General features: G+C 51.8%; 2 protein-coding genes across 4 annotated transcripts; both read right to left on the bottom strand.

Annotated features, from left to right (window-relative positions):
* Window positions 1-2,557: 2,557 nt before the first annotated feature.
* Window positions 2,558-29,553, bottom strand: CCDC124 (coiled-coil domain containing 124). Of its 3 annotated transcripts, XM_038383870.2 has the most exons (6): window positions 28,432-28,601; window positions 27,316-27,398; window positions 26,110-26,281; window positions 7,630-7,816; window positions 7,051-7,165; window positions 2,558-5,208 (listed from the first exon to the last, which is right to left on the bottom strand). In XM_038383870.2, the coding sequence occupies exons 3-6, from the start codon at window positions 26,266-26,268 to the stop codon at window positions 5,004-5,006; spliced, it is 666 nt and encodes a 221-aa protein (XP_038239798.1). In that variant the 5' UTR covers window positions 26,269-26,281; window positions 27,316-27,398; window positions 28,432-28,601; the 3' UTR covers window positions 2,558-5,003. The 3 variants fall into 3 exon arrangements, with proteins under 3 accessions (XP_038239798.1, XP_038239797.1, XP_038239799.1); XM_038383869.2 differs by lacking the exons at window positions 27,316-27,398; window positions 28,432-28,601 and adding an exon at window positions 29,296-29,553; XM_038383871.2 differs by lacking the exon at window positions 27,316-27,398 and having other exon boundaries at window positions 28,432-28,598.
* A 10,798-nt stretch (window positions 29,554-40,351) lies between these two features.
* Window positions 40,352-57,739, bottom strand: SLC5A5 (solute carrier family 5 member 5). Its single transcript, XM_038383951.2, has 16 exons — window positions 56,680-57,739; window positions 54,056-56,438; window positions 51,828-51,893; window positions 51,338-51,389; window positions 50,737-50,804; window positions 50,159-50,313; window positions 49,491-49,631; window positions 47,280-47,409; window positions 46,574-46,662; window positions 45,945-46,057; window positions 45,588-45,658; window positions 44,703-44,789; window positions 44,177-44,382; window positions 43,386-43,489; window positions 42,379-42,494; window positions 40,352-41,870 (listed from the first exon to the last, which is right to left on the bottom strand). The coding sequence occupies exons 2-16, from the start codon at window positions 54,425-54,427 to the stop codon at window positions 41,655-41,657; spliced, it is 1,986 nt and encodes a 661-aa protein (XP_038239879.1). The 5' UTR covers window positions 54,428-56,438; window positions 56,680-57,739; the 3' UTR covers window positions 40,352-41,654.
* Window positions 57,740-60,948: the final 3,209 nt, after the last annotated feature.

Below are 60,948 nucleotides of genomic sequence, written 5' to 3'. Positions count from 1 at the left end.
TTCTGGGGACAGACTGAGGAATAATGGTGGGGGGTGGCAATAAGTAACTGCCAGGCTGAGGAGACATCGGACCCCGGAGCGCAGGGGATAGAGCAGGGCCGGGGTACCGTGTATGTGCTTTACTGAATGTTATTTAAGGATCAAATAGCCAGTGGAGAAATACTTGAGTCATGACAGGGCCAGGCAGCCAAGTTTGAACAGCCAGGGGAAATGAATGGGGCTGTTACTGGCCTGCAGGGCTGCCCAGAGGTGGGGAAGGATTAGTAAAAGTGGCAGTTCCCCACATTTGAAAGGGCCCCCAGACCGAGTGGCATTGGGTCCTGCTGCACAGGGCTGGGCCCAGGTCCCCACTCCTGCTCTGGAGACACAGGGTAGGATGGGGCACGGCCGTGCAGTCAGACCACGGCTCCTTCAACCTGCCATGGCAGACGCTCTCACAGAGATGCAGTTCAGTTACAGTTATTCAGCAAACAGGGTGGAGCCGGGGCTGAGGGGCTCTGCCGTAGGGGGGCTGCAGTGACATCTCTCACTACTCATTGCCAGCTGGCCCAGAAGCACAGCTAAGAGACAGGGGCAGGACCCAGCAAAGCAAGCTGCTGCCACAGCGAAGAGTCCCATCTCCCATCCCCTCAGCAGAGCACCAGGCAGCGACCTGCCTCGAACAGGGAGGCATGAAGCACCAGGTGCAAGATCAAGTACGGGAGGCTAGGACTAGAGGCCAGAGCCCAGCTAGCCAAGCCAAAATGCAGCCCATGCAGGGCAAGGGGCAGCGGCTGCCTAGAGCAGGATGTGGCAATGGCTGTCAGGCCCATAGCGCAAGGCCCAAGACTGACCAACCTGAAGCTCACAGGAGTAGAGTTTCTGAGCCTGCTTCTAGAGCTCTCAGTTTGCGGTGCCAGTCGCAGGAGGTATTGCGGATCTCCCACCCCCAGCCCTGGAGAGAGGGGGCTGTAGCAGGCCAGCTCACCATGAATAGGGTGCCCTCATCTTACTGCAGGAAGAGCATGCTCTCCTGGTCGTGTCTAACCGCCTTGATAAATTGCGATTAATAAGCAGGGAGAAGTTTAAGCACTGCTCCAGTGAGCTTTCTGCTTTGCTGGATGCAGCCAGAGCCAGCAGAGATCAGCCCCAGGAGCACCACAGAGGAAAGCCCAGCACTGCTGCTTCCTCTCCACTTGCTCGGCTCTGCTGAGTTTGCAAAGCAACGCAGGTCAGTCAGCTCTAATGGGCCAGCTGAAGGGGGAATCCCACTCCTCTTACACTGCAGCCCAGGGGCAGTATTACCACTTCTGGCCTCAGTTCCCCCCCTCCCCCAATGCGTAGCAGTCCCTTCCCCACTTAACCGACATGATATTCCCCCATGGTAGGGAAGGGACCAAAGCTTACCTTTGTTTGCTTCCTGGTTTCTGCAGAAGGTGGAGAGGAGCCCTAGGGCAGCACTGGGACTAGTGTGAGCTTCAGTCCTCTCTGCTACCCTTCCACCTCTTCCAAGGCACTGTAATTCTACACCCCCCTACTGGTCCAGGCCAGGGTCACCCCCCTGCCTCCACTCCTCAATCCCAAGTGCGGGGCAGAGACTGCCATACCCACTCAGGTGAATTTTAGCACTGGCCAGGGCCAGACCTCAGCCAGTTCAGTCCTTTCTCCACATCCCTCAGTGCTGCAGAATGGGGCTGGAAATCTCTGGACGAGCCAGGAACACAACAAAAAAAAGCTGGTTTGGGTGCAGATTAGCACTTCTGTTACTTGGCAGATACAGACAAGCAGGGGGCCCTAGCAGGGAGAGGGGTGTGGGAGTGTTACCTAGACCTTTACAACAGGATGGATCAGCTCTGGCAGTTCTTAAGTTTATCCAAATGCACTTTTCCCTTCTGTTTTTTGACCCAGGACAAAGGTTCCCAGGACCCGACTTAGAAACAAAAAACTCATTTTCATTTGTAACCAAAGCTGCATTGGAAGCTAAACCTCGAGCAAAGGGTGTAAATGCATGAGCCTCTGTCCTCTTTCCCAATCCTACCTTGGAGGGGCTGCCCAGGACAGTCAAACAGGGCTATTTCTCTCTGGCCTTCGGAAAACAACTCATGCTTTGCTGGTAAAGCTCACAGCAGTAGCCCATGAACAGCTGCTGAAATAGGAACCAATAGCTTCATATTTGATCTGTGCCTTACAAGTGCTGGAGGGAACTTAGAATTCTTCTTCCCATCCCAGCTCAAGGTCACTGCTTGTGGGAAGGCTGTAAATTTCTCCTTGAATGTAGCCCTAAGAAAAGGCTCATTAGACAGAGAAACTTCTCTAGGCACACTTGAGAGATTTCAAACCACTTCAGCTCCCCCTCTATTTTTTCCCCAAGGATCAGTCTCAATTGATGGAATGCAGTGGTGAAGGGCCTGGATGCCACATGGTCTACAGAGGAATAAGAAGAGAATTTCAACTGTGCTTGGCCCAAAAAGAATCTAGTCAGGAAGCGGTCAGTGTTGACTCTGGTGATCTTTGAGTAGGAACAGTTTTTCTGCTTCCTTGAACAGATACATAGGAAGGAAGGGAAGGGGGAAAAATATGCCAGCATGATTCAAAGGCTTTATTTCTTCAATAGCTTACAGGATGGGATTTCCATTTTTAATATTAGATTAAAACAAAAATAGGGAGCTTTTCACACTAAAAGGAGAGGGAAAGATGTTAGTGCATTTCTCCCTGTCCTTGTGCCAGCTGGATTTCTTTGAACTCTTGGGGATAGTGGAAGGGGTAGGACTGTTTCTGTCATCCTGTTTCTGAAACAAGTTGGAGTAGGGTGTGAAGAGGACAAAGCTTAATGTGAAGAGTACCTGTCTGGATATGAAGCCAAAGCAATAGGTGAGCTGCAGTTAAAAGGGTTTTCAATGCAAACTTTATGGTCTCTCTAAGCTCAGATCAGAACCTCTTCACAGCTACCACAGTGAGTGAGCAGCCACTCCAAATGCAACAGCAAGTGGGCATGTGGTAGGCCACTCCTAATCAGTGCAGCAGGTGGAGAGATTACCCTCTGTGTTTAGTGCCATTAAAAGAAATCCCCACCCCTGCAGTCTGGCAACTAAGGACTCCACAAAAAGCTTCCCTACATCTTCCTACTGCAATAGAGGCCAGCCCTAAACTTGACCTTTGTAGTCAAATTTCCATCCAGGGCAGGCACAGATTTAGCCAGTGAAGAAATTAGGAGAGGCTGCCTACAGACTAGTGCTTTGTGGTAGGGGGCGATGGAAGTGAGGGTCATGAGCTAGCTCATGGAGCAACTTTACAAAGAAAGTCATCCCCAGCTGAGCACGGTCTCCTCGTTCACCCAGCTAGCAGGTTAGGATTAAATGCCAGATTACAGCAGCATAGGCTTGACATGCCAGAGACATGGCACGGGTTGGGGCTGGAGCTGATTGCAATCATGGAGCATAAGCACAAAGACAGGGTGATGGCCTTGGACCAACCTTGTGAGGTTTTAATTTCAAAAGAAGGTGGTTAGAACACAGTTTGGCACGAACGGGGGGAGGTAAGCATTGTACCTTTAATACGAGGGCTAAAATTCCACCTTAGCACGAAGCCCTTTTAGCTGCACACCTGGTGTTTCCAGGAACACGGCATCTCTTGCAAGGGAATTCTCAGCCTTTTGTTTCATGGTGGATATTTTATTACCTAGCTTCAATACTGTAGAAGGGAGAGGGTTAAGACTATTAACAAAACACAATGGCACTGCTGATTGGGCCAGTGAGCAGAGTTTAAAGGGCTCCTGGTGAAGAGGTGTGTCTAGGGCAACACAGAGCAGGGTGTCAAACTGGTGCTTTCACGCAGTAGGTGGGAGAAAGTCATTTTGACCCCTTGCATTAGTTGCCAAGGTGCAAGATCCACATTTCCCTTTCGAGGGGAACACACACACACACACTCCAGGCTACAAGAGGCCCCAGTCTTCCCTGCTTGAGACTGCTCTCCATGTGTAGTGTTCTCTGAAGTCCCGTTCTGATCTCCCGCTGCGAAGCTCTAGGCTTCCCCCCACACGGGCTGCGGGGAACTCTGCATAGAGAAGTGATAGCACCTTACATTCTGCAGTGTTAGGGAGGCAACTGCACTGTGCTAGTGCAGGGTCCTTTGCTTTTCCCTTGGAGATGGAAGGGAAGGCAGAGAACGACAAGTGGCTGCACTGGAAGAGTTTCCTCTAATACTGTTCATATCCTCTGATTCCACTCCCTGCCCCCGCTGTGTCACTGACTGACACCGAGGGAACAGCAGTGGGCAGCAGCAGGCAGGATGGTGGCTTAGCAATTAGGGTTATTACCTCCTCCCAGAACAACCTAGCACTGCTTGACCTGCGGCCCAGAGCAGATGCCTTCTTCGCGCCGTTCTCTTGCCACATGTCACCAGCTCAGTATTGCAAGAGGATTCTTGTAAAGAAGGTGTTAGGGCAGCTACAAGAGAGACGGGGATAAAAAGAGAACACTTCAGTTTGAATGGGAGAGGGGCTTAAACGTGGTGCTAGGCAGCTCAGGTGTCTAGACAGTCATGGATGGCGCTGGGAATGTCCATGTGGCAGTGCCAGATTTGGTACAATGCTCTGAGCTCTCCAGGGTGGGCAGAAGTGACACTTCTAAAAGGACTACCACGATTTTAAAAAAAGTTAAAGATTGAGTTAATCCATCCGGGTTGCTTTGGCCCAGCTGCCTAAGGATATAAAAAACTGGCTGCTCTGGAGAGGTCTGTACGCAACGGACAGTTTCAGAACATCTGCAGCAGGCAAGGCTCCAGGCAAAAATCAGGGAGCCAGGCTTCCTGGGGTGCCCCGAGAAGAGCTGCACGCATCTGTTTGGATCAGGAAGCCTCATGTTTAATTAGGAGTCCAACAACAGGGCACAAAAGAGATGGAGAGGGGGTGGGGGGAATAAACGAGGCAAGGTTCCTTGGGTGGCTTTGTTTTCTTACGTGTTTGAAGGAAGACCTAGGGCTGAGCCCTGTCCTCAGGGGGATGGCTGGCTGGCTTCTTTCCAGTTCTATTTTTGGCTGTTGTAGGTCATGTGCCTCTGGTTCATTGGGTTGTCTGGGGACCTCATCCACTCCTTCTTGAGGAGCTGCTTGAGCTGGGAGAGGCGCATGTTGGGGTTCTCCTGCTTCAGGCGTGGCAGGTTGATCTCTTCAAATGTGGCAAAGGCAGCTTTCATCCGGCGCTCTGGGTGACGGTCCAGGTCGTCAGCAACACTGTGGGGAGAATTAAAAAGGGGGAATACTACCGGAAAAAAGAATCTCGGTCGCTTCTAGCTGGCACCAGCTCAGCCCAGGGCCTGGGGACTAATCCTAAACTGGTCAGAGGCTGGGCTAGATCATTGGCCTGTTCCAGTTCTAACCACATCTATGGCTGAGTTTCCTTAGCAGTGACAATGTCTGGAGGATACTTCAGTCAGAAGAGTGATGGAAAGACACCCTCTGACACAGCAGTTCTGCTCCACAGGCATCTCCAGTCTGCCCATTCAGACACAACAGCTCTAACCCCTGTGCAGAACTGTAGAGAGCACCAGGAAAGCAAACTGGAGTCTTTTGTTCCATCCGCATCAAACAGGAGGATTGGCAGAATTAAGCTGGTGGGATCTTCACCACCCAGGAGGACATTGGAAGCAGAAAGAGGACAGCTGGCTTTTCTGATCCCAGGGGAGTTTCAAAAGGAGGCCTTAGCCCCATTTGTAAACGCAGCAAATGGAATACCTCCGAGGACAAACAAAAAGCAATGATGCTTCCCCCCCCCCATTATTCTGACTGACATTATCTGATTAAAATATGACCATGTAGAACATGGTTGCAACCACTGTTCTATATTTGCAGCAAATATAGTACAAAGGTTGTTTAGTGAGGTGGTGATGAAAAGGTTAGGATTGGCTGGTTATGATTATGCTATCCGTCTGCAGGAATCATTTTTGTATGGAAAATATTGGCTCTAGACCTGGATTTCAATTGTTGGCTTCTAGGGTACCATCCATAAGGTAGCACCCAGCACATCTTGGAGGGACTATTCAAATGGAGTGGCCCATCGAAAGAACATTTAATGGGCCATGGGAGACGTCCCTCTGAACTTAATGAAATGTCCTGCTGTGACTAGGTGACACGCGACTTGCCCATGTGACTCCAAACTCCATCTTGTTGCTGTAATTTTCCACAGTAAGAACAATGGGATTCCCTCCACATGGCAAAAGTTATAAAAGGCCCTGGAAACACCTCCATTGTCTTCAATCCTGCTTCTTACCTCTGGAGGAACTTTGCTACAAACTGAAGCTCTGAACAAAGGACTGAATGACCCATTCAAGCTGTGGACGTATTCCAGAGACTTGACTTAAGCCAGCAGTTTATTCCAAATCACTGCTACAAGCCTGAACCAAGAACTTTGCCATTACTGTACATAATGGATTCCTTTAACCAATTTTAACTCACCTTTCTCTCTCTTTTTTAAATAAACAAACCTTTAGATTTTAGATAGATAAAGTATTGGCATCAGTGTGATTTTTGGGTAAGATTTAAGTTATATAGTGACCTGGGTATGTGGCTGGTCCTTTGGGATCAGAAGAACCTATTATTTGATGAGACTAGTTGTAAAAATTCACTCATATCACCACTAAAAACACTGGATTCAGAGATAAGAACTGGAATGCCCAAGGAAACTGCCTTTATGTTTTCTTGTTAGCCAGTGTGGGGAAACAGGAGTTTACTTTTGTTGCTTGTTTGGTATATCTTATAAAAATAGCCACCAGTTTTGGGTTGCATTTGCCCCATTTCTCAGCAGTTGGTCCTGAATTTGGCATCCTCAGTTGTAACCCATTAAGGCCTGGTTACACCGTGCTTTTGGGAAGTTTTGCTTTTTGGGCAGGGATTAGAGGGCGTGCAGCAGAAGGCTGATGGACTTGCCTTGTTCTTGCTGCATCAGAGGGGGATGGCTACATTTTTAAGTGTTAAAGCACCCAAAGGTGCCTGGCTCCTTCAGGGCAGTGTTGCTTCTAGGGAATCTAAGGAAACTGGCCCCTCCAAAGGGAGCACCATGAAGCTATGGCCAAATACCTGAGGACTGCAATAGCATCTTCAATGGTTCTGGCTTCCACGGTGCCTTCCTCCAACACTCTTCTGTTGAAGTTTTCCTCCAAGGGAACATCAAGGTGGCTCTTCTGCTTCTCCACTGGAACAGGAAGGGGGGAAAAAAAAATTCAGCTCCCAGCTAGACGAAGCCTTTAAGACGTGCAGAAGTATTCGTTTGGCTGGCACTTTGGAGAAGGCCAATACCTTAAGGGTTAAACAAGTCTGGTGTACAGAGCAACACAACAGCAAGTTTACCCAGGATCCTGGAGAGTGAAATGCAAGTTTAATCTCCTAGGATCGGAGCCTCTCTCTCTCTGTGCTTGGAGATACTGGGACTAATTATACAGACTGCAGTCCCTAGCAGGGACACAACAAGGGTGCATCACTTGGACATGGTAACTAGGGGTTCTCTGGCCCCCAGGACATCTTGCACTTTGCCAAAGAGACAGAAGTGGCTTGCTCTCTGGGGTGCTCACGGGGCCTGAGCAGTCCACCTGTGAAGCATACCAAACCCTCGTGCTAGTAGGGGACATTCAATGGTATAATGATAGGGAAGCTGCAAACCTTCATCTCCGTTCTCCTTCTGTTGCTGGTCTTTCCGGATTGTCTCTTCAATCTGAGCCCTGGTGATCTTGCCTGGGGTGATTGGTTTCGGTAGCTTTCCTTTCAGCTTCGCGTCTTCCTCTTCCAGCAGGCGTTGCATCTCCTTCTTGCGCTCCAGCTGTTCCAGCCGGCGCTTCTCCCTCTCCTCCTGAAAGGAGGAGACAATGTGAGGTCACTTCTGCCCCAAGCCTCTTGTCCCACAATGCCCACTTCCAGCATCAAATCAGCCACTCTAAAGCAACTTAGGATCACAGGAGACGGAGATGGAAGAGACATTTTGATTCAATCAAGTCCACCCTTCTGCTAGGACCAGAGAGAAAATGACTTGTACGGAGATGGGCATCTAGCTTCTTAATAATATCAGCCCACTTGCTCTCCCTGCCCCTCACTCCAATATACACCATAGCCACCAAGCATGGACAATTGAGTCATCTGCCTAGCACCTTTTCCACTTGGAGCAAGATGCTCTAGAACGCTTTTAGAGCGAAGCCAGAACATGAGAGGCACTTGGTAGCTCTGCTACATGCAGGAACATGAGAGATCCCTTGTTTATATCCAGAGATCCACTAGTTGTTAGGTCGGCATGCCTCCAAGCACAGGCTGCATTTGGATTAGGAACACCATGCTGAAGGAGACTTGCGCCGGTCTACATTTAGGACAAGTAATAAAACATGGCAACACAAAGGTACCCAGCCTTTAGAGAGATTACAATAGTGCGTCTCCCGCAGTGTGGCGGGGGGGTGTTAAGGCATCTCTTTAGCACACTGCTGTTTTTATATTCACTCAGTAACATTTTAGTTTCAAACTCCAGTCTCCCATCAACTTCTGCTGACTCACCATCGTGAGCTGTGAGTCACTCAATGACCCCTGCTGGCTGCCCACCCAGTCATGAGAATAAGGGAATGTCCAATATGGGATGGCACATGGGGTCCCCACCAGTGTTTGCAGCAGAATTCATCGAAGCCCTGCCAAACTTTATATTCTAGGCCCCTTCCCCAGGCTACCTCACAAAAAGTGGGCCAGGAATTTTGCCTATCATCCTGGGATTTCAAGGCCCATCTCTGAATCATAATTAGATGAGGTAATTTCACACTTCCAGTGCTGTTGCCAATTCCTCCCCCCCAACCTTAATCTGTCATTGTGTACTGGTTCATTGTGATGTCAGCGTGGTGAAATATGACCTGTCAATGGAGAGAGATGCCGACCAAGACCATTAATCAGGATAAGTTTTCCACGGTTAATTTTAATAAGAGTGAAAGGGTCAGAGTTGGAAAGTTCAGAAGTCTTGACATTCAGATCAAAAGGCTGAGCAGTTTCTCAGATTTCTCCTTTTTTAAAGGGAGAGAATCAAAAGGCTAATCTGAAGCAATTATTGTAGTCCTTAAGCAAGGAACATTGCCATTTTAACCCAAGATGTTGAATCTCCATTTTTGCTGGCAAAGGCACTGCTAGGAGACAATAATGCAATCATGCACTAGGATTTTAGCAGCTTTTGAGTTTTATTTTCATATTTGAGTCAAAGTCCCAGAATGTTTCATGGCAAATAGCAACATCATTCTGTCCAGGTTGATTGTCTGCCAGGGTCAAAGCAACTTCAGTCCCAATAGCAGTCCAGTACTTCAGTTAGTTACATGGCCACTCTTAATTATGGGTCTCATCCATTATTCACGGGGATGGTACAGCTAGCTATATCAGGCGTTATCATGGGTTTTGCTCTGAAAGGCAGCTGCGGAGCAGAACAACTGAAGAGGTAATGCACCCTGCCTTGTTCACTGTGTTTAAGGAGTATGGTATTATGCATGTCAGGGTATGGCCCACTTTAGAGACTGTAAATAAGGCTGGGTTTTAGAGCTACTTTGGAAAAACAAATTTTCATTAAGCCATTCTTCAGCTTGGGAGCTTAAGGAGGTTCAGACCAGACAGACAGCAATATAAAATGTGCCCCAGGAGCCACCATCTGATAAGGACTAAGCCTTTCAATCCAGGCTGAGAAGTAGGATACTAGCATACCTCAGACTTAGAGCAGCTACAATCCAGGATGGAAAAAAGCCATTATGGGGGATGAAGTTTATTACAATTGGCAGGCTTCAAATTCTGTCTCACCAAGTGCTTTGTTCCAATGCCTTTGGAGAGGACATTACATTGTTCTAGCTCTTGGCTCAGCCAGCCCTGGCCTGTCCCAGCAGGAGTTGCCTTATACCACATTAAGTAGGTTCCCTGGCTCCTACAAGAGCTGGAGGAGCCCACTTGCTTTACATTGCATCCTCTCCATTCCGTTTCTTGATCTTACTTGAGCAACTGCCTTAGATGAGCGGGTTCTCCAGACTCCATTAAAGAGGGAAGAGTGTCACAGATAGAAGGGTCTTTCCAGATAATTTTCATTAATGCGTTAAGTTCAGGGTGAACAACCAAAACCAAAAGCCATTCATTGTTTTTTTTACTGGCTCTGATGCAAGAACAGATTCACCCATCAGCATTTAACCCATTAACAGATGGCAGAATGAAGCCAGCTCTCCTGGCAGCAGACCACTGCAGAGTGGACAAGGCTAAGAAGAACTGTGGCAGTAGCCAGCAGGTGTGTCACAAAGATACTATTTCTGCTGTCACTACACTGTTCTCTCTGGCCCGAATACTGCCTTTTCCTCTGCAAGCCCAAATCTCTTCAATTCTTGCCTGATCTTGCACAAGTCCCATTCATCAGCCAGAAGTCAACATGCCCTCCAGTAGGGGATTTTCCCTGAGTGTCCACTGCCCAAACCCCTGTATCTCTGGGCAGCAAGAAGAATTCACTGCAGGGCTGCTTTATGGGTTTTTTTTTTTTTTTTTTAAAAGCTTTAACAAGATTTTTAACTAAGTACTTCTGACTTCAATAGCAGACAGTTTTCCTACTAGTACCAATTGCTTACTATGAAGTAGAAGCCTGGCCATGCCACAATGGAGGATTTTAAAGCCCTCATTACAAATTCAGATTAAGCTAGGAAGAGTCAATTACACATTGAGGTTCTCTGCTGTAGGAGATGACTTGCAATTGGATTTAAAACCCGCACATATGGTCACAGTTAAAACACAAGTGGAGCGCTCCATCCTGACACAGTAGTTTGTTGGTGAACCACTGTGCATCTAAAGCCATGCTTCCAGGCCACAGCTGTGAGAACTGACAGGGTTGGTCTGCATCCAGCATCCCTCATCCTGCTTAGCTACAGCTGCCGTTTCTTTGTAAAGCCCACAAGCAAGCTGGAACTTTTTCCTAATCGCAGGGAACAGTTCTGATGAGCAGGTCCCTCTGAAATGCATCTCTCTCAAACCCCTGTCATGGTGCTTGTGTGCCTCTCAACAAGGCAGCCTGGAGGCAAAGGGGGGGGGCAAAAAAGGATGGTTTACCCCAAGCCTCCATTTGAGAGGGCCTCAAACCCTGTGGCATTGTGATCTGGCAGGCAGGGTCACAGCACCACTCACTGAGATTTGGCCCCATGGCCCCTCCACCACAACAGAGGGGCTGTGAGGCCAAACCCGAGTGGTACTGCTACCCCACATGCAGGGTTGCAACCCCACTCACTGAAGTTTGCCCCCACAGCACTTCCTAAGCCTAGCTGAGAAAGTAACCACAGACAGAAGTCTCCCCTTGCATCTTTCCACTTCTCTGGAGTAAGGCAGCTCTGTTTAGACAGCCGACTTAAGCTGGGATTCCTGACTAGCCTGCTAGAATCTGTTTCAGCCTGTTCACAGCCTTCAATTCACTTTAAAAAGGGTTAGTGTATCTGGAGAAACCACGAACTTGAGAGATTCATCCCTGTGTTTGCTCTGAATAAGGAAGAGCCATGCATACTCCTCATTTTACACAGATTTGCTGAGTATGAAATAGACACATTCTGCCAGAGCTGCGATTCCATTTCATGCATTTGCTAATAAAAGCAGAGCAACAGACCTTTCTTTGTTCCTCTTAAAGCTAACTGGGCACGGCTGCAGATACAGCAATGGTATCACAGGAGACAGCCGACACTATTTCAGAGTAGCAGCCGTGTTAGTCTGTATTCGCAAAAAGAAAAGGAGTACACAGCAGACTCTAGTGACACTCCCGCTTAAGAGGTGATGCAACTTGTGTTTGTTCTTGCCTAGCTCTTCATTCCACATGCACCAGCTCCAAGGTGTCAACAATATTTTCAAGCAGAGACTCAGGGGAGCATAGCCTGGTCAGACACATGCCTCATCTAGGGAAAGGTCCAGGAACACGGACTAGCGTTGGCAAAACTGTTGCAGGAGCCACCTCGAACACTAGAAAAGGAGTACTTGTGGCACCTTAAAGACTAACAAATTTATTAGAGCATAAGCTTTCGTGAGCTACAGCTCACTTCATCGGATGCATTTGGTGGAAAAAACAGAGGAGAGATTTATATACACACACACAGAGAACATGAAACAATGGGTTTATCATACACACTGTAAGGAGAGTGATCACTTAAGATAAGCCATCACCAACAGCAGGGGGGGGAAGGAGGAAAACCTTTCATGGTGACAAGCAGGTAGGCTAATTCCAGCAGTTAACAAGAATATCAGAGGAACAGTGGTGGGTGGGGTGGGAGGGAGAAATACCATGGGGAAATAGTTTTACTTTGTGTAATGACTCATCCATTCCCAGTCTCTATTCAAGCCTAAGTTAATTGTATCCAGTTTGCAAATTAATTCCAATTCAGCAGTCTCTCGTTGGAGTCTGTTTTTGAAGCTTTTTGTTGAAGTATAGCCACTCTTAGGTCTGTGATCGAGTGACCAGAGAGATTGAAGTGTTCTCCAACTGGTTTTTGAATGTTATAATTCTTGACGTCTGATTTGTGTCCATTCATTCTTTTACGTAGAGACTGTCCAGTTTGGCCAATGTACATGGCAGAGGGGCATTGCTGGCACATGATGGCATATATCACATTGGTAGATGCGCAGGTGAACGAGCCTTTGATAGTGTGGCTGATGTGATTAGGCCCTATGATGGTATCCCCTGAATAGATATGTGGACAGAGTTGGCAACGGGCTTTGTTGCAAGGATAGGTTCCTGGGTTAGTGGTTCTGTTGTGTGGTGTGTGGTTGCTGGTGAGTATTTGCTTCAGATTGGGGGGCTGTCTGTAAGCAAGGACTGGTCTGTCTCCCAAGATCTGAGAGAGCGATGGCTCGTCCTTCAGGATAGGTTGTAGATCCTTGATGATGCGTTGGAGGGGTTTTAGTTGGGGGCTGAAGGTGATGGCTAGTGGCGTTCTGTTGTTTTCTTTGTTGGGCCTGTCCTGTAGTAGGTGACTTCTGGGTACTCTTCTGGCTCTGTCAATCTGTTTCTTCACTTCAGCAGGTGGGTACTGTAGTTGTAGGAATGCATGATAGAGATCTTGTAGGTGTTTGTCTCTGTCTGAGGGGTTGGAGCAAATGCGGTTATATCGTAGCGCTTGGCTGTAGACAATGGATCGAGTGGTATGATCTGGATGAAAGCTAGAGGCATGTAGGTAGGAATAGCGGTCAGTAGGTTTCCGATATAGGGTGGTGTTAATGTGACCATCGCTTATTAGCACCGTAGTGTCCAGGAAGTGGATCTCTTGTGTGGACTGGTCCAGGCTGAGGTTGTATGTAGAAGCCCTCTACACCAACATTCCACACAAAGATGGACTACAAGCCGTCAGGAACAGTATCCCCGATACTGTCACGGCTAACCTGGTGGCAGAACTTTGTGACTTTGTCCTGACCCATAACTATTTCACATTTGGTGACAATGTATACCTTCAAATCAGCGGCACTGCGATGGGTACCCGCATGGCCCCACAGTATGCCAACATTTTTATGGCTGACTTAGAACAACGCTTCCTCAGCTCTCGTTCCCTAATGCCCCTACTCTACTTGCGCTACATTGATGACATCTTCATCATCTGGACCCATGGAAAAGAAGCTCTTGAGGAATTCCACCATGATTTCAACAATTTCCATCCCACCATCAACCTCAGCCTGGACCAGTCCACACAAGAGATCCACTTCCTGGACACTACGGTGCTAATAAGCGATGGTCACATTAACACCACCCTATATCGGAAACCTACTGACCGCTATTCCTACCTACATGCCTCTAGCTTTCATCCAGATCATACCACTCGATCCATTGTCTACAGCCAAGCGCTACGATATAACCGCATTTGCTCCAACCCCTCAGACAGAGACAAACACCTACAAGATCTCTATCATGCATTCCTACAACTACAGTACCCACCTGCTGAAGTGAAGAAACAGATTGACAGAGCCAGAAGAGTACCCAGAAGTCACCTACTACAGGACAGGCCCAACAAAGAAAACAACAGAACGCCACTAGCCATCACCTTCAGCCCCCAACTAAAACCCCTCCAACGCATCATCAAGGATCTACAACCTATCCTGAAGGACGAGCCATCGCTCTCTCAGATCTTGGGAGACAGACCAGTCCTTGCTTACAGACAGCCCCCCAATCTGAAGCAAATACTCACCAGCAACCACACACCACACAACAGAACCACTAACCCAGGAACCTATCCTTGCAACAAAGCCCGTTGCCAACTCTGTCCACATATCTATTCAGGGGATACCATCATAGGGCCTAATCACATCAGCCACACTATCAAAGGCTCGTTCACCTGCGCATCTACCAATGTGATATATGCCATCATGTGCCAGCAATGCCCCTCTGCCATGTACATTGGCCAAACTGGACAGTCTCTACGTAAAAGAATGAATGGACACAAATCAGACGTCAAGAATTATAACATTCAAAAACCAGTTGGAGAACACTTCAATCTCTCTGGTCACTCGATCACAGACCTAAGAGTGGCTATACTTCAACAAAAAAGCTTCAAAAACAGACTCCAACGAGAGACTGCTGAATTGGAATTAATTTGCAAACTGGATACAATTAACTTAGGCTTGAATAGAGACTGGGAATGGATGAGTCATTACACAAAGTAAAACTATTTCCCCATGGTATTTCTCCCTCCCACCCCACCCCCCACTGTTCCTCTGATATTCTTGTTAACTGCTGGAATTAGCCTACCTGCTTGTCACCATGAAAGGTTTTCCTCCTTCCCCCCCCTGCTGTTGGTGATGGCTTATCTTAAGTGATCACTCTCCTTACAGTGTGTATGATAAACCCATTGTTTCATGTTCTCTGTGTGTGTGTATATAAATCTCTCCTCTGTTTTTTCCACCAAATGCATCCGATGAAGTGAGCTGTAGCTCACGAAAGCTTATGCTCTAATAAATTTGTTAGTCTTTAAGGTGCCACAAGTACTCCTTTTCTTTTTGCGAATACAGACTAACACGGCTGCTACTCTGAAACTCGAACACTAGGTCACATACCAAGAAGGGACAGGTGGGAGCATGGCAGGACAATGCAAATTATATACAGCAGTAATCAGTGGCAGCCCAAGCCCTGGGCTCTATCTGCCCCCTGCCTAAACGGCCACTCAATGGTTCCCTCTACTCCCCATCAATATCACACTTGTAGGAACTACCATGTTAAAGTTCTGCCAGAGAAAGAAGAAATCACTGAACACACAGCTACCCGAGAGAGCGCATAAGTAATTTAATTAGGTAGACCTATAGCAAACACAGGAGGACCAGCAGTGTATTCATGATACTGGTGTTGCGTGTCTAGAATACGGATTACTGTAAAGCGAAACTATTCTCATACCGCTTTGTCCTATCTCTGATGGGACAGTGTGACTGAACAAGGTAACCAAAAGGAATCCCTGGCACAGTAAGCACCTTTGCGATACTACAGGCCTGGCTGTAGGTTTGAATAATTCAAGAGGCAGATAAGGAGCGGATATACAAGTGCTAATGAGCTGAGGGAGGGAACCCAGTACATTTCAGGACAGAAACATTTTCAGTTACAGAAAATGTATCTTTTACTCCCTTTGCTAGTAGGGTAACTTGTTTTTACAAGACAGGTAGCTCAGCCATGTATTTCTACACTGCGACTCCACTTGTCTCACAGTACAGAAATCCAGGGAATGGTACTCTGCATTCCTATATCCCCTTTCAAAATAAGCTGCCCACTTTTTTTTTTTTTTAAAAACAGGATGGGGAAACTAAAGCAGAGAAGGGAAGCAACTTGTGCTCTTCCCTCCAGCTCATGCTGCATGTTAGTAGTTAAGTGGATAGACCCCAGAAACCCCGACTCCTAGTTCCTTGCTCTGACCACTGGACAACACTACTCCCTGCTCTCTAATGTTTAGAATTGAGAGGCTTCCACTTGCAGAAAGTAATCAAGCCCAATCATTACTAATCTGTCACAAGGCATGCAAAATATACATGATCCAATTTCACTATCAGCACTTGGCTTTCCAACCTGCTCTGGGCCTTTAGTAGGGTTCAAAGCCGGGAGGTCTGCAGCAACAGCAGTGACATCAGGAGTTGAATCACAAGTGGCCGAGTAATAAGGCTTGTGGGCACATGAGGACGAGGATTTAAAAAATAAATTCACAGCAAGTTCCCGAGTGTACAAATGTCAATTTCCTTAATGGGCTGACGCAGCACAGAGGTCAGTTGTTCAGGGGAAGGATCCTTTATGGAAGAGATCTCTACATATTAGTAACAGCTGAAATTCCATGCCAAATACAACTGTTTAAATAGTTTTGGGGCAGTCTCATTTCTACTGAGGGGGCTTTTCTTACATTAGAGACGATATGTACAATTTATATTTCTGCTTTTGACTCAGGAGCTCTTAGGAAAGGAATTTAAATACTTCCTCACCAGGTTGAGCCAGAAGAAACTCCTAGTTGTGTGTGTCACTGCAATGAATCAGCACGAATGTGCTGATGAAAGGGACACTTCTGTTTTTATAAGTGAAACATACAAGCAAAGCGATCAGCCAGCTGGAAGAGAAACCCCCAACAACATCGGAGTCAACAGGGCACAGGAAAGGAAGACTTCCTTAGCTGGACATTCTGCTCACATGCCTTTCTAGCAATTCAAAATAAAGTTTCCAGCCTTGCAAAGAATTGGCCAAGCGAGAACCAACTCATTAACTTTCACAATGAATTCCTTGCTCCTAGATGGAGGGAGAAAAGTCGCAGCCGCATGGCTCTGAGCAAGTGGTCAAATGAAGCAGCTGTGCTCCCAATCAACCTCTTTGTGGGAGACTGAGGCACACCACAGAGATCTCTGCTAGAAGAGCAAAGAGTAGTTGCTTCTCACAGAGCAGAGGAACTAGGCAACGCAAAGTCTGATATGGTCAGAAGCAGAGGGGCGTATAAGCAAGCTGGAATAATACTGAGTGCATGTATGGACCTTTGAGGTTCTCCACATCTGTCAGATTGATCAGCCCTCAAAACCCCCAACATAGATCCATTTTACAGATGAGGGGCCGGGCGGGGAGAGAAGGAACAGAAGTAAAGTCACAGCAAGTCAGTGGCAAAGCTAGAATTAGCACTTAGGCCTGAGCCCAGATCTCCTACTCCTCTAGCCACCAGACCTCACTCTCCCCCCTTCATGTCTCACTCCCCAAGCTCAGAGCCACTTCTGTAGCTGCAGTGAGCATCCATCTCAGGACCTGGATGTGGGGCCTAGTTATCCCAGCTGTTTAACGTTCCATTGCCTCCTTTAGCTAAGGCATGGTGCTGCAGAGTAATACTGGACTGAGGGAGGGAAGATACCTGCCTGCGAGAACACTACAGTTGAGGATATTAGTGTTCAGAGGTGCCAACTTGTAGCCCAAGATTCAGACTAATATGACCAAGAGCATCACAGGATTCAGATGCCAGAGTTTTGGGAGACATCTGTCATGTGTTAGAAGGGTACAGCTATCTTTCCAGTGATAGATACAATTAAATGCACAGACCTTTAAATTTGCTGGCTATCACAAGAAGCCTACTCTCTCTAAAAGGTGGCAGCCATGGATTCCCTCCATTCCAACTGGGGTGCAGAAGCTAAGAGGAGAGACCTCCTGAAGCCTGACATTTGAAGAAGCCTGCGAAGCACAGTGAGAAGTGAAGTGGAGGGAAACAGCATGATACTTCCACTTACAGACACGCTCTGTGGAGGGAGAGCATAAAAGGGATTCCAGGCAGCTGGCTGCATAGGTCACCCATGGCAGAGAATGGCTTTCCTGGCACTTCAAAGCTGCCTTTAGCTGAACGGCAGCGTGAAGCAGCCAATAAGTGGAAGACCAGTCAAAACACTATTTGAATCCCTCTAAAGGGCCCTTCCCCTTGCCGAGAGGACAGCTATTGCTCCTGGAGGAATTTTGCACCAAAAAATTAAAAGTTCTGCACGCTATTTTAAAAGTCTGCAAAGTTCTGCCTATTTTATTTCTAAACACCACAATATAATCACACCAGTTTCAATTACTTTGGTAATTTATTATTGCAAAAAACCTGTCAGCAAGTATGTCTGTAACAATATAGACAACAAAAGAGATTCCCCCAGGAGCAGAGTGTTAAAGAAACCCCTACGGCAACCCAGTTCCTATTTCTCGGTTATGCTTTCGTTGGGCACAGTCTGGGTGCGTCACACATGCCAACTGGGCATATCTTGGGGGAAAATTTTGCCCTTCTGGTCTTCTAGTCAATTCTGTTTTTTTTGCCCTGCCCCCATAGGGTTACCATATGTCAATTTTGCAAATAGAGAATGCTGCTGGAGGGATGAAGATGGGTGTGCACGCACTGGCACTAAGTATTTTGGGGGTACTGGAGGGCCTCCCCCAGCCCAGATACATGCACCCTCTTCCCCCAGAGCCCAGCTGCAGGCTCCACGCCACCCAGCTTCATTACTGTCCCGCTGGAAGATGCAAGGTGAGGAAGGGTGTGGCCGCACTCTAAGAACTGGCGCAGCTGGATCTCCCATGCCCACTCCCATCCCCAGGTGGATGAGAATCTGGCCTGGCACGCATTACGGGCAGAGCCATAGGGCTTCCATCCCCCCAGGCTAGATGCTCCGATAACTGGGGGGCTCTGGCCTTCGTTCAGGACATGCTAGACCTCCCGTGCAGGCGTGCTGCAAGCTGGGGAGCCAGGCTCCACTGGGTCCAGTGGCCTGCAGCAGCAGCCAGCAGCTCTGCAGTGCCAATTCTAGAGGGAAAAAAAAAAAATGAAATTCTAGGCAGGATGCATGTTCTGCGCACTCATTGGTGCAGAATTCCCCCAGGGGTTAGCTATGGGAGGTAGCTCACTTTACACAGGAGGCAGCTCTCCAACAACCCGTGCAGGAGCACTAGGGGCAGCATGGCCAGTCTCTGAAGGGCACTCCCAATCAGAGAGGACACCCCCGTGAGGGTACCGATATCAGACTGGCTTGCAGCCAAGATTTTTCCCCCCATTAGAACAGTGCCTGGCTCTCCCAAGATGGCACAGGAGCACAGCGGAGTTTCCTACACACAGCCAGCTTTAATAATTTTTGCAATCTGAGGCTGGGGCAGCCCACCATTTGGCTGAACACACAGGAGATTTAAAAGCTCTCCTGGATGTCAGAGTAGCATCTTCCTCCAACATAGGATGGAGAAGCTTTCTTGCTACCATTTCCTCCCCCACTCTCAACAGTGCCATGCGCTATCCTCCACCTTAGAAGCAGCCACATTTTTGTGGTGCTGGATGTACAAAGTTGTAAATGAGATGAGCGCTAAGTGTTATTCTTGCATTAGTTTTCCCTTTCGCCATGTCTCTACATCCCAAGCACAATTTTATTTGAAAGTCATCTTCCCTCAAGAGATGTATTTAAAAAAAACCTCTTAATCCGGACAGCATTTTGAATATTAGCTTTGTGCTTTCAGCAAATGCAACATTTGTGTCACAGGAACCCTAGACAGTCAGTCAATTTGACGACTCTTCCCCAATACCTGGTAGATCTGTTTGATAATCTGTCATCCTTCAGAGCTCCCTACAGACTCACCTCACTTGTTGCTTCAGTATTCAAGGGTATGCCACAACCAGACTGCACTTTGTTTTTCCTCTTGCAATTAACTAAACACATGACACATTAGCAGGGTGGGGCTAAGGTAATGCACTGAGGCAACAGGCTAGTTTTGTATACAAGGAGGCATGTGCTGGAGGCAGGGAAGAGTGAGGAGTGGGATGAAAGAAGTGTAGAACAGATGTGTTTTACCTAGTTTGTCTACATTTGAACCCCGACCTGGCACAATGGGCCTTTCAAATTTCTGGCCTTCTGATCGGGAATGGCAGGATACAGAGCCAGGTCAAGATTGGAAGGCACCGGACAGAGCGGTGTTTAGCAGGGTAAGGGCACTAGCACAATCTATATTATGACGGGTTTCAGAGTAGCGGCCGTGTTAGTCTGTATCCGCAAAAAGAAAAGGAGTACTTGTGGCACCTTAGAGACTAACAAATTTATTAGAGCATAAGCTTTCGTGAGCTACAGCTCACTGGATGCATCCGATGAAGTGAGCTGTAGCTCACGAAAGCTTATGCTCTAATAAATTTGTTAGTCTCTAAGGTGCCACAAGTACTCCTTTTCTTTTTATATTATGACGGTAGCACATGCAGGCTCCCTTGCACTGGCCACAGTGAGACAAATCGCACCCCAAGGGCTTAAATCTGAAATGGACAAGACAAAGACAGGAAGGGATACAGAGACAGGACTTGCCAAAGGTCATACCAGTGCAGCAGCAGAGTGGAACAGAAACCAGATCCAAGTCCCAGTTCAGTGCCTTACCCACTGAGCCCTGATGCCTGGGTCTAGTTTGTATGATTTGCCTCTCAGGCAGGAGCACAAAACCCAGAGTCCCCTATGGCAACTGACGAGAAGTGGTCTGTTACTAGAAATACTGGAGAATAGAAATAGATGCCTGACGTTAGCTCAGACACTCCATTACGCAGCAAAGCCAAGATATACATCTACAGTTCTCCATCTGTAGGTTTAAAGACACAGCAAGAGCAAATGCCACAAGTGAGTCATCCAATCAGCCAAGTCTTGATGTTGCCTTTTGGACATTAAACTTCCTAATGACCAGATATTAAGGTGCCACCATATGGGCTGTGTCTATAGCGCTTAAACGAGCCCACCAAATTGTTTTGTGCAGAGAATCACTGAACCCTGAAATGACTCAGGGAGGCAGCAGCTTGAGGAAAATAGCACGCTACATTCTAATTCACAACACAAGGGCTTTGGTGGTCAGCATCTGCTGGGGGCAGGAGGGAAAAGGGGCGTTTTAAAACAAAACAACCAACACCCTGCAGTGTTCTATCCCCACGGTTTTCATTCAGTCTGAGGAAATTATTGTGCAGGAAATCAAGAGATAATCTGTCTCTGTGCCAGCCCCAGTAGTACATTACTGCCATCACCTGGACAGATTTGGGGAAAGTCATTTTGGTCCTGAATGAACAAGATGCTAAAGGTATGTCTATGCTGCAACAACACACCCATGGCTGGCCTGAGTCAGCTGACTGGAGCTAAAACTTTGCAGTGTAGACATTCTGAGCCTGAGCCCCAAGACCCCAGAAGGGGGGAGGGTCCCAGAGCCCAAGCTCCAGCCCAAGCCCTAATGTCGACACTGCAATTTTATAGCCCCACAGCCCAAGTGAGCTGCCCCAGGCCAGCCGTGGGTGTTTTACTGCAATTTAGGCTTACCATTATAGATGGTCCTCCTACACGTGCTGTAACCGAAAGCAGCACAAGTCCCTTTTGCACCGAGTGAGGCCATTCCTCTGCTAGACACCATCCTTTGGCAGATCCTGTCCAAATACGTTTGGTGGATTCTTTAGTTAGGTTTGGGCAGCTGCCTTCCTAAAATCAGAGTCCATGTAAAACAGAGGATTTATCCCCACCTCACTTATCTCCTGGCGTATCATGGGGTGCATGCATCTGACACTCTTCCTTTTGGTTATTCGCTTGCCAAGGAGGCTCATGTGAAAGGTATTGCCTTTTAGCCCATCTGGGGGAAGACTGGGTGACAGGCACAAGGTGAGAAAAGGATTTGCGCAGGGGTCTACAGCAAGCTCGTGGCTCAGCAGAATTAAAATCCAAGAATTGCCATTTGCTATCTAGACCACACAGACTACATCTATTCTGACTCTGGGCCTGGAGGAATGACAATACAAGCCAGGCAAAGGAAACAGATGGAAGTAGTGGTACATAGGAGAACCATCACAGATATTAAACAGATGGACAAAAATGCAGAACCATTAGAGGTATTAAAAACGCATCTAGAGGCCAGGATTCAGAGGGGATCTGAAATGGGATATTGAGGATTTTGATAATTCTTCCCAGACAATTCAGTCATTAACTGCTGATGGCTATTCAGTGACACATACAAGATCTTAAAAGTTTTGCCAGCACAACTATATCAGGGGCACGATTCCTCCCCCTCACCTCCCTGACCAATAAAGCCATGCCAGAAAAAGCCTCAGTGTATACAGTTATATTGGCAAAAAAGGCTTTTTGCCCAGCTAGCTTACCCTGTTTGGAGAACTGGATAAACTATACCGGCAACCGAACTCTTGCCTTTATACGCTGCATCACCAGGAGGGAGATTGACTGTTTAGTTCAATGAATACATCGGGTGGCCAAACTTACTGACCCTCTGAGCCACATATGATAATCTTCATCACCTCAAGAGCCAGGTGAACCCACTGGGGCTCACCTGCCAGGGCTTGGCAGCAGGGTGGTGGGGCTTGAGGCTTCTGCCCCATGGGAGGTGCCCTATAGGGCTGAAGACCTGAGCCCTGCCGTAAGCCAGAAGCCCTGAGCTCCCCTCCCCACCAGTTTATTAGGCAGAAACCCCCCCCCCCACCCCGGGAGCCGCACTTTAACCGTTCAAGAGCCGCATGTGGCTCGTGAGCTGCTGTTTGGCCACCCCTGGAATAGATCTATACCAGCAAAGCTTTTCTGGAGTACACCAGGCCAAAGAGAGAGATGGTCTCAGTCCAGCTCCTAGTGCACCACAATAAGAGAGAGGAAGGAGGCCTTGTGATGAAGGCACTGGACAGGGACTCCAGAAATGTAGGTTCTGTTCCCAGCTGCACCACAGATTTCATGTGACATTTCCAGAATCCCCAAGAGCAAGGCAGCAAGAGGTGGGCAAAGTATCCATCAAAGGCCATTGAGTAAAATCGCAAAGACATGACATTTTAGAGGAGCATGCCCAGGCCCTGAAATCGAGGGGTCTGTTTTATGTGCAGGGACTACAAACTACAACTGCGGTGCACAAAGAATACTAGCCCATGTCCCCATTTGCGACGGATATTCTTAAAGCTGCAGCACAGTGCTGCAGTTGTGCAAAGTGCACTGTCTACTCTCCCTAAGGAGAGAAAGATGGTCGACGCCTCAACAAGTTTCAGATACTCATGGAGCCAGGCATTAGTTTAGATTTTCACAACTGATTAGCAGCTTCCTAAGACTAAGGCCTAGGTGGCATCTTCCAGCTATGCTTGCACATATTAAGATGTGATGCAGATCGAGATTAAATTAAGCTCAGCAAAGAGACTGTTTCAAAGGGTGAAGGAAAGGAGACAAAAGTGGAGAGGGGAAAGATGCCAAGAGATTCCAATATTACATTTGTCTAATGCTCTCAGCTTGGCTGAGGAAGATCGCATCTCGTGGCCACATCCCCAGTCAAAGTGTATTTGCAGCATTAAGACTTCAGAGGGAAGTCTGAACCAAGCAGCTCAATAAGCTATGATTACTTCAATAACAATTTTCTGTCTGCAGAGGAAGAAAAAGCAAACTACACATGCTGAGCGCAGGCAACACCCAAGTTTGATCAGGTCAATTCCTTACTAACATTTTCTTTACAGAAAAAAGAAAAAGTGTTTATACACATGCTCCTCAAGCCTCTTGCTCCATGAAACACATGGGGCCTATTTCTCATTCTGATGCCCGATGTGCAGCATGCCATGGAAGACAGCAGGGAAGAGACCAGAGATGAATTAATGGGCATTAAAGACCAAAAGCTGATATCTTCAGACCAGAGACACTAGAAATGGAAATTCACTCTCAGGTATTTCTACAACAGCCAGCCACTGGTTCTGGGATCCCTGACCTGATCAGACAAGGACTCTGTTGCCACCCACAAGGACTCTCTGCTGTGCATGTTCTAACCCAGCACGGATCTGCTCCAACCCTCACTCTCATGACCACAATGGCCCAAGCTGCATGGTGGGTTGAATAGGAAGCTGGCTGTGGTGGACCACTACAGCACCTCATCAGGTCGCAAGAGGAAGCCTAGAACATCAACCACAAAAGCGTGAAGATCCAGTTTATACTGTCAGCTCTTTGGACTGGAAACTGTTCCAGTGGGTGTGGGCAGTGCCTGGCATAACGTGAACTTTGATACACAGATGCAACATGCGTACCAGGAACTGGATTCCTCTCATTTAGCCCATCTCCTTCAGCAACATGGTACTGTTCCCTCCAATTGGTTTTCCCAGTACCTTGCTTGAGTCAAGATGGCAGAAACAGAGGCCCCAGTTCAACCACCTTGCAATTCAGTAACTTAGAATCACCACCACAGCAATCAGCTTGTGCTGCACACTGGATTTAACTTAAATAAAGCCACTGGCTCCAGTGCAGTGATGCTGGCGCAGTGACCTTATGTTTTATTGCCAACACACTGCAATGCTCCCCAAAACCTGGTTACAGCGTGATCTCAGGGTAAGGAGAACTGCTCGTCTCTACGCCATTAGGCAGCAATGGCTGGCCATGAGAGGGTTTGGCATCACATGCAGGCATGATATCGAAGCACCAAGGGTGCCAGACCACCACCTGCCATGCCGCAAGACAGCAGGCCTTTCACCATCAGAAATGATGATCAGGCATAAACATCCCTTTGGGCGCTAACTCCAAAAGAGGCAGCTTAGCTACCCCACTGGGACGGCACACCTAGAAATCTGTCTGTGCTGGAATACCAGCCAAAAGGGACATTTTCTAATACTGCTACTTTTGGGGGATAGAGGTGGTGAAGAGGGGATTTTTAACTAGGTCAGAAAAAGCATCAGGATGCAATGAAGACAAGTTTTTCCAATCAGTGAGTTAAGAGCCACAGAAGAGACTTAACCCATTTGTGTAACCATTTTCTCTTAACTCTGATTCCTAGGGGACTTGTTTAACAGCCATTTTAGCTGAAAGCAAAATTAAAATAGCCAAGCCCCAAATCCTTTTATATTTAAAATAAAATAAATAAAAAAGAGATGCTTTTGAAAAAAATGTATCCAGGTTCCTAAATGAAAAAGAGTACTCTAGTTTTTTGCAACGGTGGTGAAGCTGTAACAAGTACTTTGCAATGGAAAAGCCAAAATACATTATTCTAAAGAAGCATAAAGGCCTTTAATGTTTTTGTTTATGTAAATTAATGGGCAAACTATAGCAGAGGTCAGACCAGCCCCATATATTCAGCCACATCCACTTAGCTTCCATTGATGGAGTTTACAGTGAGAGCAGACCTACACATATCAGGCATTTCATTTCCAGGACTCCAACAGAACTCCTTGGGCTAGGAAAGGATATCAGCAGGGTAAACAAATCCTGTTTTAGAAAAGCAAGTTCTACTAGCAGTTAATGTTGGCAATTAAGTTTCTAGGAAACCCATGGAAGTAATAAGATGTGCACTTGCTTGTGTATTGCTTGCATGGGGATTGTGAGAACTTCCTAGCTTTAAAGCGACATGGTAGGTCAAAAAAATGTTACTGGAACGGGAGGGAAATTTACCTGTCCTACAACATACAAGAATACAGCACAACCTTCAAGTCTGAACAGTCCAGAAGTTAACATTGAACTGTTCCACCTATTGAACAGCTAAATGATTTACATACAGAGCACAGTAAGAGGATTTGAATCTAATTAGAATCTAATTGGGAAAACTCATCCCCAGAAAACCAATGTTATAAGAGGCAAAAAAAAAAAAAAAAGTCATGTGTTATCATAAGAATGAGTCAGATCAAAAGGTCCATCTAGCCCAGTATCCAGTCTTCTGATAGTGGCCAATGCCAGGTGCTCCAGAGGGAATCATCAAGCGATCCATCCCCCATCACTCATTCCCAGCTTCTGGCAAACAGAGGTTATCCTTTGTGGATTGTATATTTCTTTGATTTGCAGGAGTGCACAAAAGATTAGGGTCCATGACATCCAGGCTCCTGCAGGATTGTTCCCTATAACAGGTTCTTCTGCACTTTACCCAATTCAGTTTAAATTATTCCAATGGGGCTCTCACCATTGCCCTTAGGAAGGCAGCTCTATAATCTAATACAGCTCTGAGTTGTGCATGAACACTAATGCTCCTCACTACATTCTGCTTCTGCTCATTCCTAGGGTAGCAATGAGCTCCATCTCCTGTCCCTGAAAAAGGACAGGACAGTGCTTCTAGCACCAATGGTAGCCTTGGAACAGAAGAACAGGAACAGCCCCTGCAAGGTAAGTTGAGGTTCCCAGGTGTGAATGCAAGGACTTGCCACAAGGTTCCCTTACACACACATCTCCCTCCCACCTCCCCACCCATCCATTTACCTTCCTTTGTTCCTTCCTCATGACATGTTTGTCCTCATCCTTCCAGAAGGCATCTTCCAGCTCCTGCTGCCGCTTGGCATCGGCTGCTGCCTTGACCTCAGCTTTCCTTGCGCGGGCAGCAGCCGACTTGGTGTTCTCGCCCTGGAACTTCTTGGGCATCCCTCAGGGTGCTCTGTGGAGGGGAGGGAGAAAAAAACAACAAAAAAAAAAAAAACATTGCCAAAGTGCTTCCCTGGGCCATGGGTTCAGGTGACAACCCCTGATAGATGGGGTCAGCTCTGATCCCAAATCCCAGAGAGGAAGTTGCTTTTTCCAACTGGCTATGTCTATGCTACAGAGCCTAAGCTGGTAGAGCCCCCTAGCAGAGATGTAGCCTGCATTGACTGATTGAGTTTTTCTGTCAGCATAGGAACACCAGCTCAGCTATGTCAGCAGCAGCCTGTTGACATAGCTGCATCCACACTGTGGGGTTGGTCAACATAGCTGTGTCGGTCAGGGTAGCGGGGTTTTTCCCACACCCCGGGACGATGTAGCTACGTGGACATAACTTCTAATCGTAGACCAAGCCTGAGCCAAACTGCTTTGAAATCACAGAGAGGCCAGACTGGGGCTGGCAGCAGAACTGAGAGCCAAGAACTCAACTTCTAACCCCAGTTCTCCCTCTGTTCCTCCCCCACCATCTGAAAAGGGGGACAAGCACCCATACTAACTTACTCGCAGAGATGCAGGTAGGGTTAGTGAAAATTTGTAAAGTACTTAGAAAATGAAAAGTGCAATATACATGTAAAACATTAGTGTGGCTTGACCTGTGGAGCAACCTCCGCATAGAATATTTAGTTTCCATCACAATTTAGATTTAAGACTGACCGGTTGGCCTTATACCTGCCCGCTAAGCCACCAAATGTACATTAAAAAAAAGCCAGTCTGCTATGACCACAGAATGAAATTCTAGGTTTCCTTTGAGACTGACCCTTACAGAGAAAATTTGATTATCCAACAAAGCCAAAGGTCTGGAAAAACAGATTTTTCTTCATGTAAGCTATTGTTACTCCACTAGAGGTCCTGTTTGTGCGTTCTGAAGAAAACTAGTATTTCCTCTCAGAGGAGACTACAATCTCCAAAATACAACAAAAGGCTTGAGTCTAGCCCTTCACTTAGTTACGATTGACAGACACCATGCATCCACGCCTGCGTATGTGCACGTACCTGCTGGTGACTATTAAACATCTGTGGTGAGGATTCTCCCTATTAGTCACTCGCAGAGGAAAAGGCATGACAGCTTTCCTGTTCTACAAGAATTCATAAGTGGAAGCAAAACAAGAGACCTTCTGATTCAATAAAGGCACAGCTAGTGTACATGGTCTGCATTTTAACACAATGCCTCTTTACCATTTTGGGATGTAGAGCAGACAGAAGGAGCAATTGCTTTGTCCTACACAGTCTCCCTCCCATCCCACTGTATTGTGGTTTTTCCTCCTAGCCTTTAAAGAACTTAGGTCTGCCACTAGCAATGTTCATTATAGCTTCATGCCTTCCACATCATAAGTCAAAATTAACCTTGACGCTTCTATTAATTGCCTCAAGTGATTTTAACAGGATACCACAAAATGAGATTATGGGGCAGAGGAAAGTTATGAAAGCCCACAAGACAAGTGTCTAGGTTAGCTTTCCAGTCCTGGACTCCCGTTCCTCTATCAGGTCATCTCAAACATATTCACATATCACAGATAATCTAGGCTTGTACACAAGTTAAAATAGGAATACAAGGCATATTAACAAAATCCCAAGAAAGCAAACATTTCTGTATAACCCTGTTTTCCTCTTCCCCACCAACTTAACTTCTTGTCACTATCATATCTAATTTAAAGATGAAACTCCTTAGGTCAAGGACCCTGGCTTATGTTAAAACAAGCATCTCAGTCATGCCTCATCTTCACTAGAAGAAAAGATGTTTTTAAAGTAATGTTAGATAACATGTTAACACTCTAGAGAAGACAAGTTGTATTTTAACATCTGTTAGCAGGCTGAGGGCGAACTCTAGGGGGAACGCTTTAACTCAAAGCGTAACACATTAAGGCGCACTACCATGACTACACCAGCTCAGAAGCAAGTTGTTCTACATATTTAACATCACAACTTTAAATCTCAGTCTAGGCAAGACAATGGTATTGTGTAAGTTACAGGGTCTGTTGTTGATACAAGCCCCACCAGAATTTATATATTTGCAAGGTAAAGATTCAGCAGACAGAATGACTTGTGCACTGCAAACTGTTCTTTAGACAAACAGGATCCAACCGTACAGAAAGGTGTGAAGTCGGTTACCTGGTCCTCATTTACGCAGCACTTCCCATTTTCCAAAGCACCGTGCAAACATTTAACTGGCATAAAGTACACACGCACAGGAAGTGGAACTAAAACCAGGGTTTGCAGAGATATTACACGAGTGAGCAGAAGCAAAGACGCTCTAAAGTTTCAGAGTAGCAGCCATGTTGGTCTGTATTCGCAAAAAAAAAAAAAAAAAAGGAGGACTTGTGGCACCTTAGAGACTAACCCATTTATTTGAGCATAAGCTTTCCTGAGCTACAGCTCACTTCATCGGATGATAGCTGTAGCTCACGAAAGCTTATGCTCAAATAAATGGGTTAGTCTCTAAGGTGCCACAAGTCCTCCTTTTCTTTTTTCTAAAGTTTTAATGGTCCTTCCTGAACTGAAGATGACCCCTCCTGAGCAGGGAGAGCTGAGACGATGGACCCCCCCCCCCCCCCCGGGCAGGCCTGACAGACACAGCATCCCTGGAGTCATGGGGGGAGGGGGGGACACCTCTAAGGAGTCACATGGCTCTTGATAAGGGGTCAACTCCCACTCCCCCCCTCTCAAAGCACAGACTGCTTGGAAAGAACGATTACACGGAACCCAGCCCAGGCCTGGCCCACGCTGGAGCAGGCCTAGCCCCCCCCCCACCCCTTGTGCCCCCCCCCAGATACCCCCAGCTCCAATACCCTGAACCTCCAAACCCAGCCAGCCAGCCGCCCATCCCACCCACACCCTGCCCCCCAGCTCCACCCCGCAGACGTGGCCCCGCCCCCTGCCCCCCACCTTCAAACCTCCCTCCCCCAGGGCGGGTGACCCCCAGGGGTCCGCAAGCCGGAGCCCCGGGGGAAGCGGCTCCCCCCTCCCAGCTCTGACCTGCTGCCGGCTCCGGCTGTCGCTCGCTTTGCCCGTCACGGGGCGCCTTATCCCCGCCCGAGGGGAGGGGCAGCGGCCGCGCCCCGGCCGCCGTGAAGGGTGGGGGTGGGGGTGGGGGGAAGGGAGCACGGACGCCGGGGGAGGGGGAGGCGAAGGCCCGTGGGTGGGGCCCCGCTTGGGTCCTTCCACTCCCGCGACGCGCGGCCGGGCGGGCGCCATCTTTGTGCGGGGCACTCCGTCACCCCGGCTCCTTCCCTCCTCTCGCCCGCTCCCCCCGCCTTGAAAGCGTTGCGCGGGGAACACGGTCCGGCAGCCCGATCGCAGTCGGCGGCCGAGGGGGCGGCTAATGGGGAAAAGACCCGGTTCCCTCCTCCTCCCCTCCCACCTTTTGCCCCGCACAAAGATGGTGGCCTCTGCTGCTACGTCATCACTGTGCTGCCCCGCTCCAAGCGAACCCCTTCTCCCCCCTCTTCCTCCCTCCCCCGTCTGCCACGCACCCCCCCCGCCCCCATCCCACGTTTTCCGTGCACCCTGCCCCCCCCGCCCCCCTTTCTCTGCCATGCACCCCTCAGGGCGCGGGACAGGAACCCGTGGCCTCCTGGAAAGAGGCAAGGAAGAGAAGAGTGAGGGGGGATTTGAAGCTGCTTTCAACTACCTGAAAGGGGGTTCCAGAGAGGAGGGATCTAGGCTGTTCCCAGAGGGGGCAGATGACAGAACAAGGAGCCATGGTCTCAAGTTGCAGTGGGGAGGTCTAGGGTGGATATTAGGAAACACTATTTCACTAGGAGGGTGATGAAGCCCTGGAATGGGTTCCCTAGGGAGGTGGTGGAATCTCCTTCCTTAGAAGTTTTTAAGGTCAGGCTTGACAAAGCCCTGGCTGGGGTGATTTAGTTGGGGATTGATCCTGCTTTGAGCAGGGGGTTGGACTAGATGCCTCCTGAGGACCCTTCCAACCCTGAGATTCTAGGATTCTAAGGACCAGAACTGCTGCTGTGGCGGGTTGGAAGGGCCTGGCTCCTTGTGGGGGAGCTGAAGCAGCAGCAGCTTCCGGATGAACTGACCCAAAGAACCACGCTGCCATGGGCGAGCCACGGCCTCCGCGCTGCATCGGTTCTGCTGGACCCAAAGAGAGAGCTGCTCTGGGAGAAGAGCAAAAGCAACCTGCCTGCGGGACTCATGTGTCTGTCTCCTGTGTTATCCCCCTGCTCTTCTACTGCCTTTCCGCTCATCCTGTCAACAGTGGGGTTGCCTGCTAGAGGGGCATGGTGGGCCGAGGAGACAGTCCAAATATTACACTGTGATAAAAGACTCATGGCACCGACTCAACGAGCCCTGGGCAGGTGCCTCAAGTTGGGGCTGTGGAGCTATAAAATAGCAGCCTAGATGTTCAGACCTGGATCTCAGAGCCTGGGCTCCAGCCTGACCTTGAATGTCTACACTGTTATTTTATAGAGCCCCCTGAGCCTGAGTCAGCTCACCTGGGCCAGCCATGACCGTGCTGCAGGTCTTTTATCACAGTCTAGACGTCCCCCCAGACAGCCCATCTGGATGCCTTGTCAAGCTGGGATTCCCCATTAAAACCCTCTTTTTAAAATGTCAGACTTGTTAATGGGATGATAAAAGTTGAGTTTGCACCTCGGTCAGTTTCCTTCCCCTCCCATGCTCCTTTGAGGAACTTTCAAGAGTTGTGAAGATGCAGGTACAGTAGATCTGGGTAACAGTGGTGAGATCAAGTGACGTTTGGTTCCATTTGGTCTCATATGACCCTTAGGAAAGGAAAAAATATGTCAAGGGTCTGTCAGTTAGTTCCTGGCTTGACAAACACCTGTTCAAGCTTTTGCCTCCCACCCCACCAAAAGCAACATTTTCTTTTGTCAATGTAAAACGAAGAATCTCTTGATAAACTGTCCTGAGGTCTACCACATCCCAAACCCAAGGCAGGCTAGGAGTGCAATAATGTGGTTAAACCATACTGGGGAGGAGACGCTGGTATGGACATGAAGTGAGAGCCATTATGGAAGCTGATTTCTGTCCCTACCCGTGGAATGTTCATTCCATCTGTTCATGAAATAGAGCAACCCTATATGTCATGCATGAGACCAGGCAAATCAGCGATTGGTGCTCAGCAGCTCTGCTGCGACCTCCCTCACTATTCTTTCTTATGTCCATGAACCTTGCCTCAGATTTCTGAATTCCAGATCCTCCAGTACCTGTAGGCAGGGCTTCTCTTCTCTGCCACCTGTCCTTCCACTCAAGCACTGCTCACTAAGGAGGAGGTGCATGGTTGCTGTTGCCCCTTGGTTATCATCATCAGCCATATGCACAAGAGCGCTTTGTGTCATAGATCCTGCTCTACAGTAGGATGGATTAGGAAGAGGAGAGGCTGGGAGGGAAAAAAAGTCTTCCTGGCCAACTGGCTCCAGCAGCTGACTGGAGGTGAAGGCAAAAGGCATCAGGCAATGGGTTAGGGGCGGGGGAGACAGCCAGAGACTAGGCAGTCTGAATACAACCAGCCCAGTACAGCTACATGAGTCTCCCAAACAGCTGTTTATACAGAGTTCCCCTGTATGCTCCTGGCAAGCTTGCTTGAGCCCTTCACATCCCCAGACCTGCCACAATACTACCCCTGTACACCTGTGTGAAATTAAATCAACCCCATGCTTGCTAGAAAACAGCTAGGGCTTCTGGTTCAAAAGTGGATTCCACCCACCTGATCTCTAAGCTGACCTGGAGACTTGACCGGGAGAGGTGGGGAAGTCTCTGGACTCCAGGGACCTTATTCTCCCAGCCTACAGGGGATGAAAAGCCAAAGGGAGTAACTCAAGTGGGGCAAATGCAGGCCCCTGTTTGTCACAGGAAGCACACTGGTTGTCTTTAGGACAAGAACTGGGAGCCTGTTTGTGACTTCCAGGGCTGGCTTGTGGAGCGGAAAGGCCCCTTTTTGTCTCTGTGCTAAATGAGCTGCTAAACTGTTCATAACAACAACAGCAACAAACTCCTGCCCCCCCCCCCTCCTCCTGGATCAGCCCCAGGAGTGACCAGCCTGTCTGGTCCAGGTAACCTACAGCCAAAGGGGTTGATTCCGCCCTGTTCCTGGGGAATGGAGCGTGCCCACCTCCCCGGGGTGGCGGGGGGGGGGGGCTTCCAACCTGCAAGTCCTTTCAGTGCTCAGATTCTCTAGACTAGGGACCGTGACAGCTTTAAGTGGAAACTGCTCTTTGCTTGGTGTTTAACTAGACTGGTTGTATTCACCCCACTCATCCTCTACTGAGGAAGTGACCAGGGCCAGGACTTCCAGCTCAAAGTCCCTTCTCTCTGGAAGCCCTCTGGCTGTATGGTAATGACTACCTCCAGGGTTCCTCAGCACTCACGGACCACTCTGCCTCTTGAGCCCAAGGAGTAGCTCTATTAGCTGTAGGAATACAAACCCCCCAGCTCTCCAACCATGGAGCTCAAAGCGCTTTGCAAAGCAGGCCAGTATCATTATCCCCATTTTATAGATGAGGAAACTGAGGCACAGGGCGAGGTCGTGACTTGCCTAAGATAACCCAGCAGGTCAGTGGCAGAGCTGGGAATAGAACCCAGGTGCGCAAAAGTCCAGTCCCATGCTGTACCCACTAAGCAATGCTGCCATCCCACTAGTAGCAGTAGTAGGCTGTAGTATCCTCTTTTGGGGCCAGCGGCTTAGCCAGCATCTTCCTCTGCCAGAGGAAGCTCGTCCTGAGCATCTGACGTCCACAGGGACTCAAATCTGCAGGTGGGGAATTGGGGCCGGGTGGCGAGGAGGTGTTCCCGCTGGCTTTGTGCAGGAGGGGCCTTCGCTCCATGCGCAACTTCTGTGGATGGCAGGGTGGGAGTAGCCACAAAGAGCCAGCTGTGCAGTTCTGTGCACCTGGTGACGTTTCCCTCCCCGGCCTCTGTGAGGATCAGTTGACGCACTGGAGCATGAAATGAGATGATCCAAGCAGCTACAACTGGTGTGAGGAGGCCAGCAAGGGGGTCATTAAAATTATCCAGCTACTCTAGTAGAGGCGATTTAAGCCTAGGAAGGCTTCCTGGGTGTGGGGGAGGGTTAACTTAACACTTGGCCACATAAAATCCACCCAACCCTAGGGAAGTCGAACACAGTCCCCTGTGCTCTTCCCCCAGCCCCACTCGCCCCCAGCATTAACACCATGTGGTGAGGCTGAAAATCCAAGACAGGAATATGATAATGTTATTACGTATCTTAAACACCTAGGAAACCTAACAGAGCTCTGGGCCCCATTGTGTTGAGTGCTGCACAGACAGAGTGAGAGACAGGCCCTTCCCTGAAGAGCTCAAAGGCTAAACAGACAAAGGAGGGGAAACTGAGGCACAGAGCAGGGCAGTGACTTGCCCAAGATCATGTAGCTTGTCCATGGCAGAGCTGGGAATAGAACCCACATCCACTGCCCCAGCCATAGGCACCAGGTTTGTAAATGTTTTGGATGAGGTCAAGCCCCCAATGGGGGTGTAAGGGGTAGAGCCCCTAAACTTGAGGGTCTGGGGTGGGGCAAAGGGGGAAGCCTCCCAGGTAGGCATGGCACAACGGAGGGGCAGCTAGGCCGAATTTGAGCAGCATTATGACTCCGTGCACCAGGTCACACCACCACTCAAATTTGGGGCAGCTGGGCAGGTAACCTGGGTCCCTCCTTAGCACAATTCTGGTAGTGCCCCTGGTGTAAACACTGCGGGGGAGGGTCTGGGCCTGCTTTCCAGAATATTGGTGGGGCCCGTGATTCCCTATAACCCGGTGGCTGACAACCCTAGCTGCGGCGGGACCACGCTACCTTCCAGTAACACAGCCTCAGGTGTCTGTCCTGCTACTGACCACACATCACACCTTGCCGGAGCCACCTCGGGATGTGGGGTGGGTGACGGTCCTCCCGGCAGTGGGGGGCTGCGGCCGGACCGGGCCAGCAGCCAAGCAGCACAGAGTCTGAGCATCGCTCGCGTTGCTGGTGGCCGTTGGGGCACCAGGGGGCGATACAGGCTACGACTCGCCATCCCAGCTGTTGGAAAGGTCCCCGGGCTGCTACAGACACAGAGCGAGAGGGACCAGAATAGCACAGTGATCACAGGCCAGACGGGCCCAGGCTCGCCAACCTCCCCTGTAGCACGGCCCTTTCCCCGGTTACCCCTCCGTTGAGCCCAGGACCTTGGCACTATGCTGGCAACTTACATCGGGACAGCACCGGCGCTCAGAGGTGTGAAAAATCGAGGCTATACCGACCCTACCCTGCGTGTAGACAGCGCTGGGTCCACAGGAGAATTTACCGTCTCTCGGGGAGGTGGATTTCCTGTGTCGAAGGGAAAACGCCTTGCGCCGGCCTCGGTAGCGCCGCTGTAGCGTTTCCGGTGTCGACAAGCCCAGCGGTGCAACAGGGCCCCAGGCCCCTGCCGTGGCAGAAAATTGACTTGCCCAGACGATCCCAGCAGGTGCCAAACACCTCCTGCTGCAGAGGAAGGTGAAAACCCTCCAGACAATTCCCTACTGACCCCAAATTCCCCCTCCTCCCCCTCAAAAAAAACCCCTCTTTGAAATCTGAGTTCATGAGTGCCAGGAGTTCACCATTCTCTGTGCTGGCAGTAGCGGGTAATGACTGGTGCTGCAAAGATGCCACTCAAGTTGGGGTAACTTAGTGGGCTTAGTTCACTGGCCGGGGGGGGGCCTCAGGCCGGGCTTGCAATGCACTGAGTGTTATTGGGAGTTTAAGACCGAGCTAATGGGCATGGTAGGGGGGCTGCAGGTCAGGATTACAGGGCATCAGCAAAGCGTTGTGTGAAAGGAGTCCAGGCCGAGAATAGCAGACGGCTGCAGGTCAGCCTTTTTCTCTCTCTGCTATTAAACCAGGCTGAGCTTCGGTCTATTGGATGTTTTCCCAGAGAGGCAGAGCACAATGGGTGAGCTGGCCGGTTTATTTAATGGAATCATGCGGCATAAATGTTTAAAAAGCCGCTCGAGCGATCGGGGTGAAAGGGCCACTCGAGAACCCCAGCTGAGCTCTCTTTGAAGCGGGTGCCTGCACTGTGGCCAGAGGGTGCTTTGCAGTCACGGACCCTGTCTCTGGGCCACTGGTCAGAATCTTTGCGTGTCTGGGAGCGAAAGGAGCTTGTAGCGGAGTCAGCAGCTCCTCCAGTTTCCTGCTTGCCTTTCGATGGTGGCTGTTTCTCATCAGCCCAGGTGCACTTAGGTGAAAGCATCACAAGCCCTTAGAGCTAGAGGCAGCCACAACAAACCAAAGGGGGACTAGCCACAGTCTGACTCTATAGGCTTTCCCCACCATCTGCCATCTTCCTGGCCTACGTCACAATCAGTTATAAGCACAAGTCTGCAGAAATCCCAGTTCATTCATCTGGGGCTGTTTTCTGGTGGCTGCTTTTTCTGCTTCAGAATCTGCTTTCAGGTTAAAAAATTTTTAAAAAAAATGCGTCTCTCTCCAGTTCTTGTGGATGCAAAAAAAACATCTTTTCAGTGTGACCATATATAACCGATGCAGTGACATCTGCCTGAGTTTGTGGCCAGTTTAAAGCAGTATCTTTGAGAGGGATGTGGTGTCCCTTTCACGTCAATGGGGATGTTTACCCTGAACCCTAGTGATGACAAAGTAAATGCCAATGATTTCACCACTGATCAAAGAGTGCAAGGCTATGTCTACACTGGCAATTGAATGACAAAACTTTTGTTTTTCAGAGGTGTTAAACTCCCGCCCCCACTCGCCCGAAAGACAAAAGTTTTGCTGCGCCAAATGCCAGTGTGAGCAGCACGTTGTCAGCAGGAGAGCGCTCCTGCTGACAATACAAACGCTGCTCGTTGGGGGTAGAAGTTTTCTGTCAGCAGGAGAGCTGACAAACAGTGGCTACGCTGCCCGACATGTAGCGGCCTGGCCAGGGCGACAGCATCATGTCGCTAAACGCTGTGTAGTGTAGACGGAAAGGGACAGACATCTGCACAGGCTGCTGTTCCCAGTCTCTCACTCTGATGTCATGAGTGGGTGGGTTTGGTTTGTAGGTGGGGCTTTGAAAAGCAACATGCTTTGGATTTAATCTTACTTTGCTCGCTGTTGCCCCCTCGGGGTCTTACTCTGGAGTTGATTTTGCCTTTTAGGGGGCAGAGAATTGTCCAAAAAATATGCAAAACGAATTAATTCCTTTAAAAAAGACAAAGAGAAACATTAAATCAATAAAGTTTGTTTAAAATTAAAAAAAGAAGTCAATTGATGTCGAACATGGGGACACAAACCAGCTTTGACATTTTTTTTAAAGGGAGTTTATTGTTCCCCAGACCGTCCTAGTATTGACCCCCCGTCCCTGGAGCAGCCTTTGCTTGGGGTCATTCCGTCCTGCAACTGACTGCCCAGTGGCCTGGCATACCCCATGGCCTCTAGAGCTATTCTCTGGTAGCAAAACCCAGTCAGAGATTACGCAATCCCCTGGCACATGCTCCCTGACACTGTTTCCCTAATGCTATGCCAGCTGCGGCACCCACCCTCTATGACCCTTTTCACTTCCCAGCCAGTGCTTAACATGGGGCAGGGGAGCCGCAAGGGATCCCAGATCCGGCAACTAACCCCACATTGAAATTGAGCTGCTTTGCTGAGGAACACACTTTAAGCATATAACACCAAAGGTGCTGCTCCTGGATTGACAGACCGTCCCCCACACCTCGCACCCCTTTTTCAGCTCACTTTAAGCACGCAGCGCCCAGCGTCGCTAGGCAATGCACTTGTCCCAATTAGCCCTCTGAACGTCAAATTATCAAGCAGGTGGAATAAAATCACAGATCAGAGCTCCCCATAGATTGAATTCAAATCTTTTAGTTACATAGCAGGGCTGGACTCCCAGTTGCTGATATTCCCACACTTGCATCACTTCTCCTTTCACCTGCTGTGATAAGGGCAAATCAAGGAGTTGCCACAGGATGGGTTTTCCCATCTTAAGAAACGCCGGAGCATCTGCAGCAGAGATACAAGCGAGGGGGCGTGGAGAATCAGGAAGCTGCCGTGCTAACATTATGCAATGATGGAGCTGGCAGATTACTCAGATCCAGCAATAACTCACCAGAAGCAGGTGGCTGACGCTTTACGGCAGTGACAGGTCACTGGGCACTTTTAGAGGATTCCCATGCTCGAGGCAGAGCTGGAGCAAAGGGTAGAGAAGGGCTGTTTGCATCAAGTCTGCCTTGGGCCCACTCGGCATCCCAGCAGCCAGCTCTGAGCCAGCATGGCAGCTGTGTCTGCGGCGTGGATAGAGGGCCCTAGAGCGGCTGGGAAGCCACACAGGATCTTGGCCAACGTGCTCCTGTTGCACGTGTGAACATTGGCACGGTTGGGTTTTCCTTCGCACGAGGGATCAGGGAAACATCCAACCAAGCAGCCGTCAACAACCAGCTCATCAGCTGCGCTGTGTGGCAGCCTCCCAGCTGCACCCGGCTCCCTGACTAGACACTGTCACGGAGTCCCCAGGCGATGCTCTGGAACTGCTCCCTACGAAGCCAGGCAGGACTTTGGGACGTCTCCTCTCTGGGAGCAGCTTGACTGCAGGACACACAGCTCCCCCGGCTCCCCCCTTCCTGGGTCTGACCTCAGAGCATTCAGCATTCTCTGCCCCTCGGTGCGCTTCCCACAGCGAGTCCGCCTAGGCGGGGTCTTGGGGAAGCCAGAGGGTCCTGCCCCCCAACTCTGCAGTCAGACGTGACTCTCAGCCAGCCAGTAAAACAGAGGGTTTATTAGATGACAGGAACATGGTCTAACACAGAGCTTGTAGGTGCAGAGAACAGGACCCCTCAGGTGGGTCCATTTTGGGGGGCAGTGAGCCAGACAACCACATCTGCACTTCGCTCCTCGTCCCCAGCCAGCCCCAAACTGAAACTCTCTCCAGCCCCTCCTCCTCTGGGCTCTGTCCCCTTCCCGGGCCAGGAGGTCACCTGATTCCCCTGCTCTCCAACCCTTTAGCTCTCACCTTGCAGGGGGGAAGGGCCAGGCCATCAGATGCCAGGAAACAGGGTGTCGGCCATTCTCTGTGTCCAGACCCCTGCACACACCTGTCCTGTAGAGCTGTGCAATGATCACACACCCCTATCCCACCACCTAGATACTTAAGAACTGCATCGGGGAAACTGAGGCACCCCCACAATATTCAGAGGAAACATTAAAAACAGTCCCGCTTCGTCACAGACACCACCTGGCTTCAGTGACTAGTCGCCCACCACAGCCAGGCAATGTGGCTCAGCAGTAATTGACAGGCCAGAATGCGTTTCTCCCAGCGACCTGCCAGCTGTTGACAAAGGGACAAGCAGGATCGGCTGGAAAGGGCCAAACGAGCGGGATCCTTTAGTCCCAGCTCAGAACCCAGCCAGCTCCAATTGGTATTTAACCAAATTCAATATACAGCCAGGGGTGGGGGACCTGTGCACGAGGGTGAATTTCCCCCTCTGGATAGTCTGCCGAGGCCACATCAAAGGCTACGCCTGACCCATGGGTGGGTGCATGAGGAATATGGACAAGGCTAGAGGGGCGAAGGGCCTTCTGCCAAACCACAGCTAGTGCTGGATGTCACTGGATCCCGTCTGCCCCCCACCGTTGAGGGGTGCATCGCTGGGTCTCCCGCGAGCCCAGAACGGCGTTCCTCCAAGGGAGCGAGCAGCCAGGGCTTTGCTGGCTGATCCTGCTCCCCGCAGCTGTTTTTCAGTTCTCTGGTTTTTAAGCTGGGTTTGATTTCCCCTGGTGCCAGGGCCAGACACCACTCCCACCAGCTCTCCTGGGCCAGATTTACCCCAGTGTAACTCACCCTCATTACACCACCAGTAAGCACTGCCCCAGAAAGCAAATGCCCCAGACATGTGCCCCACCACGGCTCAACCCAGCTCTGCTGCCTGGGGGGAAATGCATTATGAGCTTTTCCAGCAAACTCTGGGCTAAGGGGTGGGGCCTGTCAGGGCAGTACTTTTTGGGGGGTGGAGCCATAGGATGTGGCACTATGGCCCTTCAATTTCTGAGCCATTCTAGGAAGCAGAAGACAGTGTAGTGGGGTTACAGCCTGTTTCTCTGACCTGGGGGACCTGGGTTCAACTCCTTGCTGTGCAAGAGAGTCTGTGGATAGCTTGCTTCATCTTTGGGCCTCAGTTTCCCCATCTGAACACTGGCCTGCCTCCCAGGGGCACTGCAAGGACAAACACCCTGAGGATGGCAAAGTGCCCAGATGTTGTGTTAAAGGGGGCCACAGAAGAGCCTCAGCTAGATGGGCAGCCCAGGTGCGTGACTGTAACTGAGATCAGCCAGCCACCTGTATTACGCCATGGCCCCCAGCCAGCCCAGAACTGGGGCCTTGCCAAGGGGCCTTAATGCGATGTCTCTCCCTCCGCCGGAGCTGCACCGCCCAGGAGGCATTCTGCCCTCAGCCCTGGCCGGGAAACACCAGGAGTCGGGGTGCAGGGGACTGGGTGCTAGCTAAAAGCCAGGGCTCCTCAGGATGGAACCGCAGCAGAGGGGACACAGAACCAGCAGGGAGGGGATTGGGGCCAGCTGCTGGCTGTTTGAACCCTTTACTGAGCTTTACATCTAGGCATCAGTATGGCCCAGGACAGGCCCAGAGGGGGACCAAACCTGCCACCTGTATCCAGGTTTTGTCTCTAAAGAGGCTCAGGAAAATCCCATCTGCACACAGCAGGGGCTAGAGCAGGCCAGGCCTCAGCGTAGACAACAGCTGTGAGTAAGCAGGGCGGCTGATACCCCTGAGCCAGGACTCCGGAGATCTAGGTTCACTTCCTTGCTCTGGTGGGTGACCTTGGATGAGTCCCTGCATCTGCCTCAGTTTCCCTAGCTGTAAATTGGGGGTAACAATGCTTCCTTCCTCTCACTTGTAAGTGCCTTGTGGCAGTGGCTGTCTCTCCCCCTGTGTCTGGGCCTGGTGCAAAGGGACCCTGCTGCCTATTGGGGCCTGACCCATGAGATCTCCTAGCACTTAGGAGCAGCCCTCAGGATCAGCCACAAGCCCTTCCCCATAAGGATTTCCTTGGCCCCGCTCTGGCTAGAATCAGCATTCCCCCCCCATCCCACCCCCATTTACACACACACACAAATTATTTCCTTCCCAATCTTTATTAGAGCAAGGTGTTTACAGTCAACAGGCGCTTGTGTGCCCCCGATAAGATAGACAGTGGGCAGATAAGCTATTTCGTGAGCAGGTACCGTCTGCGCTGGGTTGATAAAGTACAGAGGAGTTATCAAGAAGCTGGAGTCTCGAAGCCACGCCGATATGCTGCCAGAGGGTGCCTGGAGCGAGACACTATTAACCCCAAACACTCCCTGAAAACCCTAGGTCGGGCCTGAGCCTGAAAATTAGGGACCTGGAAATCGGGACATTGGCGGGGCTAGTGCCTGCTTACCGCAGCTGGGGATGCAGCCTAATTGCTGGCCCAAGAGGCCAGGGCAGAGCTGACCTGACCCCATCTGTCCCCCAGAGCTCAGCCTAACCCTGCCCCACACCATTCCCCACACCGGTTAAAATGAGCTGATGTGGTACTTAGTGCCGGGTGGCTTCAGCTGCCGGATGCTGCAGCAATGGGACCGGGGGCAGAGAAGCTGGTCCTGGCTCGGGGGCCGCAGGCAGAATTTAGATGGGGGTTGGTCTAGCTGGGGTTTATTGGACCCACAGCACAGACGATCCCCTGCCAGGTGCAGAGGTGAGGGCGCGGGCAGCCTGGGACGGGGATTCAGAATGGAGGGGCAGGCGGCGTGGGGCTCTCCCCCCAGTGCCCTTTACATAGCAGATGTGGCGAGCGCAGCTCTGGTGCTCAGCACAGGACTCCAGGGTTCTTTCCACGGCCCTTTCTCCAACTTGCCAAGCCCCTTGCTTGCTCCCTGCCTCAGTTTCCCCATAAATCACCGACCTAAATCCCAGGGCTCCATCTGTCGCTATGTTAGCAGCCAGGAGGGGCTGGGCAGCTCTAGACAAGGCCCTGCTCTGTCACAGCCACAGGGCTCAGCACCGGCTGCAGCTTGGTCCCTCCGTGTGGCTTTGCCTGGCTGGCTGGCGCATGCAGCTTCCAGGTAACTTCATGCAGCCGCTTTGCCATGTCAGCCTCTGCCCGGCCAGTCAGAGCCACGGGCACCCCCTGGAGGGGGATGGTGCAGGGTGGGGGGTGCTGTAATACTCCCCCCAGAATGTCCTTGCTGGGCGAACGTGGAGGGGGTTGGCCAGCCCAGGGCTGCTCTGTCCATTGCTCCCTCACTGGGGTGGGGGCTGGATTCATTCCCGTCCCCGCACGCCGGCTCTGGGGCTGGTTGAACCCAGCGCAGCCTCCCCTTTGGCCCGCAGCTCAGCGGCGCTGCCCAGCCCTAGACGTTGGTCTCTCGCAGCAGGTGGCAGCAGCTGGTGTCGACAGGGTGGCAGAGCCAGAGGAACTCCTCGGAGTCGCACTGCAAGGGGGCGCCCGCCTCCACCTGCTTCGCCAGCAGCGCCCGGTCGGCCTCCTCGCTGCCCGTGAGCCCTGCCAGCAGGAACGTGGAGGAGCTGAACAGCTTCTTCTGCAGAGTGGGGGAGTCCCCTGAGTCCTGCGGGGGGAGAGCGGAGATGGAGGAGGCGGGGCTGACGTGGGGGCAGACACTGGAAAATGCTCCCCCCATTATGTGTCCAGCGCGAGCCTCCTGCCCAGCACGGGCTGCCCGGCCACTGCAGCATCACCAGCCCGACCAGCAAACCGGCTGTGCCCTGTGCCACGAGTGCCACACTCTGCCCAGCTCCTGGGGGGGAAGCGACCCCGCTCTCAGCCCCCCAATCCAGGCAGACCATGCGAAAGCTGTCTCCCCTGAAGTGAGCCCTGGGGACACCCGGGGCAGACACCCTGCATGACAGGCGGAGGGTCCCTGCTGGAAACGCCCGGCTCTGGTGTTTGGCCAAGGCCATGCTGGCTCCCTGCTTTGCACTGAAGTGCGGTTTTGCCCAGAGATGCCCAGGCTGCCACCGGGCTGCAAACTGGGCTGGAGGAAACTTGGCAGGGAACAGGGAGAAAGAACCTTCCTGCCCTCCCCCGAGCACCAGGCCCCACTCTGACTCTGTTACCTTGGTCACACTGTCCTCAAAGGGGTTTTTCCCACCCTCTGGGGAGAGCGAAGACTTCTCCTTGATAATGTCCCACCAGAGCACCCCCTGGGACATCTGGCTCCTCTTGGTAGGACCTACCAAAAAACAATGAAAAACGGATGGGTAAAGTCCCTGTCTAATGACAACTCTGGCTAAACAAGACCCCATGGAACAGGGCAGAGCAGTGCCTGTGCCAGTCTTCGCCCACCTCCGACGCCCTCCACCCTGGCGGACGCTGAATCACCTGCCGATGAGGCCAGGGAGCATTCTCCCCACGTCACTGATGGGGAAACTGAGGCACAGAGACCCCAGACTTGCCCAAGGTCACATGCCAGGTCCATGACAGAGCTGGGAATGGAACCCAGGAGTCCTGACTCCCCCTCCCAAAGTTTAATCTCAAGAATATCCTCCCTCCTCTGGTGGGGGCCTGCAGTCAGGTCGCTGTCCCAGAGCTTCCACACTCTGCTAGTCTCCAGGAGAAGCTCATTTGACCCTCTCCGTGCGTGGGAGCTGGGTCCAGTCGTGGGGATGATGGGACAGAGATTCTATCCTTCGTAGGCTGCCAGTGGTGACAGCTGCTGCTGTCCGAATGCTGGCTGGGCTACGGGACACGAATTGGGGGGGGGATCAGCCCAGCTCCCCGTGGACATGTGTCCGTGGTATTGTCACTCGTCGGCAGGCTCCGCAGAGAGGCCAAGGACTGAACTGGCCACAGACACTGAACTATCCGGTTACCACAAGAGGCCATGGCTGGGACAGCCCATGGAGGAAGCTGCTCCTTCACCGCCCCTGAGCTGTGGGTGCCACGCGTCCTGGAGGCTTGTCTGGCCCTTTGCACCAGTGCCACATTCTCACTAGATCATACAAATCTGCCCCGCTCTCTCCTGCCCTCCACCCAGTCCCAAGGTCCATGGGATGCCAGGGACCAGCCCAACATATGGCACCGCTGCCCGCTGGCTGGGCTGGCATCTTGCAGCTGGCATTACCTGCCAGGTAACTTATCAGCACTCCCCCCACCACAGTGGACAGCGTCCCCAAAGCCCCATAGTAGAGGTAGGACATGGCGTAGAAGTCATCGGCAATGGCCGGCCTGCGAAGGAAGAGACATCGTAATGAAGCAGAGGGAATGATATCGTGATTGGCTAAAGAAAACCACGACCAGGTACATCTAGGCTGGTCAAGGGAGGTTCTATTCCTGGGGGTCACCAAGGCTGAGACTTGCTCACCCCCTATTATATTGGTTGCCCTGCCTTCCCGCAGCCCACCGGCCTGGCTCAGCCCCCTGTGACCTCTGGGCTCGTAGAAGGGAACGTCTTCGGGACAGGGCTGAGCCTCACACTGTGAACCCAACAAGCCTGAAGTCTGTAGGTCCTATCACGCTATCAGTGCGAAATACAAATACTGCCAATAACAGAGTTGCCCATCTGATGAGGTTAGGGCTTTGCAGAAGGAGAAATCAGTGTCCCATATTTTGTTGGTTTATTTACCCGATCTTCCCAAGTCCTGGACCAGAGCCATCACAGACAGCATGCAGCCAAGCCCCTGTCAGAGCTCTCCACCCATGCACTGCTGCCCAGGGTCAGGGAGCAACTCTGTCAATGGCTCTGAACCGACCCCTCAGCTCAGCGCACCTCCAAGCTCTGGGAGAGTTCAGACCTACAGGTACGCTTGCGGGCTGGCCCTCATCTCTTTCCTGGGTCAGCCTCCGATCCAGGCAATTCCCAGCCCTGGGAATATTCAGCCCCTGCTGGATTGGTTCCCTCATTCCCGGCCTCACCTTTCCAAGGGTGCAGAGACGTTCCGCGGAGGCAGGGGTCCCAGGACAATGGTGCTGTTGATCCCCTCGGTAGCGTTGTAGAGTGGGCACAGGTCTCCGTAGTAAGGCAGCACTCCCATGGTGTCCTCACTGGGTGGATAGATGGTGCCCCCCACTGCCACCCAGAAGGAGAGGACAAAACCAGTCCCCAAGCCTGCAAAAACCCCCTAGAAGCAGAAAAAAAACAAGGTTTCAGCCAAAGCCTGGGCAATAGACATCCCCCACGGCTCTCGGGCATCTCTGCACACATAGCCGGGTACCTGCTTCTAGGGCTAGCATCTTCCAGGTCTCTCGGGAGCAACCGGAGACAGGCACCGGCAGCTGGAGTCGAACAAAGCAGCTGGCAGCCCACACCCCACCTACAGCCCACAGATGCCCCTGATCTCCCACTCCCTTTGCTCCAGAGCCAAGCCGAGCACCAGCTCCCCAATTCTGATGCACTGAAGCAGTCTCCTTCCCCCCACCCCACACCGTGGCAGTGACTTACGACTGTGTTGCAAACGGGTATGAACATCCCAAGGATGAAGGCTCCAAGCAAAGGGCCGCTCATCACTCCCATGACGGTGAAGGAACCCTGGAGAGATGGAGATGGGGTGTGGGTCAACCAGGATAGACTTTCCCATCTCAACTTTTTTTTTTAAATGAAAAATAGATTTTTCAACAAAGGGGAATTTTTGGGAGAGAATTTCCATTTTCATGGACAACCAAAAGTGATTTCCCCCCCCCCAACATCACAAAATAAAAGTTGGGTTTGTGGACATTTCTGTTTTCTGTTCAGAAAAGTGGGAAAGGATGGGTGGGTTTTGACCAGCTCCCTTCAGGGGGGTCTGGCCAGGAGTCATGGGTCTGTCCTGCCTTAAAAACCTCATGCACTTGAGTTCCAACTTGATCCATCCCCAGGCTACGTAGCTGCAGCCCAACAGCTGCTGTGGGATCCTGCCGCTGGGGAGCACCTGAGAGCCATGATCCCAAACTCCAGAGTGTTGGCACCAATATATTCATCACCGGTGCCGACACAGTTCCAAAGTTTTCCCAAACTTTGGGAAGCTTCTAGTTTTGGAATCCCAGTGGGAGATGCCTGGAACTTGATTTTCAGAGGCTCCGTTGACTTCAGATGGAACGGTTGATGCTCTGCAGCAGATGGGGTGGAGGAGCATAGGGCCAGGGGGTGGGCGACAGTGTACAGAGCCCTTGGCTGGCAGACCCCTACGTCATTGCCACCTCAACAGCTCTTCCATGACTCACGTGAAATGAGCTGGAGCAAGGGGACCCAGTGCAGTGGATGTTGGACGGGGCCCAGGGACAAAGCCTGTGGATTTCGAACCAGCACCCTGGAGCGTGGCACCATCTGGAGGGGCGGGGGGAAGCTTACCTGCAGCACACCGCCTCCCAGCAGGGAAGACAAGGCAGCCACTGTGATGCAGGAGGTGCCATAGATCAACGCTGTGGGATGGAGAAAAAACAGCTTCAGGCCAGGGAAGCAGCCGCATCGGACCCACCCTCTGCAGGGGGCTGAGGCATGGTGGGAGTGCGGGGAGCAGCTTGGGGCTGGGGAGTGGGTCTCTTTGATGTGTCCCCCCTTTAGCCATGGAGCGCTAAGCAGCCAGGGTGAAATGCACCCCGAGGCGGAGGACCCGGGCAGCCGAATGCCGAACGTTGCCACAGCCCCATCGCCATGCATACCAAATGCAAGGATCCCCCCGCCCCCTCCCTCCAGCCCCACACTTACAGAGTCCCTTAGAGATGAGGGTGAGTTTCTGCGGCGACAGGGAGGGCATGTTGGGCTTGACCAGGTCTTCCACAGTGACAGCTGCCATGGCATTGATGCTGGTGGACGCCGTGCTGGGGAGAGACGGGGCAGGAGCAGAGGAGAGTCATGCATGCCAGGCCGACGGGACTGTCATCCTCCGGTCTCCCAGGCTAGGTGGGGTGGGGCCCGGGGGAGATTTGGATGGGAGACCAACAGGAACGTGATGTGGAGGGAGGAGTGGAGGGTGTGCTCCCTGCGGGGTCAGTGCTCATGCCCCAGCACGCGGCTAGGGGGCGCTGTGCCACAGGATTAGGGGCACTTATCCCACAGTCCTATCCACCCCCAGTGCCGGCAACCCCAGTCTGGGCCCAGAACTGCCCCTTTAGCTGCAGCTGGGCACAGCGACTTTTCTCCTCACTTCCTGTCCCAAACGGCTTTGAGGGAGGGGGGGTTAAAGAGCTGACGAGCTCCACCCCAGAGCCAGCTCTAAGCTGTGAAATAACAAAAGGGAGCAGGGTGGGGGTGGGATAAGCTGGGCCCTCAACGGAGCCCAGGACTACAGTCACTATTGCGATGAGTTGCTGGGGAAGCTGGGCTCTGCCCCTCACCTGAGGGTCCCGCTGTACGCGCAGGCCAGGAAGAGACCGGGCACGCCCGGGTACTTCTCAAAGATATCCAGGACCAGGTAGGGCATGTACTGCAGGGAGGAGACGGCCACGTTTCAGAAGAGCCAGAGGCAGGGAGGAGGGGTTATTCCAGAGTGAGACTAAACCCCCTCTTCTAAGGAGAGCTGGTGCGGGGCGAGGGAAAGAACTCCCTTGGAAAGCAGCTTAAACCCGTCAACAAGGACGCAGAGAAGGGGATGCCCCAGAGACGTGGGCTAACAGCAGAATATTGAGTGCCGGGCATGGCACCTCCTATCTCAGGAGCACTTTGCAAAGCATCAGCCCTGCTTTATAGATAGGAAAACTGAGGCACAGAAAGGCAAAGGGACCCACCCCGGATCAAGCCAGGACTAGAACCCAGGTGTCCTGATTCCTAGTTCTACACGCCAACCACTAGGGAATAGTCCCCTCCCAGAACTGGGGAAAGAACCCAGGTATCCTGCTTGCCAGGCCTGTGCTCTGCCCACAGCCTCTAAAGAATTAACGATCCACACAGGGGCTTCACCAGATGGCCTGTCAAGCTCCCTCAGTTTGGCCTCTTGCCTTGGTCATTAACAGGGCAGTTCCCCATGGCTGCTCAAATAGCCCTCAGTTCACTAGAGCAGGGCTCCCCTGCAGCAGGGATGGAGGCCAGCCAGGCTGTGGGTACCTGGTCGGGGGCAGAGATGTATCCGGCCAGGAGGGGATCGCAGTCCTTGTAGAGCACAAACATCACAATGCCACAGCCCACCGCGCTGGAGACGATGAAGAAGAGGCCCACTTGATTGACCAGCAGAGCACTGCGAACACACGGACGGCAGAGATCACAACCAGGACAGAGCCAACACCACACAGTGACGTCCGGCCAGGAGCCGGCTTTCCCCTCCACCAGGCTTGGACAGATCCACTGTTCGTGCTGGCTCAGCAGCTCCAGTGGTCTGTGTTCATCCCCCACCCCCATGGCAAAGGCATGGCAAGCTTCCCACACCCTCAGGCTGGGATGGAGGTGCCCCATTTCAATGGGACGTGGGTGCCCAACTCCCAGAGGTTCCACTGTAGGGCCCCCCCAGCAAGGTGCCCTCCTCACCCTGACCCAGAAGTCACACTAGAGCCAACACTGCCAGACAGAGCCTGTTGCTTTGGGGCACTAGCCTGGATTGAGATGCGCCAGGCCTGACCTGCAGAGGGGCGGAGCCCCTCCAGGCCAGCTAAAGTCAGTGGGCGCCCCAGGGGCTCAGCACCTCTGGAGGTCAGGCCCTGGGCACAGCAGATCAGGCCTGTATCCAGCCTCGCCCTACTCAGCACAGGGCTCTGCTTGCTCTCCCCAAAACGTGCCCCAGCTCGAGGGCAGGATCCCGACCTCAAAGGAGAGCCCTCCCCTCTCCACACCGGGCAGAGTCCCTTGGCTGCCCCCACGCTGTGCAGAGCTCAGAGTGATCCCAGAGTGCTTGGCCCACAGCCCGGGGGGCTCACAGCGAGATCCCCTCTAACACAGGACCCAGCTGCAGGGACCATAGAAACCCAGGGGCTGGAACTGGCATTGCAAAGAACAACGGTTTCCTGTCACTGGTGCCTGCTTCCCCCAGAGATCGGTGATAACTACTTGTAGCCTTCCAGGCTCTGGCTTCATCGGTGGCTTCCTGCCACTGCCCTGGTCCCTGGGAGGCCCCGGGATAGGACAAAGCTACCTGAGGAATGAACATCCTACCTGTCTATGGAACAAACCAGAGCTGCAGGGTCACAATTACTCAGCAAAAGCCACCTCCACTTCCTGGCAGAGCCATACCCTAGCCTGGCTCCCTGGCAGCATCTGCCGCTGTGCTGACCTACTTAACTCTGTGACCGCTGCCTTGAGCCAGGAAGGATCCTTCCCCTGACTCTCCGGCTGGGAAATCCCCTCTTGGCTTCCACACGAGTCCTGGTTAGCTGGGACACTTTCCTCTCCGCAATCCCCCACCATTCTCCACTCAGAGCCTGACAAAACTCCAGGGAAGGTTTCCTCTCCCCCAGCTCCCGCCCCACACCATGCAAACCTCAGCCCTGGCCTGAGGCCTCTCCCCCGCCTCCTTTCCCTATCACTCAAGTGGCTCCTCACTAAGCTCCACCCAAGCCAGCTAGTCCCCATGGTCACATTTCATCCTTTACTGCAATGGGCTGGGGAACTCACTGCCACAAGATATCACTGCAGCCAAGAGCTTTAATCTCTGCTGGTTTTCTGTCCCTGCATGAAACGAGGTTCTTGGAACAGGCACAACCTCAGCCACCGATAAGTACAGGCGGGCTGGTCCCAGCGCTGGCACAGCCAGCCGGGTGGGGCAGCTAGTTTCCCCTGGCCATTATCAGAGCACTGGAGGAGGCCAGGGTGGGTTATCGGTGCCTGACGGATCATGGCTTGTGTCTATAGACTCATACAGGAGGAGGGGGAAGGCGCAGAAGGCTGTGTGGCAGCAGCCATGTTGATATTAGAGATACCGGCATCGGGGCAGATAGTAGCATGTACAAGCCAATAAACCCCAGACAAATCGTCCCCCCCGCACAGTGGTGGATCAGGAGGGACGAGGGCACCTGTGTCCCGCCTGCACCCTGGGCCTTCCCATGCCAGCCAGGAGGCAACAGCACAGGTCAGGGGATAGAGGCTTGTGCAGTTAGACCTGACGATCAAGGGTTCTAATCCTGCCAGCGCTGTAAGTGCAGTTTTACATGGCAACACTGGATCATAACCCTTCAGCCTCCAGCACTGGCCACAGCCACAGTGAGGGGACTCAAACAGGGTCCCGCTTCCTGCATCCCTCTGTGCCGAGTTCCCCAGCAGCTTGGCTCTCACTTCCCTAGGAAGTTAAACCCTGCCTCAATTTCCCTTCCCTAAGCAGCGGGGACTCACAGTTTTGCCTCATTCTCCGTCTTGCAGGCCACATATCGCTGGACTTGGGCCTGGTTCACGCCGTACATGGAGAGCCACACCAGGGTGCCCCCAAAGGTGAAGGTCCAGAAGGTGTAGCGGCTCCTGGGGTCTGGGTCGAAGCTGCAGACAGAATGGGAGGGCGAGACACAGACTAAGCTAGTCATGCAGGGGGAGAGTCTCCCAACACAGACTGTTTACTCAGCCCCATAAGTGAGTGTGTGGGGTTGGGGGGAGGGGCCCAGGCATCTTGGCAGTTCCACCTCCCACCCCAGGCATGCTGGGACATCCCAGAGTAACGGGCTGGCATTTCGGTGCTATCACGGTACAGTGAATAGCCGGGAAGGGTCACACCGCATTGCTGTGGGAATATCCCACAGGGCCCCCCCACAGACTGCCAGCCCAGAGAATCGCCCCACTAAAAATGGAAACTGGCGGGGGAAAACCCTGGGGCAGACAGCAGCCCTGCTCAGCAAGGACACCTCTGGGAGGGGAGTGGGGTCTAGCGGTTAGAGCAGGGAGATGAGAAACAGGACTCCTGGGTTCTCGTCCCAGCCCTGGGAGGGGAGTGGGATCTGGAGGTAGGAGTCCTGTGGCTCAGAGTTAGTGGGTTTCTGGTGGGAAAGGTCCATGCTGGGAAAGGCACCTACTCGACCAGGTTAACCCTGGAGTGGTTGGATGCGATCTCCAGGGCTGCTCCAGGGCCGCCCACAAGCAGTGTCCCCTGGATCAGGATGGCGATGAACCCAGACAGCATCACTAACACCTGGAACACATCTGTCCAGATGACAGCCTTCATCCCACCCTGCAGAGGGAGAAGAGGAGGTCAGCGCCCTGGGCGGCCAGCACCAAAGTGACATCACAGAGCCCCCAGGGGCCAGAGCCTGGGCTGGAGCAAAACAGCACCGATCCGTTGACATCAATGCAGTGACACTGATTTACATGGGCTGGGGCCCCGGCCCCAAGGGTTAACCCATCCCAAGCCAGGAAGGGACATGGCCCAGAGAGCTAATATTCCCCCTCATGTCATCGCTGGTTTGACCTGCCAGCAGATTGTGGAAGGGCCCTGCAGGGCACAGGATGGAAGCCCCTTTGCATTGGACACAGCACCAGGATATCCCAGGCAAGCCCCATCCCACCCACCTGCTCGTCTCTCTGATTTCTGAGATCTCTAGTGGAACCAGTCGAACACGTGCCAGCAGTGGAGGGGGAGGGGGCTGGTACTCACTATGGTGGTGTAGAAGGTGCAGATGGCGCCAGTGGAGAGAAGAGACGCCCAGATATCCAGCCCTGTCACTAAACCAAAGAAGAAGCCAGTCAACTAAGGGGAGACATTCCCTGACCCAGCCGTGCGACCCGCAGGGAACCGGGCCCAGCACAGAACTCCCGATTCCCCCCCGCCCTGAACTTCGGGGCCTGGGTCGGCTCTAGTGCCAAAGCTTGCAGCCTGTCAGACAGCGATGGCGCTCACAAGAGCTAGCGGGACGGATCCCCAGCTGGCGTAAATCAGCATTGACCTACTAAGCCAATGTGGCCAGAGCCCCAGCTGGTGTACAGCGGCCACAGCTCCACGGGAGTCAGTGGGGCCAGCGGGAATCATGGGCTGGCAGGACAAAGACGCTGGAACCACAGCAAAGGGAATTGAGGAAGGGCTTCGATTGGGGCAGGACCCAGAGGGCAGCACCTGGCACTATGGGAAGAGAGATACTAAAGAACACCGGCCAGGCCCCTTTATTTGCACGTTCCCCTTTCCAGGCGTCGCTCCAGGACAAAAGGAACTGGCCCGAGGACCCTGAGACCGGGAATCACGCGGGGGGCCTGGGACATACCTTGGTTGAGGATCAGCGCAGGGGCGTAGATGACTATCCCCGTGTACAGCATCTGCAGGCGGAACAAAGAGTGCCCCAACCCGCCGTCAGCACAGAGCACTCAGAGCCCGTCAGCAAGAGCTCAGCCCCCAGCGGGATGGCAGGGTGGGGGGGGGGGAATCAGACAACGGGGATCGGGTCTGGAGGAAGCCCAGCTGTTGCCCAGCCCTTGACCCTCATGCTGTTCATGTGGGCATCCCCCAGACAAAGGCACCCAGCGGGACACGACCTGCCCCATGGCGTTAGAGTGAGGCTAGACCCCCCCATGCTCTGGCTCCCAGTTCTGTGCCCTACCCACTAGGCCACACTGCGGAGCAGATCCTTTAGCTGAGGCCGGGAGAGGCGTCAGCTCAGACCCCACCACGTCATTGTACTTAGACCGCTCTGCCTGGGCAGCCCCCATCCCCAGACATATGCCATTCCACCCCAGCCGGACCCCAGGACCACGCACCGTGGCAATGATGTACTGGATGGTCCCACACAGACGAACCTTCCTGCTGAATCTCATCTCCAGGTACTGCAAGAGAGAATGGGGAGCAGGGGGTGAAATACAGTGTGTGTGGGGGGGGGGCTGCTGACCTCTTTGCTCATCTCCTCCACGGGAGGGGGCTCATGAAGCCAACCCATCTCAGAGCTGCTCCCCAGCCTCTCGCCCGACTACCCCCAGCACAAGCCCTCTGGGACAGGTGCCCCCAGCCGCTGCTGAGGGTCTTGGAGGAGTCTGGTTCTTCAGGGGACTCAATCTAACCCATTTCCTTCCTTTGTGATGGTTTGTCTCAGCCTGTCGGTGCAGCCCCCCGCCCCCCACAACACCTTGCACAGGTGCAGAATTGCAAACCCCTTTGCTCCTCGCAGAGCAGCCCCCCCCCCGCCCCAGATTTACAGCAGTGCTGGGTTTGGAGGGTAACAAAGTCAGAGGGAGCAAAGTTCAAACCACGGCTCTGACCCCTCCAATGAGATTAGCGCTGGCCGCTCAGGGGCTCCAGTACACAGATCCAGCACCCTGGGACTTAGCAGCCCAAGGGCGCCATGGGTTCACCAGCCAGACAGTGTGTGTGTGGGACAGAGGGGGGGTCCCTGGAGCTCTGGAGAGCAGCCGCCTTTCCACCACCACACAGTGAACGGGCCTCGGAGCATAAATGTGCATAACTAGGGAGAGACCGTCCCGGAGATGAGCCAGTCCCGGGAGCTTGGCTAAAGGCATAGAGTGGGATTCAGGCTCCCAGATCCCATTCATTTTCATGGTAACTGGGCACCCAAATTCCTCCTTAGCTATTCTGTGGAAGCAGCACTCGAGGACTAGAACTAGGGGCCCGCCTGCTCCCCCCACCCTGCCTTTAATGCATTTATCCTCACAGCTCCCCAGCAAGGCAGGGGTGTGACGTCAGCCTCATTGGACAGAGGGGAAACTGAGGCACCAGGAGAGGAAGGGGGTCTAGGGCAGAGCCAGGAACTCCCAGATCTCCCGAGTCCCCAGCCAGCATAGGAGCTGGCAGAGCTCAGATTCCACAGAGATCGCTGCCCCTTGCAGGTGGCTCCAGCTCTCCTCCTTGCGCGTCACTGCATGGCTCGCTAATGCCTCCCCTCCAGGGACGCGCTGTTAACACCACTCAGAGACGCAGCTAACACACGTCCCAGCACATGCTCCAGTGAGCCAAGAGCAGGAATCCATGCCAGGGCTTCAGACGAGGCATTTGTGATACTGGGGACTGGGCCTTTAAGGGCTGAGCTTCCCAGACAGAATCTGAGCAGGGCGTGGGAAAGCTTTGGTTGTTATGCTCAGCCAGTGGGAACCAGACACAGAATAAAGCACCCAGAGCACTGAGCGACCTCACATAGCTAGAGACAGGCAGCCAGAGAGCTCCAGGCTCTGGGGAAGCTGCGATCTGCCCCCACCCAGCTCTGAAAGGCGATCATTGCCCCCGCATCCTTCCCCAGCCCTTTGAGGGAGCATGCACTGCCTGACCTCAGCTCTCTCCCCACCAAGGCCCCGGCAGCGAGGCTCCTTTGTGGGACCCAGCAGCTGCACTGCCTGGAAGCCCAGTGAGGAGCCCTGGAGTTTGTCAGGGATAATAGCAGGGCCAGGAATCCAGGCAGCTGCTCTCCTGGGCCAGGCATTTGGCGCTCACAGACACTGGACTCCTAGTCCCCTGTTCTAACCATATCCGTCCCTGAGCATGGAATAGAACCCAGGCGTCCTGAGTCTTACTATGAGACAAGCCTGCCTCTCAGGCTGAAGGAGGAAAGGGAAATACTGTGATCCCAGGGGGCACCGTCCCACCCCCACCCTTGAATCCTGAGATCTGGGGACAGTGGATTTATCAGCTCCTGTTATCCATGGTGTTTATTAATGATAAGACTCTGGATGGCCAGCGGAGAGCAGGATTCCTGACCTTTCCCACTCAGCAACTAGGAGAATGTGCTTAACAGAGCCACAGGGCTGGGCTAGCAGGGGGCTGCGGGTTGGGATTGAGGGGCACCACCAGAGCAGTGTTCCTGTGTAGAGGAAGGTTGCCCAGCTCCTGCTGCCCCATAAATGCCTTTGGCCAATCCTAGCAGCCCCTCAAATTCACGAGCACTGAGCAAACCCTGAACACACCCACCCGCAGGGAAGCCACCTGGGAAGTTGGACACGTGTCTGCCCAAGCCTCTCTCCTGTGTCCCGCCAGGCTCCCTTACCTCGTAGGTGCTGGTCAGCCCCAGGCGGTAGAAGACGGGCAGGAAGAGGTAGGCGGTGAGCAGGGTGTTGAGCACCTGCCCCAGGCACATCCACAGGAACTTGATGCCGTAGCGGTAGGCCTCTGCCGGCACACCCAGCACCTGGATGGCCGACATGAAGCTGGCGGAAAGCGAGAGCCCCACAGGCACGGCCGACATCTGGCGCCCCCCGGTGAAGAAGTCGTCGCTGGTCTTCTGCCCGCCTTTGGAGAGGGCGTAGAAAAGCCCAATCCCCGTGGAGATCAGGAGCATCAGACCAAATACTCCGTAGTCCCAGAGGCTGAATGTTAGCATATCTGGCATAAAAACCTCCATGCTGCCCACCTGGGACATCGAGCCAGCTGCTATCCGAGCAACGTCCCCGCCTCAGACACGCACAGACCTCAGCCCCACAAGATCCCCCCCACAAGCAAATCAACAGCTGGGCCTGCAACGGGACCCTGTGCCGTAACTTGCTGGCCCAACACAGCCACCCAAGAGCTTCGGTAGCAAAGCAGGGGCAGTTTGGAAAGCGCCTAGATAGGGCCACAGACAGACAGAAATAGACACACAGTTAGGCAGCAAAGGGCTGTAAAAAAAAAAAAAACCCACTACAATTAACCAAGTGAATTTCACTGTGGGAGAAGGGAACAAATAATAATTATTTAAACCAACAAAAACAGCAAATTGTGTATGAAAATCAAAGTGTTTCAGAAACTGAAATTCACAGTTTGGATCCAGGACTTACAGAGACCCACACGGCAGAAAAGTCTCTATGTTCACGGTGTCAGTATCAGTGGGGGGGACGACAAATATTTTTTAAACAAACAAAAACATCTGGCCTGGATCCTTTCTGAAAAATCAAAATATTTTACAAACTGAAACTGACGAGAACGTCAATATTTTAAAACACATGGTTAGAAATTAAAGCAAGTCCAATTGAGGCTAATCAAAAAACTAAACCAAACCTGTTTTGTCTATTCAGAACAATGCCAACACTCAGCACTTTCCCCCGAGTGCCTGGAAAGCCAAAAGGTGATGGCATGAGAAAGAAAATACCCAGCTTAAAAAATTTTAAAAAGGAGCAATCGATGAAATTGATACAGGTGAGAAGATCAAAAGGCAGCAGGTTCCAAACCTTTGCTGTGCTCAGCAAAATGTTCCCCTGTGTTTAAAATAGATATAAGATTCCTAAAAGCCTTGTTTCACAGCAAATTTCATAAGCAGATAAATAAATAACTACATCAAACCCCACTAAACTGCTAGGAAAACAAGAGCAGGACAGGGGAAAATAGTTTGCTGCCAGCAGGAGCTGGGATGTCCTGGGAGACTCCTTGGCAATCCAGGCCCCCTTTGGGATGAAGCAGCTTCTTAGTCTACCTGGGCAGCTCCGGGCTGTGAGCGTTTTTCTAAAGTCACTTAGCCAGCAGGTCTGCGATAAGGGAGGAGGCTGCTTAGAGTTTCTCAGAGGGGTGTTGATTTATTTGATGGGAGACCAAGGTCATCCAGGCTTGGCTAAAGGAGTGTGTGTCCAACGCCAAGCACCCTTTCAGTGCTGGGGCTAAGAGAGCAGGTGGAAGTTGTCAGGAGGAAGTTTTTAAAGGCACTTTCCAGCCCAGGGCCCAGGGCGGGGTGACAGGTTATGAGCAATGACTGGCAGTCACAGCTTTCTCACCAAAGGTGGAGAGCATGCAATTAGTGAAGGGACCTGCCAGGGGATTGGGGCTGGTTCTCAGCAGTAAGTGTCAGGTGCTTCCTGGTAAGGGATCTCAGGATGGAGGAGAGGAGAGAAGAGCCGAATAAGTGGGTGGAAAAAAGAATCCAGTGACTCCCCACCACCTTGCACTGGTGCAGTGATTTACAGCTTTTCTGAACAGGGCTGCAAAACGCTGCCACTGGAGAAGGGAGCAGAGAGCTCCCCACTCCCTCCACACAGCTGTACAACTCCATCAGGCTCTGAGGGACACACGCTCACAGCCTCAGCAGGCCGCGAGCAGCGATGGATGATGCCCCAAAGGCCCATTGGCTGCCTGCCTCCCCAGTGAAGCTCCTGCACCACCAATCCTACAGGGCCAAGGCCCGGGGCCCAAAGCTCTGCTTGCAATGCCTTAGCGCAGGCAGAGAGGTACTGAGTGACCATGGGTGCTCCCTGTCTGATCATGGATATCAGGGGCGTGCTGCGCAACTGCACCCCAAGGGAGAAGGAGACAAAATGTCACCCCTCCCTTCACCCCACAGTAAATCCCAGTCAAATGTGAGGGTTGGGGGGTGTGGAAAGAGAGACAGGCACACTCAACGAGGAGGGAGCAGAGAGGAAACCCAGCAGCCTGGTGCAGCTCCATGCAAAGCCAGAGCGTGAAACTGACTAGAGAGATTTCAGAGTAGCAGCCGTGTTAGTCTGTATCCGCAAAAAGAAAAGGAGGACTTGTGGCACCTTAGAGACTAACAAATGTATTTGAGCATAAGCTTTTGTGAGCTACAGCTCACTTCATCGGATGCATTCAGTTTCCACTGTAGCTCACGAAAGCTTATGTTCAAATAAATTTGTTAGTCTCTAAGGTGCCACAAGTCCTCCTTTTCTTTTGACTAGAGAGAGAGACGGAAACTGACCAGCCCTTGAATCCAAGATTTTCATCACAGCGAGTGTCCATCCAAGGAGCAACTCCAGCCGTGGACAGGGCAGTTTCTACAGGGATGTTGCCCTGCACTTTGCCTGGGCATTTTCACGGGCAGCGCCTTGGTGGATTATGTCAGGGCAGGGCAATGGCTCAAGCACTTCCAAAGTGCCGGTGGTGCAACTCGCACAAGACCGTGGACTCCCTGGCTGGCCCCTCCGCAGCCACCACTGTGCAGGCAGAATAAGCAGGACTGGGTGAAAATTTCCTGTCCTAATTTATACCGAGAACTGGGGGGTTTTGGTGAGATGAAAGTTCTCTGGGGAAGCAGCTGCTCTCCTTGGAACTTTTCAGGTTTTGTCACAAATTTGATGTTTATACTTTTTTTTTTCTCTCCAGTTTTTTTGGCCTATTTTTAAAAAAATTTCCATAAAAAGCCAAATATTCCTGTGACAAATACCCATTTCCCAACCAGCTCTCATTATAAGCCTTCCAGGCCCTCCCCTGTGACAGTCCATCTATCCCTCCATCCCCCCTCCCATCACTGCCTCTGTCGGGCCCTTCGCTTTGAGACACCAGGCACCTGTCCCTTTTTAGAGGTGTTTTCACTCACGGGGGGTTTTCCTGATCAGATCTGGGTCTGGCCTCATGGTAGCCACAGCAAAACTGGGTGAAAAGGGAGAGAGAGAGAGAGAAAGATTTTAAAAGTCACTGGAGAGCTGTTATCTGTGTTTGGACTCTGAAGAGGTCAGGGAGTCTGGGTTAACCTCGCAGCAAGGAGCAACCCAAAGGCCTTGTCTGTGCAAAGACACCAGCCCAGCTTTCGGATAAGCACGTGTAAGCAGCTCAGTGATTAACCCTTTCTGCTCCCGCTTGGCCCCTTTGATTTCATAAATGCCAGTGCTGAGGCAGGGCGCTAGGTGCCTAGTTACTTGGCTCCTCTGCTGGGGACAGAGGTGGAGTGGGTGGTTTAAGGTGGCTTTAAGCCACTTTGCATTCCGGGCCTGAGCAGGGCCCTCCCCAGCCTGCAGTGTAACTTAGAGCAGACCGGGGCTGGTCTAACTTACATTCTGCATCCCATGGCCCTAGGGAGCAGAGACTTGTTGTAGTGCAATGCATTCTGGCCACACACCCGGCATATCCCCTACGCCAGGAGCTGCGAGCAGGAAGGCCCCCGTCACAGATGGAAGATGCTCAGGGATGGTGTTTACACCCCTTTATGTTGTCAGAGCAGCCTAAGCCGCTTTGAGAATTAGGTGCAGAAATTCCCTACTTTATTTCCTTTTTAAATAACCTTCCACCTTGCCACAGCCTGTCCCTGGAGCTGCTCTGATGAACTCAGCACCTTCCCAGCCCCTCAGGAGCCTCCCAAATCTGTGTCATTGATTCCAACATCTATTTTTAGCAGCACAAAATCACTCCTGCATCTTTGTCTGCGTGCCCGGCGCTGAGTCCACAGCTCCAGCTGCAGCCAAGCGTCAGACAATGGGACACTTACTCTCTGGAGGGCCAAGATATTAACAGCTATTGAAAAACATTTGCAGGCGAATGGGCCCTGGCTCCTCATCTTTGGCAACACACTACCCTCCATGCAGGCGCATTAGCTCTGTCGTCCAGCTGGGAATATCAATCTGGGAAGTGGGGGGAGGCTGCATTACCCCAATCTACAGAAACACAGAACCTAGAAATCTGCAATTATCGGAGAAACGGGAAGAGAGTGTCCCTGAGTAACAGAAGCCCATTCCAGCTGGTGTGGTTACATTCTGCCTCCCTACACCTCCCCTGTGGCTTCAGCTGGATGCAGGCTCTTTATTCACTGCCTGTCCTCCAGGGCTGCTGAGGTCCCTTAGCTGGTGCCACCCCAAAAGTGGATGCATTTCAGCAGCGAGGTTTGGCAGGGAATGGCTTCATGCTGGCAAAATCTGCAGAGGCTGTAAATACTTTTGCATCTTTCATCCTGGAGGGCAGGTGCAATGTCAGTTCTGCCCATCCCTCCCTTAGGGCTGTGGGGCATGAAGACTGTAGCAGCTCGACATGTGTCTCGTTGTGCAAGGAGATGTTGATGGTGCTGAATGTGCTGTGGCATCATGCCAGCCCCTCCCAGACACACGCAGCTGGGGAAGGACAGGTTTGTTTCCCTGCAGATGTGCCAACCAAGCCAGTCCCTCAAGACTGGGTTTACGTCTGCCAAATGCATGAGTTCCTGGTTACTGCTTCGCCTGACTCCAAATGCAGGTGGCAGAGCCGGGGGATTGGGCACAGACTCCCTGTCTAACCTTGGGCAAGTCCATTTCCCCCTCTGTAGAACAGGGATAACGAGTCTTACCCACCTGAGGCTACAGCCTTAAGATTTGAATGTGCCCCAGGCTATTTGCCACAACCTGGCCCTGGCCCCCTCAGGATGTGACCTGTCTGCTGAGAGTGGATCTGGCTGCTGAATCTCCCCGGCTCTAAGTTAGCCAGGTCCTGGCAGAGCCAGGTCACTGGTCCCGTGCTCTGGATTGCTAGGGTACAGCCCCAGGCTCACAGTGTCTGAGCTGTGCCTCAGGATGTGGGACTCCCCTGCCCTATCTCCCGAGCCTGGAGCCAGTGCCGCACGCATCCCACGCCCCCTAGTTGGTGACACACACTTCCTAAGAGTACATAGACTCCAAAGCCCAAAGAGCTCATTGTGATCATCTAGTCGGCTCTTCTCCATATCACAGGTCACAGGATTTCCCTGAATTAATCCCGTTCTCTTAGGAAAACATCCACTCTTGATTTACAAATGGCCAGTGGTAGAGAATCCACCACAGCCCTGGGTAAGTTGCTCCATTAGTTAATTACCCTCACTGTTAAAAACGTACACCTTATTTCCTCTCTGCGTTTGTCTAGCTTCCTTTGTGGCTGGCAAATTTTTGAAGCTCCAACACCAACATCTGGTACTTTGCACTTGCTCTTTTTGCAGTGTAAGGGTATGTTAGCTGTCCCTGGGGGCTGCATAGGTATGTTGTCTGGTAAACGAGAGAGACAATGCTGGAATGCGAGCTGTGTGGGAGCCTGGCTGCACGGTGGCCATCCTCATTTTCTGAAATAAGCGCCTCCTGTTTCAAAGGATTGCTTCTAGCCTAAGGTTTCAGAGTAGCAGCCGTGTTAGTCTGTATCCGCAAAAAGAAAAGGAGGACTTTTGTCAACATAAAATTAATAAATTTATTTGAGCATAAGGTTTCATGAGCTACAGCTCACTTCATCGGATGCATTCAGTGGAAAATACAGTGGGGAGATTTATATACATAGAGAACACGAAACAATGGGTGTTACCATACACACTGTAACCAGAGTGATCAGGTAAGGTGAGCTATTATCAGCAAGAGAGCTAATACTAATAACTATGATAATAATATCAAGAGGGGGGTGGGACAGGGGTGCTAAGAAAACAGTCCCTTATTTCCAAAATACAATGCTAGCCACCCTACTTATGATGGCCTTGGCAGATACCACACATTGCTGCAAACAACAGGACTTGACCACAAAGCCAATATGTGCAGAACATTCTGCTGATAAGCCGGCCCTATTGTTGGGTGTGCCTCACTGCGTCAGGTGGGATTCTCAGGTATTTGCATGGAAGGGCTGTTTGTGTAATTATCGCTGTCTGACCACAAAGGGAACATAGAAATGCTCCTGTAGCAGGAAATACGCTGGGGAGCCAACCTTACTGCTTGCCAAATCCTTGTCATGTGGTAGAGGGAAAAACTATGTTCCTTAATCAGCAGGGCTGCCTGCGTTCAGGAGCAGGGTGCCCGGGGTGGAAGTGTGATTTTACAAGACGCCGGCAGGTCTTTGCAGAGCAAACACTGTCACCGTGCCCGGGGGCGGGGAAGTAATGTTGTGTCCCAACAGACCACAAAGCCGATGGGTCTGGAGGGTCACCACTTCCTGGAGGAACTCTAGACCAGTGCTACTCAAAGTGGTGGTCCGCAGACCAGTGCCAGTCCGCAAGCCATCGGCTGTCGGTCTGCGCGCACATTGGAAAAAAAAAAATGCTGGTCCCCCATGTCAGATAGCTTGAGAATCACTGATCTAGACTATAACAACAGACTGGTGGGGAGGGATGCTGGCTTGTGGTTAATTGAGGGAACAGGGAGTCAGGACTCCTGGGTTTGTTTCTGGCAGGGAACATGGGCTAGTGGTTGGAGACGAGATCCGAGACTCAGGCCTGCTGAGTTCCGGTCCCAGCTCAGCGAGCGTAGTCTTGCTGTTGGAGGTGGGAGTTTGTAAAAG

Source organism: Dermochelys coriacea, chromosome 25 (assembly GCF_009764565.3).
Source record: "Dermochelys coriacea isolate rDerCor1 chromosome 25, rDerCor1.pri.v4, whole genome shotgun sequence".
Lineage (NCBI taxonomy): Eukaryota > Metazoa > Chordata > Testudines > Dermochelyidae > Dermochelys > Dermochelys coriacea.
This window is presented reverse-complemented; position numbering and strand designations above follow the sequence as displayed.

Excerpts from the sequence above, each read along its gene's own strand:
- CCDC124 (XM_038383869.2), bottom strand. The coding sequence starts at position 26,268 with ATGCCCAAGAAGTTCCAGGGCGAGAACACCAAGTCGGCTGCTGCCCGC. Across the intron at positions 7,817-26,109 it reads TGAGGAAGGAACAAAGGAAG|GAGGAGAGGGAGAAGCGCCG; the intron begins GTAAATGGATGG and ends TCCTCCTTTCAG. Across the intron at positions 7,166-7,629 it reads GAAGGAGAACGGAGATGAAG|TGGAGAAGCAGAAGAGCCAC; the intron begins GTTTGCAGCTTC and ends TTCCTGTTCCAG.
- SLC5A5 (XM_038383951.2), bottom strand. The coding sequence starts at position 54,427 with ATGTCCCAGGTGGGCAGCATGGAGGTTTTTATGCCAGATATGCTAACA. Across the intron at positions 46,058-46,573 it reads GCGTACAGCGGGACCCTCAG|CACGGCGTCCACCAGCATCA; the intron begins GTGAGGGGCAGA and ends GTCTCTCCCCAG. Across the intron at positions 44,790-45,587 it reads TGGGAGGCGGTGTGCTGCAG|GGTTCCTTCACCGTCATGGG; the intron begins GTAAGCTTCCCC and ends CCATCTCTCCAG.